The sequence below is a fragment of the Papaver somniferum genome, chromosome 8 (assembly GCF_003573695.1).
Source record: "Papaver somniferum cultivar HN1 chromosome 8, ASM357369v1, whole genome shotgun sequence".
Taxonomy (NCBI): Eukaryota; Viridiplantae; Streptophyta; class Magnoliopsida; order Ranunculales; family Papaveraceae; genus Papaver; species Papaver somniferum.
Genome location: NC_039365.1, coordinates 38,833,918 through 38,906,006, shown reverse-complemented (window position 1 = coordinate 38,906,006; position 72,089 = coordinate 38,833,918). Strand labels below are relative to the sequence as shown.

Genomic DNA, 72,089 nt, shown 5'->3' with positions numbered 1-72,089 from the left:
ACGTCGACAAACAAATATCTTTGTTGTATTCCATTTTCATTTTTGAAAAATATCTTATAATGTACTTTCAAACAATTTCAAAAATATACCACTCCAAAAAAACACATTTGGGGCTGAGATCCTTTGGTATCAAGTGTTCCTACATATCACTCCATCTGAATTATAAACGTTTTTGGTTTTTCTGGGTCTTGACTCTTGAGGATGTTCTGTAGCTAACTCCTTTCTGTAATTTGCTTACTTACTGTAGGCTTCTTCTTCAGTATATTTCTATTTTTTGTCCAAGAAAAAATCACTAAAAACCTGCAAAAGATTTGTAACGACAACTCCGCAATATCAGGCAAAGAATGAGAATAATTTGCATGAAAATAAAGATGCAAGTATAAGCAGCAAAAACAAGTATGAAACACCCCACCACTTGTGAATGTTTGGACAGCCATGGTGAAATATACACACCTGCAAGAGTTAACCTGATAGCTACGCCATTTACAATTCAAGGACTTTCATGAGGGCAAACCATTATATTTCAAAGTTCATGGGCAAAAAAGTAAGAAAATAATGGTGAAAACACGTAATTTTTCAATTTGATCAACCCAAATTACTAACACATAATGAAAATTGTCAAACGCAGATTACAGTTCCTAATCCAGCATCCATATTTCATCGTCTCACTCTAGCAGTACCGTGATTAACAAACTAACAGACTACAAATTTTAATCCACCATGCATATTTTCTAGTCTCACTCTAGCAGTCACAGTGACTAACAAACTAACAGACGAAGCACAACAACAATACCATGAAATAGATCACTCCCGTAAGTAACTTACAAAATCACTTATTGTAAACTATGTGGAAAGTGGTAAAGTATGAATTTAAGAATTTGACTTCACATATCATCAAATCTAAAATTCAAACACTTGATCCAAAAATTAAACAACTTAACCATATTAGTCGATCTTTGTGATGTCATCCAACAAATTATGATTTATTAGACTAACGGCAGCCGAGAGTAACACAAAATACATAGTCCTTTGGTTCCATTAATATTGGATATAGGCTAAGGTCGGAAAAAAAACTCACTTGTACTACAACTATGGGGGTTTCCAGAATTTCTAACTTGTGATTTTCTTGCTGCCAGAAAGAGAGCGTGAAGCTGATAGTGTACGAAAACATAAAAATTAATCAATGATCAGGTCATAAAATTTGAATCTGATTGCACAATCCAGTCCAAAAAAACTTCCATTCACTTAAAGATGTTTAAGGTACCTGACCTAGGTTTCCATGAGAGTTGGATGATGACGATACTGGAGGGAGCAATTCTATTTGGTTGAATTGATGTGACTGCTTGATTGCTGTCGTTGGCGTCAAAAATAATTACACTTTCTTACTGCTCAAAATATATTATGAAGCAAAGGTAAGAAAGTATCGTTCCCACAGAGAGGTCTTAGGTTGTCAAATTGTTCGGTTTCCTATATAAACAAGGGGGGATTTTTCTGATTTTTGTAACTAAACAAAACTAAAAGCAAAGAAATGAATAAAGCACGCAAATCAATAAGATGAAGATATTGGTCAAGGATCAGTTTTCGTTCACAGACATGTATTCGAAACAATAATTAGAATTGATATTTAATCTCAACTTTTATCAAAAGCCCTAGGATACCTTGATCGCAAGAATATCCCGCTAATTTCCTCTTGTCATCAACAAACACATTAAAAAATGTGAGTATGAGTTCTATCTAAGAGAACAACCTAACGTGTAAAAGCACTAATCAAGTTTAATTCCCTAGATGCATTAAGTTCTATGAAATCAGGCCAATCAAAGCAATCGAACGTGTAAAAGCACTAATGCGATTTAACAAAGGTTATGACTCACTTGTGACTACTAGGATGTATCACTACAAGCAATACTCACAATTATGCTACTTGTAATCAGGAATTAATCACTTTTGCGTATAATAAATCTTAATCTAGCAGTAGAGATGAAACAGACTCAATCGATTCTAGACTCGACCAAACAAGCATTCAAATCATAAAACAATATCAATAGTGAATCATAAGCGATAAAGCATGGAGACAAAACTAATTTATTGCATAAAAATCATGTTTGGAATTCCAACTTATTCCTCAACCAAGAAAAAACTATTCATAACAAGAAGGAAGAAAAAACCTATCATGTTTCTAACCCTAAAATAAAAGTAGAAGTAAAGATCAGATAGAGAGCTCCCCTAGAAAAGATAATACGCCTCCCTTTATACCTTTTCTGCCTTCTCCAGATTTCTAAAACCTCAGCCATCTCCAACAGTATATGCTAACCATCAGAATCAAGCCCACATGTAAGAGCCCAAGTCCATCTGAGTAGATCATTGGATCGGTGAGTCAGGTACCTGGATCGTTGAGTCAACTCGCCGTACTCCAATTCCGTTAGAGTTTCCTCTGCTTTCTAGTTGTTTCCCCGGTCGAGTTCAGGCTATTTCATACCCTTCTTCCTTGTAAACATCCTAACATTCATCTATTGAAAGCATCCAGTTCATTCCTTACCCTCTGCAACTCAATTCCATCTCAGAACTACCCATTCAGTCCCTTGTTCTTGACAACAACTACAACTTCAATACCACAGTTTGAGCTTCATTATTTCACAGCTACAAGTCAGTTCTTCTTGGCTTCATTCATCTGCACTCTTCACAGCATTGCCATGTACCACCATCTTTGTCTTCTGATGCTTTTCCTCACAACTTCTAGAAATCTCAGTGGCCTACAAACCCTGTAGCTCCCACTACTACCATCTGCGATCATTTTTTCAAGCCATACATTCCTGCAATCAACCTTTGTGCATCATAGAGTCATTACTAGACACAGATCCATATCCACTTGCGATTCTCCACTATTCTTCGCTGCAACAACAACATTCCCATTTCAGCTCACCGCGTAACCCAGCCAGCAAACCATTGCATCAGTCTCGAACCAAAGCAAACCCATCTTCTTATGTAGCTTTTTCATGTCTCAAACCACCAATAACATAACAACACCATTTTCTTCTCAGCTGCAATTTCTTAAGCTCCATTCTGACCACCACTTGCAATAGCATACAGCAGCACCAGAAACTCATGACTCCGCTCTTTCTCTGACGTCACTTCTGCCAAATACCACCTGCAATGCTATTCCCTTAACCTTAGCTCAGCTGTAACCCATAACATCAACACTTCTGTAGCTTCATACTTCTGTTGCTTCATAAAAAATTGCACCAGCTCCTCAAACACAACAACAAACCCCCTCCTGCATCAAGCCAGCTAACTGCATTAGCAGTTCCCATTCCTTCACGTTCTTTCTTGTAGCCTTGGCAACTAGCAGGACCAGCTTAAGACACTGGACACTCCAATACCACCAGAACTTCCAGTGTTCATCACCAGTAACACACTACAATTCATCTCCTAGCTTCACCAAACTAAGATCCATTCAAAATCGATCTGCAGCATCCGCTTCTTTTCCTATTTTCTCAGCTTATAATTCTTCAACCAAACTTGAGAGCAAAAGAAACCCATTCTTCCCTCGATTCTTCTTTATCGAATCTATCTTCTATTAGCATCAGCAGCAACTCATTATCTCACCAATCTGTGAGTCTTCTCGAGTATAAATCCAACCAGTATTCACTGAAATCACCAGCAGATCAAATCTTTCATCTGATTTCGACAACTCCTACACAAATTCCATCTCATTCATTTTATCAGATCCCCTTTCTCACAATTTCGGATGCAGGTAATGAATTGGGGAAGAAAAGCAAATGAGAACCTTGGTTTTCTTCCTCTCGATCTTATTAGGGCATGAAGAGTGGGACGGTTGTTTACACCCCAATATGGAAGTGCCCCTGATAGTTAAACGCCTGCCTTTAGTGCTTTCTATGAGAACTCCAGCTGGTCGCCCCTTATCCGCGGACGAGCTCCCAACAACATTTGCTTGCAATGACACTTTTTCTCTTCTTCGAATTCTTCCACCAATAACAACCATCTCTTACTTCTCATATCCACTTCTTCTCTTCAATTTTTTTTCATCGCTAAAGCTATCATGCTTTTCAGACAATAATTTGCATCATTAAGCCGACATACTTTTCAGATAAAGATGAAAAAATAAAAGCAAATAATGAGAAATAATCCGCCTCCAACACTTTTGCCCTGTTAAGCGACATTTCTTCTTCTTTTGTTGCAAATGACTCCAAAGTACCTAAACACTCAAAAGCAAACATAAGATACATAATTTACAAGAAAACTTAGCAAAGAAAGCATAAACAATAGATAAATATTAAGGTGTTTTAGACACCTATCACTGCTTCCATAATAGTTACATGTTACGCTTCATTCCTTGGTCCCAATTCCTTTCTATACTTGGACTAAACAATATAAAATTTAGTTAAGTACTTTCATAACATTAGCTCCTTTTTGCAAAGTTTTGATAGCAATAGACCAAATGCTTGCTCATTCCGCTAATCATATAAAATGAAACAAATCTAAATTCTCACATAAAACTGTATCAAAAATAATGTGTAACACATCATGACTGTCTAATTCATTAATCTACCTTATATCAGCAAATACTCTTTGAGCAAATACCTCCATTTCGTAAGCAAATGAAATTTGTTCTTGTTTAATAGATTAAAAGCCAAAATTCACTTGAATCAAAGTTTAACCACATCAAATGGTATTGTTGTTAGTACTAAAAGCCCTAAATTCCAAGGTACGAAATTATAAAATCTCAAACAATGAACCCAAAATAATTTACTGAAAACCTAGAATTTCAGATTACAAAAATCAAACAATTTGAGAAGTTTCGCATACCTAATCGAGGTGAAAAACAACCAACACAGTTCTTCATCTCCCTCATTGACTGTCTACAAATTGCTTGAAATCTGGGTGAAGATTCAATTGTAGCGATGGATTTTAGAAGAGAAAGAGAGGAAAGAAGAGAAAATTAGGATACCTAATCGAGGAAGAGAAAGAAAAGAAATAAACTGAATGGTTGTGGTTAGATACGGAGACAATCCAATGGCTGATGAAAAACGCATTGGTTGGAAAAGTACGTTTGGGGTACGAAAGGTACGACGATACACGAAAAGTACGACGGTACACCAAAAATGCTTAGCGTTTTCAGTGGAGGCTTGCTCTCATTAAAGGGGGAAAGATGAATAAGAAAAATATAAGTCTTGTTAAAACTTCTAAGCATAAATACATATTCAAAAAATCTTTGCACCACGTCAATTACATTAATACCAGCATGCTTTTATCCCTATTTGCAATTTCCTCCACAATACTTACAAAAATAGAATTATCCAGATCATTGAGAATTGGAAGAATATAATCAAAAACAGAGGAGTCAAAGTAGGATTGGTAGAATATCCAACAGAGACAAAATGAGCAGTCAACAAATTACTGATACTATATTATTGTGCCAAGTACCATTACTGTAACACAAATCATCATATTGTTTTCGCGTCTTCTTTTATTAGTGAGGGAATGTATATATCTAGTATTATTCTCCATTCAGATTATATGTTAAAAATCATTTCTCAATATCATGGGTGAGAGAGACTATTATGGAGTGTTGATTGAATGTTGGGTATTTCTTAAACATTTTTTAATTCGGATTGAAGCTTAATAATATTTTCTTGGATATCACCAAACTGAAGTCTATTTCATCAAGACAAAGTGGTTCTAGTGAACAGATCAATTTTTATTGAAACTTGAATGCATGACTACCATGAATATTAATATTCCATGCTAGATCCATCTGATGACTAAAAGTTTCATGTTCAATCCAAGTGCCATTTTTTTTCTTTTAAAGCCTCTAAAGGTGTTTCGGAATAAAGTCAGTAAATAACGAAATAAGACAATGATCATAAGCTATGTGATTGAGATGTGTGACTTTAGCAACTGGAAAATGAAGATACCAATCATTGTTTCCTAATGCCATGTCAAATCTGGCTCTCCTAATACCTGTCATAAATCTGTTATTAGAACAAGTGAAGTATTCCCTTCATAATCAATGTGAATAAGTCATGAGTCTCTAATCTTACTCCTAACCCAGCTACCAAGATCAGTAGTGTTACTCTCTGTATGAAAATTCAGATCATTAATAATAATCCAAGGCTGGTTCACATCCTTACTAAGATCATGTATGAAGTACCACTATGATTTATTAGGATCAACATAACATGAGCAACACATTAAGGACACAAAAACTTCAGGTGTTGAAGGGAACTTTAATGAGAGCATGTGTGATATTATCAAAAATATTTACAATGTCACATGTTATTCCATCCTTCGACGTAAGTACCAAACCACCAGCCAAACCTACTTTATTAGTATAGTCATAATTGTGATAATTCAAAAGAATGAGCAACGTAAATCATTTTACAAACTTCTACCTTAGTTTCAGAAAGAAAAACGAAATCAGGAATTTGAATTTTCACTAGGTCATGCAATTGTTGGATGGTGAACTTATTATTTAGGCCTTGCACATTCCAAACCAGGATTTCATGCTTGCAGTAATTATGAAAGATTCAACAAGTTGTAAAACAAAAAAATTGAATAAACACCATGAACACCACTAACTAGGACACCTCCCACATTTACAGTGATATCTTGTCTTATGATAGAAACTACTTGGGGATCAGCAATAGAAGCATTCCAGAACAACCATATATTACCTTTCATCTCATCATTACTATTGTGTATTATACTATAACTCATCCCAACTGATCTCAACAGTTTTTCATACTTTGAAGTTACTTTTACTTTTCGTTCAACTATCCAAACCAAATAAGGACTAATATTTTTTTTTAAACTGCAGTTTGTCTTTGGCTTTAAGTCTCCCTAAGCCTCTGACATTCCAGTAAAAGACTCTCATTTATAGGGATGTTTGGGAAGAGTATGACTCTTCTTACCATTGTCTACTTTTTTTGCTGCCGGTTTTCTGGTGATTACTTTTGGTGGCTCATGTTTTTTAGGGACCTACAAAATAACCTCCTTCACTGTTGGGAACACTTTAACAACGTTAGTATTAGAAGATGTACTAACTTCAAGCATCTTGGTCACATCTAACATTGAAATCTCCTTTGTAGGATCAAGAGAAGTCTCCATCTCCTTAAGCACCTCAAATCTTCCTGAAGGAATTTCTCCCTCCTCTAAAGGTTGTTCATGATTTGTTGCTCGAAAGGATATTATTTCCTCAACAGTTACATCTTCTTTATATGAGAAACATATATCAAATCCAATAGGGATAATAGTGTCATCCTTATTTTTATGCCTTCTTCCGTTCCTACTACCTTCATTACTACCAGTTTTTTTAATCCCCTCCTTTTGAGCTTTTTCTTTCCTCTTGATTCTACATTCTGCAACATAGTGCCCAATTACCTTGCAGTGGTTACAAAATTTTGGAAACTTAGGTATTTGAATCCTCTGAGAGAAACCCCCATATTTTGTTTTCACCCAAACCTTCTCTGTAATCGATTTATTGAGATCAACTTCTACCAGGATACTAGCATAATACCCAATTTTCCTTTTCAGAGTTACATCATCCATTATGACAGGTCTTCCCAAAGCTTTGCCAATATCCATTAGAATCTTCTCTTTCCAGTATTCAATACTCGATCCAGGTAAGTGAAACCAAACAAAGGTTGTTGATGATTTTTGGTTTGCTGGCTTAAAATTAGGTTCCCAATTACGCAGTTTAACACTGTGTTTCTACTTCCCAGTATCCGGTCCATACATGATTTTTTTCCTTCTGCATTCTCTAGTTTAATCACAAAAAAGCCTTTACCCAGCGGAATTAACTGACATTCACCCTTCAATCCCCATTGAGATTTGAGAGATTTCTCAGCAACATCCAAAAGATTTTTTTTTAAAATCCAATCTACCAATTAAACTAAACCTCCATTCATCGAGACAACCATCGATATCCTCATCAGAAATACATACTTCAGGTTCATCACCTTTTATCTCATCATCAAATTTGCTTCTAGCTTCAAATCGGGATTCAAATTTTTCAGATCTAAAATTATTATCCATCGAACCCTGGATTGGTGGTGTTGTCATATTTAATCCAGATTCAAACAGATTTAATGAAAAAGAAACACAAAGCGAAGACAAATTTCACACCTATCACTAAGGGTTTGATAGAATTCACTTGAATTAAACTTGAAAACCACTGAAATTAATGAAGCAGAAATAAAATTTTCAACTAAGTTGATCGCCCGATCCTCAGACACTCTCTTTCTTAAACTCACCCAATCCGTGTATCACTTTTGATACCAGTTTTTGAATGTTGGCTTCTGAACTGGTAAATGAAAGGAAAAGGAAAAGCGGTGGTAGTGTTGGTTTTAAACTGGACATATCTCAAGCTTATGATTCTGTCAGTTGGCAATTTGTTTTCAAGGTTTTAAGGGGATATGGTTTTTCTGACACATGGTGTGACTGGTTACCAACTTTCTTTCAGTCAGCAAAAATCTCAGTTTTGGTGAATGTAGGTCCATGTGGACTTTTTTCAGTTGGAAGAGGATTGAGACAAGGGGATCCTTTGTCTTAAATTCTGTTTGTATTAATGGAAGATGTCTTAAGTAGGAACATTTCCAAGCTTGTAGCATATGGAAAAATAATTCCAATGACAAAAATGGAATGCATCCAACACATTTATTCTTTGCAGATGATGTTTTCATATTTTTCAATGGAGCAAAGAAAATTCTGACAAGTTTATTTACTTTGTTAGAAGAATATCAAGCTAGTTCAGGGAAAATCATTAATATAGTTAAAAGTAAATATTTTGTTGAGGGTACATCTCAAGGGAGGAAACATCAAATTAGTGATATGGTACACATGGATTTAGAAAAATTTCCAGAGAAGTACCTTGGTGTTATGCTTGCTTCAGGGAGAGTTACTACTGTTATGGTGTGTCCTAAGGTGGAAATGCTTCAAGGAAAACTAGATTCATGGAAGGGTAATCTTCTTTATTTTCAAGATAGGTTAGTTTTGATTAAGTCTGTGCTGTGTAGTATTCCTTTATATAACATGGCTATATATAAACGGCCTGCTTCAGTTTGTGAGAAAATAATAAGAAATTTTCTATGGTCTGGAGATAGAAATTTCCAGAAAATAATAAGTCTAAAAATTCATAACAATATCCTGGAAGAAAGTTTGTACTCCTTACTGTGAAGGAGGACTTGGAGTAAGAAGACTAGAGGTGATCAATAAAGCTTTGCTGATGAAGATGGTGTGGAGAATTTTAACCTCTAAAGAGGAATGAGCTTTATTTTCTGCAACTAAATTCAAAGACAATAGAGGTCAGTGGGTTACAAATTGGAAGCAATCATCTGTTTGATATGGTTTAAAGTGGGCATGGAATTTTTAAAAGATGATGTTAGATGGCGCATAGGTAATGAAGCTAATATATCAGTGTGGTTTGATACATGGGTTGTAGCACATCCGCTGGTAAATGACATTGGTTTCACTGAATTTGTCAAGAATAACATGAATATGAAGGTGGGAAATTTGTCAGGTAGCACATTAGCAGCAGCAATCATGATTGAACTGTGGTTTCAGAGAAATGAAATCTTCTTTGAAGGTGGTACATCTAATTGCAACAACTTTAAAACCAAAATATGTCAGATGGTTTATGAAGGAGGTCATATGACGATAGGAAACAGATGGGGTCAAGCATATGATTTTCAAGTGATTTCATATTTTAATTTGCGTACCAGAAATATCAAATTTGGTGGGATTAAAGAATTCTTATGGTCTTCTCCCGATCCTGGTTATACATTATGCTACTGTGATGGATCATCATTCGGTAACCCTAGCAATGCAGGTTTTGGTATTGTTGTCAAAGATAATAGTTGTCAGGTACTTGGCACAATGGCTGGTGGAATTGGTATTGCTACTAACTTTAATACAGAAGTGTATCATGTACTACACAAGTGTATCCTATAATATGTGCTTTGAAATGGGAAGTGGTGTTTAAAATTAAAAGGCTAGTAATCAGATCTGACTCTAAGACAGTAATAAATCAGTTCATGAAAGGTAAAGTGCCTTGGTATATTAAGACAAGATGGTTGAATGTGCTGAAGCTTATGGATGCAGTGATTTATTGTCATTGCTTTAGGGAAATAAATTTCTCTGCTGATCTTCTAGCTAAGAGAGGAGCAGTTCTAAATGCAGGGGAGAGACAAGTCCATACTGGTAGACCAGAACTGGTTTATTACATATTCTGCATAAAGGTTGTCTAGCGAAATGTTTTGGTTATATTTTCAGTTGAATTTCTTTTTGTAGTGTTCTCTTTTGCTATTTTGTTGTAACCAAATTTTAGTTTTTGATTAATAAAAATTATGTGATTCCAAAAAAAAAAAAATTAGTTGAAAGCCTTCTTAATATATAGAGGGTTTCTTGTTTTTTGGAGATGTTCAACAGACGCTTTCAAAAGGCATCTGTTAATGGTGTCTCATGCACCTTATGAGAAGAGACGCGTCTGTAAAAAAATTTGGAAAACCAAATTAGGTTTTCCAATTAAAAACCAAAAAAAATATCCAACATAAATGAAACCACAAATAAATCTACTTAACCAGTTAGCCTTTTGTTTTGGGGATTTGAAACATCAATTTGAGTAAGCGGGTGCTCACGTACCACATACGAAGTAAAAAAATTGTTGGTACCAGAGATCAGAATACACTGGCATTTAACTTAGCTAGACCATCAAAAAACACTATCACTTACATAATTTCAATTGGAAAGGTCCAAACTTGATGTCACTTAGAGAATTTCGATTGGAAAGATCCAAACTTGATGTATTTATTAAGGAATCTTCAATTAGTAGGAAGAAACGGCAATGTAGTATTGGGTTATCCTTTCCTATCCAATCCTTACAGATATCCGGAAAGGTAGTTGCGATATCAAAATTTAACTCGACTGAGGACCTGTAGCACAAACTGATTTTGCATATGGACAATGAAAAAATAGGTGTTTTTTATATTCATGTTCTACACAACCAAAGGTGCAATTAGGTGAGATATCTTTTATGAATCTAGATAGTTTAAGATTTGTAGAAACAACATTCTGAAGACACTTCCATGTAAAGATCTTAATTCTTTGAGACAAATCTAAATCCCATAAGCCTTTCCAGAATGAATCTGGCAGCCTAAGTTATAATTATCAATTGTTCTTTCATTTGGTTTGGAGTACATTGATTTGACTGTGAATTTACCTAATGTTGTTAGAATCCATCTAAGTGTATCTGGTTTGGTCTCTAGATTTCTTCCTAGAGCTATTCTAATTTCACCGATTTGTCTTGATACAACACTTGGAAATAAAGAGTGTATTAGAATTTTTTTCCACTTTTTGGTGATTGGATCAATAAGATCCATCACAAGTGTTAAATGAGAATCGGTAAAATTTCGAACCGACTTAGTTTCCCAACCAAATTAGGTATCTAGTTTTTTCCCATAAATTTATATTATGCCCTTCCCCTACCTCCCAAATACTGTTTTGTTATACTAACTTGACTTATACATTTCCAGATTCAAGAACTCGTAAAAGGAATTTTAGTCTGAAAACTGAGGTTTTCCTAAAATATTTAGGTTTAAGATGTGTAACCCAAAGGGACCCAGGTTCCATAAGCAGTCTCCAAGCTAATTTGACTATAAGTGCTAAGTTAAATTTGTGTGCATTTCTAAACCCTAAACTCCCTTTACAAATCGGTTTACATAGCCATGAATAAGATTTAGGGTAACCTTATAGTTAGTTTCTTTACCCCACAAAAAGTCCCTTTGTAGTGCATCTATTTTGTTTGTAATTTTTTTTAGGAATGATAAAATAGCTCATCTGATAACTTGCCATATTGGCCAGAGCAAGAACTTTCCTGTAATTTTGTTTAGGAATGATAAAGTAGCCCATCTGTAATTTTGTTTATTAAGGATCATTTTACTTTCCCGAGCAAGAACTTTTCCTTTCCATCCTTCAACTCTATGTTCCATTTTTTCTATAATTCCTTCGAATAAATTGAACTTTACATTACTCCCAATAACACGATTCTTTGGTTAGCCCATAATGTGGTGGTTGCAGTCATGGTTAATCGTTTTACTTAATGAAAATAGAAGACTAATAAAGAGATGGTCAAATTAATTTGATTTTTATAGGTGGTACATATGAAAAAATAGAATTTAAAAGAAAGAAAAAATTTAGAAATTGTGTGGGGTTGGTAAATAGGAAAAATGGGATGGGGAATATTGAAAACCAAAAAAATTAAGGGCCACTTACAGAATGGTCATACTTTTTGTAATTGGGTCACAAAATGGTCATACTTTCGTAATTCGTTCACAAAACAGTCATACTTCCAACTGATTTAACACTTTTGAATAGACCGGTGTTATCTTTTCTTCCCATTTAACTAATTAGTTGAAGTGGTGGTGGTAGAAGCTTGAGAATCTTCACTAAACCTCAGAGGGGAAGCGGTGAACCCTTCGGGTGAATGCGGTGTAACGAACCTGAATGCGGTGTAACGATCCTGAATATGGTGTAACGATCCTGAATACGGTGTAACGGTGTGTAAGTGGCGACACCACCACCTACAAATAGCACCATCGTCAAAACAATTACAATGAAGGCAAAATTTAAAATTGTATATGGAGGGATAAGTAGGAAGGACACATAGGTAATTTGGTTAACATATTTATCTGTGAGTCATCACTTAACTCTCTTTTTAACAGAAATATATCCATTTTGCTAATAGTTTGTAATAGTAAGATGATTTTGTAAATCAGGCCCTAATAATATGACCATCTTGCAATATTTCCAAAAATTGAATCGAAAACTCAAACTTCAATATTCAGACCACATATCAGAATGAGTTAGTTGAAAAAAAGAAAGACAATATTAAAAACGCTTGACTTTTGACTTCTAGTAGTTGCCAGTACTTGCCGGACATGCATCGATAATTTGCGGAAATGCTATTCACATTTCCCTTCACGGCTCTATTTAGCACTCAATGCTAGGTGTTGAGAGAATATTGGTTCAGGGTTGTTAAGAAGGGGTCCATGAATGAGTAAATGAGTTCACCATTTGATAGATAAGGGGTTTGGATGTTGTTGAGCTGTGATTAGTGTGTTGTTATAGAGCGGTGAATAGCATTTCCGAATAATTTGCCTAATGAAAAGAGAATATAAAAGTTTGCTGAGCTTCCTTATTTGGCTACTTTGCTGCCGTTTCATATAAACGGTGGTGTACTACTCCCCATTTGCTGCCGTTTCATATAAACGGTGGTGTACTGCCGTTTCACAAATGCACAATTTTATTGGATAAATTTCATTAGTGGAAGTGTGGACTGTCTCTGGAACTGCTTTATATCCCTCTTTCTCTGTCTTTTGGTTTTTGCCCGTACGGAAGAAGTTCCAAGTTTTTGTTTTATCTTCTGATTGTTATCTCGAGGAGAATCAATGGTATACATCAATGATGGATGACGCCACTTCCTTTCCTTAGTGCAATCAAAATCCTTAATTCTACTTTTTCCTGAAATCACTCCCATCTCTTTATCTTCCTTTGAGATTGGAATCTCAAAGAGTTTTGGTTCTGGGAATTTAAAGTTTTTGTAGTAAATGTCACAAGATCGGTTCAAAAGAAGAAGAATAGAGTATTGTTCAGTTCAATCCAATATCTAGAGATCAATGGGTAGTGCAGCAACAAAGCCAAGATATTCAAAGTCTAATCTTCTTGATACGTCGTCAAAGTCGATAAACGAGACTGTGAATGGCTCACATGAATTTGTGATCAGAGGGTACTCCCTTGCAAAGGGAATGGGGTATATGCTTTTTTCCGGACGGCCAAACTGCAGCTAACAAGGAGTTTGTGTCGGTATTTGTTGTGTTATTAAGCCCTGGTACTGATGTTAGAGCATTGTTTGAATTGAAATTATTGGATCAAAGTGGTAAAGGGAGACATAAAGTTGATAGCCATTTTGATTCTCCATTGGAGACCGGTCCTTTTACTTTGAAATCCAAAGGAAGCATATGGTACATTTTCCGATTACCAGTAATTCTAATCCGATTTTTGAATTCCAGTATGTAGTTTTTATAGTTCATATAAATTTGTTTGATTAGTGGATTCAATTGCTCAATTTGTTTGAAATTGCACACGAATTTGGTTTTTTATTTGGGCGGATCGCTGGAAAATAAATTACTGTTGCCTAGTGCATAAATGATGTTTGTATCTCGGTTTATTACATTACAGGGGATTTCCGCAGTATCTTAAAAGGTCGGTTTTGGAAAGTTCAAACTATCTGAAAGATGATTGTCTAGTCATCCGTTGCACGGTTGGCGTAGTGGGAACTCGTGTTGAAGGGAGGAAACATTATGCCATTCCAGTACCTCCATAAGATATGATTCCGAGTCTCAAGAGTTTGCTCGAATCTGGTACTGGTTCTGATGTCACTTTTCAAGTTGGTGATAAGACATTCAAAGCCCATAAGTTGGTTGTTGCAGCTCGGTCGCCTGTATTTAAAGCTCAATTTTTTGGGCTAGTGGGAAATCCTGGCATGAATACGGCAGTCATTGAGGATTTCGATCCCATTGCGTTTAAGGTATTGCATTTGACCGCTCAATGTTTTTAAATTCTTGCACCATCAATCTGCTCTCTGTTTCTGTCGAATGTATTGGCTTCTCTCGTCGTGACATAGATATACTGAGTGAAAAAAATTGATTGCTGTAAAGTTGAAAGACAACTTTTCTTCTTGTCTCAGGCCATAGAAACTCGTGGTTATGTTTTTCCTAATCCGTGTATAGATTTATCAATCCGGATACCTTATGTTGCAGGCCATGTTGCTGTTTTTGTACTCAGATGAACTTCCGGAAGCACACGAACTTTTTGACTCAGATCCTCATTGCACTTCAACCGTAGTTGTCCAGCATCTGTTAGCTGCAGCAGATCGCTTTGACCTTGCTCGATTGAAACTCATTTGTGAGGCAAAGTTATGTGAAGAAGTTGCCGCAAACACTGTGGCAATAACACTGGCCTTAGCAGAACAACACCATTGCGTGCAACTGAAAACTGTGTGCCTAAACTTTGCGGCTAGACCAGAAAATTTAGGAGGTGAGTGTTGTATTCAAAGTTCTTAAGTTAATTGAAATTCTGTATAGACTAAAAAAGGAGCACTAATGTATCATGTTTTTATCCATCAATGTTTCATGTACAGCGGTGATGCAATCCGAAGGGTTTGCATATTTGGAGGATAGTTGTCCCTCGCTGCTGCTAGAGCTGTTGGAGACGGTAGCTGAGGTGGATAAGGAATCAAGCCATATATTTAACAGAACGGAAACAACAGCAGCAGCAACACCAATACCAGTCTCCGAGGACTAGTTTCAAGTTGCTCTGAGTTTGTGGTTAAGTACTTTCTGTTGTGCTGTGAGAGTGACCGACTGTGAAGTAAAATATGTGAGCTCATGGTATTGGGAAATGGTAAATTTCAGCTGTAAACATGTCGCAGTGTTTCGGAGTTTTTTTCAGTGTTTGGTATATTAGTGGGGCAGCGTGCAAGAATTGTGAAACTGAACAGCGCTTGATGCGTTATAGAGTGAATGTATGTGAAGCTTTTTTTTCTTTTCTTTCCAACAGATCTTGGAATTAGTGTGCAGAAGCCTTGCAAAAAGAAAATTTCTTTTCTTTTCTTTTCTTTCCACTGGTTTTATAATCTCAACGAGAATCAACGGCATCAACGATGGATGACGCCGTACATAAAGCAAGTATTCTTTCCATACATAAAGCAAGTATCTTAATCTTTCTATCCTCGCTTATTATACGAAGTTGTCTCTAATACATTATCAAGCTACTCTTAAATTCAGTTTTGATTTACTAAAATATGACAATCAAACTTGACATACCAATGTTTGGTGGGTTCAACCGAGCTGTGCTCTAACAGTATACATTTAGTCAATTGACCTGTTAAGCATAGTCAACTGACTAACTTAGGTTTGACTTCTACAGACACCTCTAGTTGTACCTTTATATATTTTTTCAAACAACATTCTAATATTCTAACAATTCTAGATTCATAATATCATTTCTCTCAACCTTTCTCATAGTATTAGCGGGTCTGATCCAAATTTCTCGATTTTTTTTTCCTGATTTTACTAAAATCCTTTGACTTTTCATCCTTTTCAACATCTTTAGATTCTTATCATTTTATTGATATCAAGATTTCTCAAGAATTTTATCATTGATCGATAATTTTTTCTGGTTCTTAATTTCTGATCTATCTTTTTCAGCAATTTCATCAGCTTATTTTTGAAATTTTAATGCCTACAACTAGAAGTATGGCGAATCAACATCAAGGTTTTCAGAATCAACAAATGTAACTGGGCCTAGATCCCAGTAGGAGAAATTGATCAGTTGATAGTGGGGAATCCATTTCATCAAGCTGAATTGGCTTAGTTTATAAAGGGTAAATGCCCGTCACTATACTTGGTCTAGAGGCGCTATTTACTCCCTACCTAGACAAAAATAAAGAGAGTATGAATCCAACCCTCCGTCCTTGAATGTTCCTGCACACAATAGTGAAAGTTCGTCCGCTATGAACTCTACCAACACACATTTCGCACTACTGTTTACCAATATTTCCAATTTTATTTCAAGAAAAATTAGATTCAACTAATTATTTGCTTTTACATGATAAATATGAGTCTATATTGATCTCTACTTATCTATATTGGTGGACATCAATAACCAGCAACAAATATTGTTACCGATCATGGAGTTTCAAGACCAAACCCTAAGTGGATCTATTGGATAAAGATACATTATTTTGTTGATAGTTGTCTCAAGACAACTTTTACTTCATCAATTTCAAGTAATATTCTTGGCCTTTCATTTGGTCGTGAAATTTTGTTATTTCTTGAGACAAGTTTTAGGCAACAAGTTTCTTGAAATATATGCTTAGGATTTAACTACATAGTGTTAGGAAGGGAAATCTAACAATTTTTGTTTATCTTCACATTAACAAGACTATTATCTTCACACTATCAAGACTATTGCTGATAATATATCAACAAGTCGTACATCTGATATCATAATGCACAGGTGAATGGCTTAGGAAAAGATTATGTAAATTTTGTGATATCTGCTCAAAATCATGAAACTTCTTTTACATTTCCTGAAACTAAAGCAAGAATGCCAAATCACAAGCAATGGCTCATTGATCAAAATCAATTGTCTTCAGGGGTATTTGATTATCAAAATATTTCAGTGGTCACAATGTCAATTCTGGTTTTGGATTTCATGGAAATGGTAATAAGAAAAAGAAATATAAGACTAGCAATTTCAAGAATAGTCAGTATCAAGATGGATCTGGGTCTAGTTCTGATAGTGGTAGTACCAACTTCACGAATGGACAATTTCAAGCTGCTTATCATGGTGTTTCAACTGCAAGAGGGTACAAACTGACTTTTTTCGGGTTGAGTGTCAGATTTGTAGGATGATGGGTCATTATGATAGTAGAGTTATTTTACATATCATCCTCTGAACCACACCAACAACAATACTTCTCCTACTACTTCTGGTGGCAATGTTGCTGAAGCACGACAAGCTTTTACAGGTATGCATGTTATATATAGCTCTGCAAATAGTGATTCTTCAACTCACTGGTTATTTGATTCTTAAGCATCTACTCATATGACTGGTGATTCATCAATTTTGCATAATACTTCTGCTTATTATAGCAAGAAGAATGCGACGGATCGGAAAATATAAACTTCCAAGGAACCGGGTTTCTGCCCGCTTGGCAAGCTCCGACTTTCCGATGCGCTACTCGAGAAACAGGGTTTTCAATTTTTTCGTCCCAACTCGATTTTACCAAGAAAATATCCATCGATTATTTTTATCCAAACTGCTTTATAAGGATATAAACTACAGTCGTTCTTTTCTCTTTCAAGAGACATACTTGGGTGATTTTTGCAAGTAATCAATTGCTCACAGGCCTGTTCAACCTGGAGGTTAACATATCCACAAGACTTGCATCATCCCTATAAGGTTTTTTGTTTGAGTCATCGTACATGCCTGCATGAATTAGTTTTGATTTATCATGAGATCCTTTGGACTCATTCAAGATAATATCAGAAGAACATTTCGGTCTTGATTCAGATGAGGAAGAACCATTACCATTGTTCGTAACCTCTGATTTAAAGAGTGGTTTAACAACCTCTCGTGATATTTTAATTGAGTCTTTTCTTCTCTTTCGCTTAATCTTACTTTGCCTCATGTCTTATAGGTTGGATCGCATCAAATACAGATTGTTAGATCTTATCGTGTTTGTCTGCTCTGGTGCCAATTAAAATGAGGAGGGTATCAATTACACAAAAATCTTTTCGACATCAACCTATTTAAGACACAACATGTGTAATCTAATTCAAACAAGTATTGTCATGGAGGTCACTTTTAAACAAGGTGACACCGGGTATATAGAATAGGTATCGAAACCGAACCAAACTATTAGGATCAAACCCAAGTGTTGGATTAACGGACAAGTGTAATTACTTTATTATAACTAAAACAATAATTATAATGCGGAAAGTAAAGTAAGAGTATACAATAAGATTTTGTTAACGAGGAAACCACACATGCAGAAAAACCACGGGACCTAGTCCATTTTTGAATACTCTCGGAATTAAGCCGCCAAACAAATATTTTACAACTTTGTATAGTTGGGACCAAGTAAAAAAAATTGGTAGGTCTGTAAACAAGCCTACGACTATGTCTAAATTCAAGTGCACAACGTCTATTGTAACATGGAAAATACAGGTCGATCCCACATAGACAAGGTGGGTGTAGAATGGATTCTGAAGTCTTATTAAACTAATTCAAACAAAAGTAACACAAAGGGGATTGTTTTGTGTCGATACGACAAGATATTGGCAGTGAACAAGTAATAAAGCAGATGGTAAACAAAGGGCTAAAGAGTACTAAGGTAATTGAATCCACCTCCAAATCATATACTAAGGCAATACAATTCAAGTTATGTTCTTGTCCCTTTCCTTGAAGGTCTCAAATGGATGATTTATCAACTAATATCACTAACTCACCCCTAGTATTAGTTGTCTTCTTACAGTACAACTAATCACAGGCTAATTTGATCAGTTAACTAACTGATCATTCCTAAAACAGTGAAGCACATCAAGAACAACAACTTGAACATGAATTATCTCAACATATGATTAAGGGTTTCATTTAAACCCTAGCAAATGAAATTAGAACATACTGAAGGTGATTAAAATACAATTGTATTAAAATAACTATTTGATCCAGCTAAATTCAGATGTTTTTGGTTACACAACAGTAGCCTCTATTTATACGCAAAACTTCTTCTTAATCACTAGAATTTGAAAATTAGAGAATACCCACTCACTCAGAATGCGATTTCTGATAGAACCCTACTCTGATTCATCTCTGCAAGTCTTTGATTTGATGTTCCAGCTATTTAAGCTAACCCTAATCTTATCTCTCTCAACCATAGCTTATAGGGTTACTGTTCTTGACAAGAGAAAAGATAAGATTGAGAGAGAGAGATAGAGATTAAGTGTCTAATTGCATAGGATGGATGATAGAGTGGCTGTGCTCAGAGGTGGTGGGGGATGGAATTGATTGATGGAGGGATGGTGAAGTGATCGATTTGCAGAGGTTGGAGAAGATGGGAACGACGTACAAAGGGGGTGTTTATATTCTGTTATATTATGAGAAGAATGGTAGGTGCTAGGCTGTGAGGAGGGAGCAGTAACGGTTGATGTATCGCATAGAGATGTTGTTGGATGCTTAGCAGTTGTATAAATTCTGAAGGCTCAGGGTGAAAACGGGTTTGGGTCTTGGATCTTGGGTTTTATCTCTTGGAAGATCTTCTTCTAGGCCCATACCTTCTTCAAAGCCAATATCTCAAGCCCACTTCTAGTTTTGGGACGTGAAAGCAACATTCTTCACTTGTGGATGAGGTGCAAACAATATTCTTCACTGACTTCTAGCGGAAGCTTTGTTGTCTCTCTTTCATTGTCACCAATTATCTACCCTATGGCTTCTCTATTCATTCAAGCTTTATTTAGTACCTAAGAACACAAAGTTAATTAGTAAAAGTATTTTTTCTTGAAAACAACGAAAATACAGAATTTGGGATAATATATGATTTTAAAGCACAAAAGATGAGTTAATTGGCAATAAAAAAAGGTGTAGAAATATGCAATATTTGGCACTCATCACTAACTCCAAGTTACTTAGTTTCTTCAATATCCCCCTGCCTACTACCAATCTAGTGAACGCACGTGAATCCTAAGATAGAGTCCACTATCTTAAGTTGCTTCAACCGCGGTGAAGACTTATAGCACTCAACTCATGTGGATCGTATTCCGAAATAGTAAGAGACTAATCTTATTCAGTAGCCGCTATATCAATATCAAAAACTAAATTAGAGATATATGTTGAATTATCCAAAGGCTCTTCCATTTAAATAATATAAACTTCTTTATATCGGTTTAAATCAATAAAGATTAAGATTACCAGAATAATCAAACTCTTAGTAAAGAGAACCATAAAATGACAAATCGTCGATATACACAACAAGTTATGAAAGTCTATCAAAAATAGACAAACTTGTCAAATATCATTCAATCAAGTGTGCACGAAGCATAATCACAAAGATAAAGATACCAACTAGAAAATCTTCTTGTATTCAATTCTTCAGTCTTTAATGTATCTCCACAAACAACTTGATTCACTTGTGATCAACCGCATACAAAACGAAGTATGTTAACAATGGATAATCACAAGCCTATCTTCAGACATCAAAATAGATTTGATCTTGTCGATACTTGATCTAGTTCGAGTGACCTTATATCAAACGAGAAGGATCACAGAATAAGTAAACAAACCAGTGAATCTTAAGGTTCAACTATTGTTAGTCAACCAAATCAATAATCAAATATAAAATAACAATATGATTATAATTTCCCACGTGAACGGTACTTTTAGACGCTTCTTGATCCCACATAATTCCTTAAATGAAGCGGACGTAAGATATTTCACCTGATTAGGATACTCTCTTCTCTAAGTGAGTGTTACAAGTAATACTGCTACGCGGCTTCCTACACTGACTACAAAATGAAGTACGTGTGTTCTAGGATAAGTTAATAAGAAAAACAAACTTCAATATATATAGACCAAGGTAGATTTGACACCAAGGAATTTCCAAATACAAAAATATTAAAAGATATGCAATAAATACCAATTTTTCAATTTTATATAATTCCAACTGATATACTGAAATCTCTTACTCAATATTAGCTAGCATACAAGCATACTTTACTAATATATTCTCCAAAAATATGATTTAATTATTGGGAAATTAAAGACAGAAATTCCGGATATCAAAAGATATTTTGGAATATTTCGGTTTAGGATCTCACCTTGAGTATCAAGGAAAGTACTTGAACATTAAGAAATAAGAGTTTAGCACGTGTTCAAATACTATGTTGACATCGTGAAATTTCCATATTAACCAAAACATATTCCGATATCTATGCAAACCCCAAAATAATAGACAAATCAAAAATACGTTTTATGAATGGTTCACCTAATAGGGATCGGTAATGTTATGGATCCCCAAGTAAGGGATCAACATGCTATATATAGATTTCCAATTAGGGGTCGGTCCTTCTACGTATCCTTGGGACTGATTCTAGAGTAGATCCTTGTTTAAGATATCAGTCCTAAAATAGATCATTTTTCTCCTTTCAACTACGAAACAAGTTTCGCAAGTCTACTTCCTTAAATTCATGTAATTAAACATAGTTTTATAGGCATGGAATCAACCAAAGTTCAACGCGCTAAACTAGTAACGAGTTAACAAATAATGTTATATCATATCTGTGAAGTTCAAAGGATAAACGTTATATTCTGTAATCTGATATACCAAAGTTTTATGAAACGACTAGTATATACTTCCTTGACACTTCGATCATAATATAATAGTCAACCAGAGATACATAAATATAACTTCATATGTTATGTTTTCAATATATACTACTTAAAATAAACATAAATAGAAATGGAAATAAGTCCAGTTTATATATAACCTCAAATACAAGGATAATGTTTACGTTGGTGTCAATACGTCTTCAGGTTCTTCAGACTAACACGATTTTGTCTTAATAATTTTAATGTTCCTAGTCTAACATAACGAAGTTGACTCTAGTAATATATAATCAAGCAGCCTCGAGTTTTGGAGCTAATATATGACAACCAACCTTGACATACCAACTCTTGGTGGGTTCAACCGATTAATGCTCTAACACAATGGTTATGACCGCTAATGGAAATATGCAATCTTTTGACAAGATTAAACCTTCGGAAATCACATCAGGGGAGATTCTGGTAACCGTAATTTCTCAACCTCTAAACCTAGTTTTTATAAATTCAATTGATTTTAAAATTTTAACCCAAACACTGTAATCTTACTCTGAACAGGAAAATGTTATAGCAAGAATTAGAGGGAATAAACTCTTATAATCTTCCATGGCTAGTAATTGGTGATTTTAATGCAGTTTTATCAATGTATGAAAAGAAAGGTGGTAGAAATCCATTAAGAGAAGCAATGCTAGATTTTAATTATTGTCCCGATTCCTATGGCTTAATAAATGCACCAAAGAGTGGAATAGAGTATTCTTGGTGTAATAACAGAGTTACTAAAAGAGTTCTTTGTAACTTGGATAGAACAATTTATAATTATAAGTGGTTGGATTTATATCCAAACTGGGAATACAAAGTTGGTACCAGAGGTGTGTCAGATCATGGATATTTATGTGGTGCAAATAACTCTTTTCATAAACCTCATAACATTCCCTTTAGAGCTTTTAAGGTTTGGTCTTCTCATTCAACTTTTAAACAAGTAGTTAATACAACATAGAATAAAGAAGGGTGGGAACCTTTATTTTTGTTTTCATGAACAAACTGAATAATTTGAAGATAGTCTTAAAAAGCTGGAACTGGGAGGTGTTTGGAGATGTGAATGGAAAACTAATGCAAGCTGATAAAAAAGTAATGGATGTTGCTCTTCAATCAGACAGAAATTCTGAGGATATCACCCTACTTAATAACTTGGTTACAGCTAGAGAAGTTCAAGAAATCTTATCAAACCAACGAAGATAAATTCTTCATCAAAAATCAAGAGTTAAATGGTTGAAGGAAGGTGCATCAAATACAAGGTTGTTTCACACAAGTATGAAGATAAGGAATGCTCAAAATACAATTTATGAAATTGAAAATGAGAATGGTAATCTGGTGGCAACTCAAGAAGAAATTTCTGAGGTCATTGTGCAGCATTTTAAGTCAAAATTTACTTTCAGTGAGGTACAAATGTCTGAAGATTTATTGAATGTAGTTCCTGAAATTTTGAGTAATGGGGATAAGATTTTAATAGACTAAATTACTTGTGCAAATGAGAATATAGTAGCAGTTCAAGATTTTGACCCAGACAGCTCTCCTGGTCTAGATGGATTTGGTGGTTGGTTTTATAGAAAATACTGGGATATAATAGGCACTGATGTTATCTTGGCCATCCAATATTGCTGGAAAAAATGTCGCATTCCAAATGAATTAAATTCCAATTTTTTGGTCTTAATATCTCAAGTGAATAATGCGAAGAAACCAAATCATTTTTGGGCCAATTGGATTATCCAATTTCTTCTTTAAAATCTTCACTAAGATTTTGGCAATGAGAATAAGCATCTTATTAAGTAAAATCATTTATCCTCAGCAAGGTGATTTTATAAAAGGTAAAACCATTCAGGAGAAAATAATTTTAGCATCTGAAATGGTGAAAGAAATGGAAACAACTAGAAGAGGTGGCAATGTAGCTATGAAGATTAATATTTCTCAAACATTTGATTCTCTAAGTTGGGAATCCATTTTTGAAGCCATGAAGAGAGTCGGATTTTCTGACAGAAGTTTGTGTTGGTTGAAGATTTTATTCTCATCTGCAAGAATCTCAGTGCTGGTGAATGGAAGACCAGAATGATACTTCTCAGTGAGCAGAGGACTAAGGCAGGGAGATCATCTGCCTCCCATATTATTTATTATTGCAGAGGATGTCCTCGGTAGAGCTTTATCTAGAATTTTGGTTGAAAAAAATGATTCCAGTGATAAACAGAAATGGAATTTGTCTAACTCATATCTTCTTTGCAGATGATATGTCTATTTTACAATGGATATATAAGAAATATAAGAAGATTGATGAATACTCTAGATGAATACCAAAAATCCTCAGGCCAAATGATAAGTGCATTCAAGAGTAAGCATTTTGTTGGTGGGACTTCTTTAGTAAGAAAGGAGGTAATAACAGAAGAGTGTCAAATGAAACTATCTTGTTTCCCTGACAAGTACTTGGGGTGTAATGTTATTCTCTATGAGAGTGAAATAAAGTCATGTTTGGAGTGTGGTTGAACAACTACAAAGCTATCTGGCTGGTTGGAAAGGAAAGATGCTTGCTTTTCAAGAGAGAGTTGTTTTGATTAAAACAGTCTTGTTTAACATTCCAATGTACAATATGTATGTATACATATGGCCAAGAAGTGTGATAACTGAATGTGAAAGAATCATCAGGAACTTCCTATGGTCAGGTGATCCAATCATTAGGAAATCAGTTACTCTTAAATGAGACAAAGTCTTATCTCCATTGGAAGAAGGAGGATTGGGCATAAGAATACTTGAAACTATTAACAGAGCTTTATTAATGAAATTACTTTGGAAAGTACAACAAGGAGGTGAAGAATGGTCTTTATTCATTCAAGCCAAAATAAAAAAAGAAGAATGGTGAATCATACTACAAAAAATCTTCCATACGGCATGGCTTAAAAAGTGTGATGACTAATGTGCAGAATAATTCAAGATGGATTGTGGGAGATGGACAAGATATATACTTATGGAATAATTCTTGGATTAAAGACAAAGCTTTGAGAAGTCTCTTCCATGATAATGAGTTCATACAATAACACCAACACCTAAATCTTTGAGCAGTCTCTTCCCTGATGGTGGGTCGCATATCCCAGCTGAACTATTGATTTTTTTTGATATTCAAGGATTTCCTATCGTGGATGGTCAGAAAGATAGAAGAATCTGGAGTGACACAATTACAGGAAAGTTCAGTGTTGCTTCAGAAGTTCATTGTATAAGAAGTAAATTCACTATCAGAATTGACTTCAAAATATTATGGAAGGCTTGGGTTCATCCGACAGTGGCAGGTGTTGTCTGAAAAATTGCTAGAGAAATTTGTTCCACTAATGATAAATTGAAGATAAAATGAATGAATATAACTTCCAGATGCTACATGTGTGTACAGTGTGAGCCGAAGATGTGGAAAACATATAAATGATTAAAAGGAAGATTATCTTTCTTACAGGAGAGTGTGAATTCATATTGAAGGGATTCATGAAGAATGAAGAATATGACCTCCAGATCTTAATCTTTTTTGGAATTAAATACAGGCAGACCTGTAATGTCAGGGTGAAGGAGGTTTTTTTTCACTTTTCCATCAGAAAATCCTAATATGCTGTAATGGAGCCTCTAAAGGAAATCCATGAGTTGCAGGGTATTGATTCATTACCAGGAATCATATGGAGAATTTTCAATAGCTATGGCCGGTGGAATTGGTTTAGCCACCAACTTTATTGCAGAAATCATGGCTGTGGTGTTTAGGGGAATAGGCAGTGAAAAAAAAACAACTGCATGTATGTTTTAGGACTGATTCATATGTTGCAGCTCTTGCAATTCAAAATAAAAAATTGCCATGGTCACTTGTGACTAGATGGAACTTAGTGTGTGCCAAGTTACAGGCCTATGAAGTTGTGCACAGTTACAGGGAGATTAACTATAATGCAGACAAATTGTCTAAGGAGGGGAGTGGGCTAAATAATAACAGTGTTAAAACTTACATTGAAAGTAATTCTTTCATTTACCTATGCAGACATATTATAGGTTTATTGATTCAAAAATAATCTTTGTTTATAGCCTTTTGGCTCTTGTGTGAACCTTTTGTCGTGATAATTGGTAATAAAAATTCAATTTTGATCGAGCAAAAAAAAAAGTTCAGAAGCCAACATAATATGCTCATGGATGCTTCTTCCTTTGATGTAAGTAGATTGTTGAGGAGATACTAATTTAATCATTAAAATACTCATTCTTGTAGTAATAATCTTGGCGATAATTTTGAATAAGACATTACTTAATCCAATAGGTAATAAGAAGGGCTTTTTGATAAAGTACCCTTACTTTTCACATTACACTAAAAAAATACCCCCGTTTTTTTGAAATTTGTTAAAGTACCCTGTTTTATTCAAAAGGAAAATTCCATCCAGTTAAGTGCTAGGTGGCAGTTATCTTTCCGATTAAAAGTCCTATTTATCCCTGAACTACATTTCCTTGGAGGGGAGGGTAAATGTTCCGACGATCCTGAAAACGGTGTAACGATCCTGAACGGGGCTCGACGAACCTGAAAGTGTTGTCACGATCCTGAACCGGGATCGACGAACCTAAAAATATGTCGTATACGGTCGATTTCTTCCAACCAAAAACCCCAAAACACTTGAGATGATGAACCATTTTTGGGGAATGAGGTACCGAACCTGAAAGCGGTGTAACGATCCTAAATCGGACTCGAAAAGCCTGAAAAATGATGTATAAAATCAATGTTAGAATAAATAAAGGGAAAATATGTAAAGTAAATTAGACTTAACTAACACTAGATGGAAAAACTAACGTGAGGGTACTTTAAAAAATTGTAAAAAAACGTGGGCATTTAATTTTTGGATATCAAAAAACGGGGGCATTTTTTTTTTTGGATTAGAATTTAAACCTGAAAAGACGAGGGTACCCAAATACACCACAATCTTTTATTTATCCACCTATAAGTCCTCTTACCGAAAGTGATTGTATATGGACAAAGTCGAGACAATACTACAAATCGGTATTCACACTTTGTGTGATTGTCTATGGATACGAGATAATATGGCTACCAAAGTGTGATTATTTGATAATAGGTTCAGACTTAACCAAACTCTGTAGGATCAATATCAAGTAAAGTGGAGTTAACATTTGTATATTTTACTTCTAATTATAATAAACAATTATAATTGCGGAAATAGAAAAGTAAAGGACACAACAAGATTTTGTTAACGAAGAAACCACAAATGCAGAAAAACCCCAAGACCTAGTCCAGAATTGAATACTATCATAATTAAGCCGCTATACAAAATCTAAATCAACTTCGTATAGTTGAGACCAAGCAACTACCCCTAGTTCACTTAGTTTCCTCAGTATCCCTGCGCTTCCGACTTCAATGAGTGCACGCACTGGAACAATTCCTTTGGATCGTATTCCAAACAGTAAAGGAAGAACAAATCTGTTTGGTAACAACTCTATTGATTCTTTAAGATAAATATATCTCAAGTCATATGCAAAGGATCTTCCGTTTAATTTAATAAACTCTTTTGCCTGGTTAGATCAATCCAATCTCTATTATGGAAGCAATAAGATTCAGATTTGTAACAATCAAAATAGATCTCAAGAGAACTATTTGGCATTACCAGTCTCACGCAACTATCAATCGAATAAATCTGATTATAGTTGGATCCCAGCCGTTCAAGGTTTTTGCAACACAAAGATATGAGAAACCAATAAGAAATCTTTTTCGTCTTCAAATCTTCTTTAATCTTCAATTAAAACCTGCACAACGCCACCTAAATCTCTTGTGATCAATCACACACAGCTCAGAGTCTGTTAACAATGGATTATCACAAGACGTGTTTGAATCTACAAACAGTTCTAAAGTTCCAGTCGATACTTCGATCTAGTTTGAGTGAATCTTATATCAGAAGAGAAGATTCTCAAAAATAAACAAACCAGGTGCAATCAAAGTTTCAACAACCATTAGTCAATCAAATCAATCAAAAACTAATAACACTGCAATTATCTAGTTTCCCACCAACAGTACTCCTAGAGCTTCTTGATCCCACAAAAGTCTTTAAACGAGCGGTCGTAAGAGATTTCGCCTAATTAGGGTACTTTCCTCTCCGAATAGACGGATCCACCAGAAACGACAAAAAGATGAAGTTTGTATGGCTCTTAGAATAGTTTGCTAGAAATGCAAATTAGGTATTTATAGACCAAGGAAGTTTGGACACCAAGAAATTTCCAAAACTGAAAATATTCTCAAGATATGCAATGAATGGCAAGATTCAGTTTTCATAATTCCCGTAAATGCTTGTCCAATATTTCTGAAATATCTCAATGGAAAATCTCCAATTAGTAAATGCACATTACTAATTTTTATTCTCTAGATATATGCATTTAAGTAATTAAAAGCATATATAACTAAAAACCTTAATTAAAATATTCTCAATTAATTTTGATACAGGATCTCCTTGAGTACTAAGGAATATCTTTGAACAATAAATGATAAGAGATACTGTCCGTGTTCAAAGTATGTTGACATCTTTTCTCTGTAAATGATTTTTCATATGTACATTCTTGAAATCGGTTTTATCACACTTCCAAACAAGTTTAGAATTGATTCACCTGTATTCCAAGACTACTATGTGATTGATCAAATATCAAATCACATTCATGGGTCCAATCGGTTCTACCAATCACTAGGATCGGTTATACCCTAATATGGAAACACTTGTGATCGGTCATACAAGTTACCAGGACCGGTTACATCAATTACCAGGATCGTTAAATCAATTACCAGGACATGTTACCATATACTCATGGTATTGCTTGTGACCAGTCACACCAATCACCAGGATCGGTTACACCAATTACCATGACCCGTTACACCAATTATAAGGATCGATTACACAACTCTCTGTGATCGGTCACACCAATTACAAATATCGATCATACCATTTCAAGTGATTACTTAGGATCGGTTACACTAATTAATCAAAACTAGTCATACCAAATCATAAGTCAGGCATTGTAATTAGTTGTACCAAGATACATAACAAAGTTACGATCGATTCTACCATCTCACACATATTGGTAATCCAAAGATTTGCAATGAATAGGCACACCAATAAGCCTAGTGATTTCCCTTTCAATTCATAAAACAAGTTCATGAATTTACTTCCTTTAAAGAAATGTAAAACATTATTTCCTATGATGAAATCTTCACCATTACCCATTCACGTAATCATAACAACATTCATAAGATTATGTTGATGTCATATCTACGAAGTTCAAAAGATAAGCGTTATACTTCGTAGTTTAATTCTCTAATACTACGATCTTGTGATCATGTCTCAGTACTAGAGTAATATATCCAAATTCAGAGCTTCGCAGTTATGTTTTCAATATAACACGACTTGAAAGATACGTTAGGAATGAAATAGTTTAAGTCAAAATTACTAACCTCAAGAGGAAGGATGATGTCGTCGTTTTAGCTCGTTACTTCTTCACGTTCTTCAGGTCTTCGAGTAATACTTGTATGTCTCAACATTCCTAGACTTTCTAATCTAACCTAAACGAAGTTGTCTCTAGTACATAATCAAATGACTCTTAGATGAGTTTTGACACACTAAAATATGACAACCAAACTTGACATACTAACACTTGGTGGGTTCAACCGAGCTATGCTCTAACAAAACCTTCACGTATAAATCTTCTCCTCCAACAAAAATGAATTGCATCTACTAAATCGCTTTGTATTATGTACCAACAAGATCTATAAAAGATACATGAAACCATCAGGACCATAGTAGAACTTTCTAGATCCATATCAAATATAGTTTTCTTTATTTCTTCTGTATTAGGAATGAGATCTAGCATTTCTTGATCTTCAGCTGTAATAACTTGAGTCACCTCTAATAATCTGTCTATTATGCTCACATTCTTAATGGGTCTCTCCCATTTCAACACCTCAATTTCTCTGATTTATTTTCTATCTAAGAATCATCAGAATCCATAAACTGTGTGTTTTTGGTTGGGTCAAGAGAGTACAACTCTTGAATACAACAACGGTATTAGGGCTTTATTGTATACTGAAATCATTATTTCGTTGACTAATTGTACTAGCCAATTTTGAGAAGGGTCGAATTATCTGCTGAAAAGAATCGCAAGGCCTTGAAGTCTGTGATACAACATTCTTTTTGTTCTTAGATTTTCCATCCTCTGGTACCCATTTTCCAACAACCTGGTCTAGTACTGAATGTAAAATTATTTTTTGCCTAACCGGTGAACATAATGACTAAAAATGTCTTCTCTTCTATACAATAAAACACATTGACAACCAATATCCTCTATTATATATAATAAAACAAATCGTGGCTAAGTTGGCTTAAATAAATATGTGTCCAAATTTATCCTCACATAAGATAAATTGACAGCCGAAGTTGCTTTTTATTATAAGTGGTGGTTGCGACGGAAAGTTATAATTAAGTACACACAAAGATCCAAATTTACTAACTCATTAACTCATTAATTTCTCAAGATATATATTTTATTAAAATGTCTCATTAATAATGATAATAAACATATTTGTATTAAATAATTATTTCGATAATAATTATATTAGTGGACTTAAGTGGTGGTTGTGGTGGTGATATGGAGTGGTAATAGAGGTGGTTGCAGCCATGTTGGTGAGCAGTGGAAGAGGCAATGCCGTTAATGGTGGCAGAAGCATTAACAATTATAATAATGATAGATGATGATGTTAACCGTTATGTTCAAAAGATAGACGTTATACGGTAGAACATCTATATAAGAATAATCCATGTAGGAATAACCTCTATATAAGAATAAAAATTTGTGGTCCCGATTCGGGCCAGTTATATTTAAGAATAAACTCCATATTGGAATAAGTCATATTTTTTTTCTGGTTTCGTCTTAAGGAACTTACCTCCATATAACCATTATAATATAAATAATATAGGTCTTGTCATACATCACAGTTTAAGATGAACATATTATTGTAACTATTGTACAAGATCTTTTTACTTCTATGTGAGTTTAATCCTTTGTTTTGCGTAACTCCATAAAAAAATTTGTTTCGTGGTTAAATTTTGTGTAGATTGTGTTATATATCAAGCTTCTTATATACCTATTTGTAAAATTAAACAAAATTTAATTAGTATTAATATTACCCAGCTACATTATGATGTTTCATATGCGTATGTATATACTTTTTCTAGGTACATATATAACAGAAAAATCGATGTTTTCATGGTAGACCTCCATATAAATTTTTTGTACTCCCTAGGATATTCTTATATAGAGGTTTCTACTGTACTTTGTAATTCAATATACCAAATGTTAGAGCAATGCTCGGTTGAACCCACAAGTTTTGTTATCTCAAGCTTGTTGTAAATTTTAGTTGATCAAAACTATATCTTGCTTTATAGTCTACTAAGTCAAGTCTCAGACTATGTTATAATTTGGTAGTTGAGTATCAAACATCACCCTCGAAGACCGAAGATCGTCGAAGACATTTGGAGAATTCATTATTGAGCTATGTGAAGACTGAACCATTATATTTTACTCACCATCTTACTATTCTACCGTATGAGACTATATAATATATGACTTAAAGTAGATTTATCTTAAAGAAGAAATTTCGAGTCAAGATCGCCTTGTTAAATATATAGAAATATGATTCAAGCATATATTTTCAAAGGTTCTTAAGTTCAATTGGGGACAGTTCACAAACCCGGTTCACGAACTGTGGTAATCTGAATTTTTCAAGTTGGTGTAAAAGGCTAGCAGTTGGTGAACTCGGTTTACGTACTGAGTTCATCTGAGTTCTCGAGCCGAGTACGGTTGGCGAACCCGGTTCACAAGCAGTGACACCCTGACTCTTGAACTGTGGCTTTATGATTCACGAACCGTTTCACCAACGGCCCAGTAGAATTTATGTTCCTTATTTTTTAAATATGTTTAGCATTTCTATGACTCTCTTGAACACCTCTAAGATATCATTGATTACTAAAACACTTGTGCATGTGTATCATGATTAAATTGTTAAGTGTTTAAATGAACATCAAATTGCTTATAGCTCATAAAGCATATTTTCCAAAAATGAACGGTCATTGTACACGGTTCTGTAACCAGACCATTATGTATGTTCATTTATGTGGTTTTCAAGATAATTTCTCACATGCTTACTTGAAACCCTTATTATAGTTTCATCTAAATAGAGAAAATGTCTGCTTGATTCTCAGGTTATCTTAGCTTGAACTCTAAACAACCCTCAGTTTTGAAAAACTATAAATAGAGATGCTCATTCAACTAGGGAATTCTATCCTTGACAATTTGTGTCCTAGTTGATAGCTAGAGTTGTCATCTATTGACCTAAGTTTCCTCTGTGAAACTTTATTAAATTTACGACTAAAATACTTCCCTTTGGGTATTCTTGAATCCAGGTCCGACTATCTTTTACATTGATAGTTCATGTATCCTGATCTTGTTTTTATATTATCGAGGTTCTTGTAATCTCTTTCAGGTAAGATAAAAAGTAATCGCAAAGTTCTCTTCGTCTCAGACTTTGTGATTCTTTAAGATAAAAATTTGAAAAATTATTCTTAATTTATAAGTTGAAGATTATTCATGAGAGGTGGCAAAGAATCCATGCTTCACATCTAAGTGTAAGTGTTCCTGATTTGTGAGGTTTGCTAGCTTTGTCTATTGCAAACATATTTCCAAGTTTTGATCTTTGATCTAATAGGAAATCAAATAGGCTTATCTGTCAGAGGCAGATTGGTATCAAAAGTATTCACTTAATTTAAAACAACTCTTAGGATGTAAAGGACGTCAGCTAAGGGAATCAATTGCGTTGATCCCTGCGAGGTTAAAGAGACGTAAGGAGCACGACTGTAACTAAAACACTTGGAAGGTTGATTATGTCTCAATTACATTCCAGTCCGAGGTCTGATAGTAGGCTAGTTTCTGTAGCGGCTTAATACAGTTTGGTGTTCAAATCTGGACGTGGTCTCGGGTTTTTTCTGCTATTGATATTTTCTCTTTAACAAAACTCCTGGTTTCTTGCATGTATTTTTCGTTTTCAACATTATATTGTTTATCTTTATAATAGGAGTTACACAAGTTGTACGTATTCAATCCTAGTAGGTACATTCATATAATTGTGATAGATTACGAGACTTGTTTCTTGTAGAATTTGTACCTTGAAAGATAGATAACAAGTTTATTACTTGGCGTAATTCCGATTGGATTATTTGGATACGACTAGTTTGATCTTGAGTATTGATTTTTGAGATCTTCCAAGTACTCTTCTTAACAATTAGGTTCACGGACTCCATAGTCTATAAGTTCTGATTGAGAAGATATAGAGATATAAACTCTACATACATATTATGAAAGATCATTAAGTTGGTTAGATTTTGTCCATACAGGTTGCCGAACAAAAAAGTTGGGATGTACTTGGTACCTTCTTATTTTCACTAAAGTTGTGATACAACTTGTATATTCTTCCTTGAGACTTTGGTCATAATAAAATGATCAAGTTTCAAATACTAGAGTTTCATATATATAACTTTGCATGTTACATTTTTAATATTAACGACTTGAAAGCAACTTAGATAGAAATGGAAACAAGTCAAGTCTTGTGTTACTAACCTTGAACAAAAGGATGATGTTTTCGTTGATGCCGATACGTCATCAGGTTCTCAAGTGTAACATGAATTTGTCTCAATATTTCTAGACCTCCTAGTCTAACCTAACAGAGTTGACTCTAGTAACCTAATCAAGCGATCTTGAGTTTTTGAACTAAAATATGACAACCAACGTTGACATACCAACGCTTGACGGGTTCAACCGAGCAATGCTCTAACAATTGATTCCCCATAGTAAAATCCCAACTTATGTTTTGGAAAGTATAAATAAGGTTCAACGGGTTGAAACTTTACATTTTCTTATTTGTGTTGTGTTTCTGCAAGAAAAATGATGGATGTAAATCCTTAATAAGTTTATACCTTCTTAACAAATGTATCGCACAAACAGCTGAAAAGACTTACCTATATGAGTATGAAAATCAGGTTGTTTCCTAAGAAAAAAAGACCGTTCTCTGGAGAAGACTCGTGAATCCAGGATTTGAGAACACGGACATTAACGTGCTATTTACAACACATTATTCTCTGAAATAATTTGTGTGGAGATTACAGTTTTATCATAACTAATGGGTACTTGGTCAAAGACTAGTTTCACCATAGGACCTCGATAAGGTTTTGAATTTCTTACACTAAATGAAGGTTCAAATCCAAAAGATACCTATCATTTATATATTGCTTTATATGATGATGCTTATTCTAAACTTTTATTAATCCTACTCGTGTATGTAGGCAGTCACTTGACTGATGCAGCTGCTCCAGTTCAAAAAAAATTTACTTTATTTATTGCATTCTTTTATTTTTTAAAATAAGGAGAGAATATTATGTATTTTCAGAATGTATGCATTATGTTTGCCGCTACGACGTGGGGTCCATGGGGAGTCGGCCCCCTTTGCAGAGTGCGAGACAACTTTTCGTAGAATTTTTATTCTGCTTTAAATTTGAAAACCTATTTCAAATTTAGTTAAAATCTGAACATACACGTCTCGTCCAATACCCATCGTTGATGCATTTTAAACGTGTTTGTTAGTCGTCTCAAGGAAATGCAAACCCCTTATTAGTAATGGTATTTGTTTCTCTAAAAAACACATCAGATCTTACTGGTTGCTTCTGTTCTAATAACATCATCAGAATCCTTAAAAGTGTGTTATTGGTAGGCCAATGATTTATATTACGGTGTTACGGCTTCATTGAATCATAAATGCATAATTTGTGTGACATTTTTTACTCGTCAATTAATTAGAAAGGGTCGAAATATCTGTAAAATCAGGGGTACATCATTGTGTTGTTTGTTTTTTCATCCTATATAAATTTCCAACAAAAATTTACACCAAATAGAAGGTGAAAAACAAAAAGAGATGTTGTACTTCTGACTTCAAGGCTCTAAAGACGTATTTTAGATAATTATTATTTCGAATCTCCCAATCAAATTGATAATTACAACGGGCATGTGAAATAATGTCCTCATTATAGAATGTAGCCTTATAACAACGTAATTGGGTTTGTACCCCTTAATCCAAACAAGAATATATATGTTTTTTTTTATGAAAACTATAATTATATTAAAAGAGACATATTACATGTAACTTAGACTGGTAGACAGTTGATCCTTCCTGATTTATTTCATAAAGATATCAGGAATATTACAATGATATTCAAAAGAACGTCTACCAGTTCTAGCTTCATTTACAATTACATGCGCCACACTGTTTTCTTGTCTTCTTACACAATTTACATTACACCAAGAAATTTTTGATAACAAATGCTTTATTTCATTTACAAGTCCTTCATTCATCCAGTGAACTGAGGATTTGGCATGTTTTACCGAGTTAATGACATTTAGACAGTCACCTTCAAAAGTTACTTTCTGCATACCCTTTTTCGTTGCCCAATGTATCGCTTCTTTAAAATCCAGGCATTCCGCATGCTCAGGATCTATTCCTCCATGGAAGAGTCTCCCTCTGATGCTTTCGCAGGTACCTGTAGAATTACGGAGGATTAAACCAATTCCAACATATGAAGAGTCACGATCAAATGAAGCATCCATATTTATTTTTAGTTCTTCAGAAGCAGGTGGAGACCAATGAGCATCAATGTGGGTACTGCTTTGGTTATACTGATCAGTACAATATTTCAACATGTTTTTAATATAAAATATTGTTGAACATATACTTTGGTTTTTATTATCAAACTCTTTTAGACATCTGTTTTTCCACAAGAACCAAGCTGTTATCATTGCCATTGCAATCCAGTTAGAAAATTCCTGAGTAGTTACAGTGCTGTGTTGTTGGAACCAAGATAGTATCCAGTCTTTAACTTGAATGTGCTGTGTTTGCAAGACTGAAACATTTACATGCATACCTAACCAGACAGATCTCGAATAATCACAATCAATAATGAGATGATTTAAAGTTTCTTCAGCCTTCATGCATATAGAACAAGTTTGGGAGATTTCATTTTTGTATGTATGCAGTTTAACCTTAGTGGGTATTATATCCTTAATGCATTTCGAAATGAAAATCTTCACCTTATGTAGAACATTCATTTTTCACATTTGTTTCCAAACTAACTTAGGTATTTCATTACTCTTGGTTGTTGTAGAGACATGAAATTTCCTTACAAGCTCTTTATAGGTAGACTTGACAGTGAATTCTCCTGATATATTTAGTTCCCAAATCAGTTTGTCAGTACCAAATTGTACTAAATGCATATTTAGAATGAGATTGGCTGTTTCTGGAAGAAAAACCTTTCAAATCAATTCAGAATTCCACCTTCTTGGATTTTGAAGCATAAGATCTGAGACATGAACAATCCTAACAGAATCTGAGAAGTTATCCTTTGGGACTGGAGGAGTATTCAAGCCCCTTACCCACTTATCATACCATACTAGAGTTTTAGTACCACACCTGACATCCCACCTATGAATTTGTCTAACATATTGTAAACCAATCTCTAGACCCTTCCAAATCCAAGATGGATTTTTATGTGTCTCCTGTAAATGTAGAAAGTGACAGTAAGGAAAATATTTAGCTCTCATTAACTGAGTCCATGGCTTATCCTCTTCTGTACAAAATCTCCACGCTAATTTTGTGATAAGAGCTTGATTATACAACTCTAAATTTCTGAAAGCTATGCCTCCTTCTTCTTTAGGGTAACAAAGTTTACTCCATGAAATGGGACTATATCCTTTATTTTTTGTACGACCATACCAAAACTTTCTCTGGATTAAATCCAATTTGGTAATAATGCTTTTTGGAATCCTAAAATTACTCATGTAATGCGCTGGTATTGAGTTAAGAACTGATTTAATTAGAGTTGTTCTAGCTGCTAGATTCAGAGTTTTCGAACACCAATCTTGTATCCTATGCTCATAAGAATCTTTGATAGAAGTAAAATAATTTGTTTTATATTTACTCAATAAGATTGGAAGACCCAAATATTTATCAGAAGAACTAAGTTGTTTAACCCCCAACTCTTTCTGAATAAAATCTTTATGTGCTTCTGAAATATACCCCGTAATAAAGGCAGAAGATTTGTTGAAATTAATCATTTCACCAGACACTTCACCAAAATTTTGTAAAATATCCTTCACTTGGTTAAGACTATCCTTTTCAGCTTGAAAGAACAACATACAATCATTCGCAAACAATAGATGATTGATAGTTATTGAACTTTTGGCAACTTGGATGCCTTTCAGTTTACCCAACGCTTCAGCATGTAACAAGGACCTAGTAAGATATTCCATAGAAATAATGAAAAGATAGGGAGATAAAGGATCTCCCTGTATAAGTCCAAGAGAAGGAATATAAGGTTTGCACATGCTGCCATTGAGACGAACAGAGACCGAAGTTGTTGAGACACATTGTTGTTTTATCATTCTCCAATTATCATAAAAACCAAGAGATTGTAACATCCTATCAATGAACGACCATTCAACTCTATAAAAAGCTTTCGACATATCTAATTTAAGATCCACCTGACCTTTTTTCTTCCTAGACTTCTTGATAGAGTGAATGAGCTCATGAGCCACCACGATATTATCATTTATATACCTCTTTGGAACATAAGCAGCTTGTGTGGGTGAAATGACTCTCTCCATAAGTGGTTTCATTCTAGTTACAAGAAGATTGGAGATTATTTTATTAGTGATATTATAGAGCCCAATTGGTCTGTAATCACCATGAGTCGAAGGATGATAGGTTTTAGGAATTATACAAGTGATAGTTTGGTTTATCTGAGTTGGTAGCTGCTTGGTTTGAAAGAAATTTTGAACTAAGTTAACAATATCAACTCCAACAGTGGACCATTGTGTTTGATAGAAGCCTGCTGGAAAACTATCCGATCCTGGTGCATTCCAGCTAGGAAGTGATTTCAAGACAGAATATATTTCCTCTTCAGATGGAATAGAAATCAAAGCTTGATTTTCCTCCTCTGAGATTATAGGATGAATTATATCAAAAGAATCAGGCTTGAAAATTGGATTAATAAAAGTTGCAATATTAGCTCTTCTTGTGTATGATACCATTGACCGTTAGAATCACGTAAAGCTGAAATATGATTTTTAGCTCTTCGCCTATTCGTTTTTGTATGGAAGTACACCGTATTGTTATCTGGGTCTTTGATCCAATGATCTCCAGATCTTTGGTGCCAAAAGTAAGCTTCAATTCTTTTCCAATAGTCTTGCTTTTGTATAGTGAGATTAATCTCATTAGAGACACTTTCACTATAAGGCAAAGCTTGCAACTGAGAAAGATATTGATGAAGTTGCTGGACTTGAACATTAATTCTACCAAAATAATGTCTATTCCAATATGATGAATTACTTCTAACTTTTGCAAGCTTAGAATTAATTTATACATTTGCAGACTGAATCTTCCAAGTATCCTTAATTAATTCTGAGCAATAAGAGTCTGTTAACCAACACCTGTAGAACTTCCAAGCATTCTTAGGTTTAACAGTATTAGACTCTGTGATAAGGAGAAGAGGGCAATGATCTGAGCCCAGGAACGGAAGGTGTAATACTTTAGAATTAGGATAATCATTAACCCAATGAGAATTCTGTAGGGCCATATCAATCCTAGCTCTCTTATAACCCTTCCAGTTTGTTCTGTTTGAACATGTATGCTTAGACCTTATAAATTCCATATCCATTAAACCCATGCTGTTAATGACACTGCAAACCCAGTTATCAAGTGAATTCCTACTTGTAGAAGCCTCCTGGTTATTTAGGTGAACATTAAGATCCCCCAACACTATCCAAGGCTGAAAAACATTATCACTAAGATCTTTTAGAAATTCTCATTGTTTTTGCTTCAACTCATAATATGTTGAACCATAAACACAGGAGAGAAGCCACTCCTGTTTTGAGACATTAGTGGATATAAGAAGATGGATCATATTATCATTACTACAAACAATATCACATGGAAACCCCTCCTTCCATAGTAATATTAGACCTCCAGAAAGACCAATTGAGCTAACAATTAAAGATTTAGGATAACAATATTGTTGAGTCAAAACTTTATCTCTAGCCTCTGATACTTTTGTTTCCATTAAAAAAATAATATCCAGATTATGTTTTTGAATAATATCTCTAAGGTGATCTCTAGTTTCTTTAGAAGCTAAACCTTGAACATTTCAGGAAAACACCTTCATTTTACTACTTAAGCAAACAAAACAGAATTGAAGATATGATGCTAAAGAGAAATAATTACTCTGAAAATTAAAGATGCTAGAGTAATTGAAATATACCTGAGCATCAGTGCCTGATGTAGAAGCTTTGAGACGCTTGGATTGGTTTTGCTCAGAAACTGTCCCATAAAAGGAAGGATAAGTGTTAGGTGATGATGAGGTATCTTCAAGATTGACTTGTGCATTTGCTGAAGACTCTTCATCAGATGAACCAGAAATATGACTTGGAATGTTAGCCTCAAAGTGATCTATAAGTTCTTGCAATGGTTTCTTATATGCTCTGGAAGGGTGAAATTCATCCGGATCTATATTGCTGACACTTATATCTTCAAAAGTAATATCAAAGTCTCCTAGAGCAATATAAGATCTTAAAAGATCCATATTAGATCCATATCCAGATTCCCGACTCTTATGTGAAATTGAGGCTTGTGCAACATTTGCATCTGGATTAATTCCCACAATATCACCACTTTCAACCCACATCTGAACTGCTTATCCATGTCATTAGTATTACTAGGCCCACCCTCTTCCACCCTAATCCTATTTCCATGCCTATTGACCATTTCTTGCCTAATAATGGAATTATTAAAGTTAACCCTTAACATACCTTGATTATCACATCCCACTAAATTTGCTGGCTAAGATGGCTCCAACTGAATATTTGACTCTGGATTGATAATTTCCTGCTGAGTCAGAAGACCCACATTCCTTGGAAGTGACATAACATCATCTTCCTAATTCACATTAACTGCTTGTTCTTGCATGCATGCAACATCATTTAAGACCATTTCATTACGCTGATTCTCAGTAGCTGGAACTTGTGAATCTTCTCCTTCTTGTTGAACTTGATGAAGGTTATTATGAAAATTCTTGACACCTCTCATATCTTTATTTGTCCATGCAGGCGGATCCAAAATAGAGTTAGTTGATAGATAACCCCGCGGCTGTTGAAGAAGAAAACTTGCTATCGTTGCACATTCAGACTCCTTATGATATATGGTATAGCAGTAGCCGCACAGATTGAAAGGTTGTTTATCATAGAAAATCTGAATCCATTTTTCTTATCCCGCTGCATTCTTCATCCAGAATCCTCTTCTCAGGGGGGTCACGAACATCAAACCGAACTAGAGCTCTTTGAACTTTACCATTTGGAACAACACAGTCTGGTGGGTCTAGTTCTTGTACTTTCCCTATAGCACCAGCAATACCATAAACAATATCAGGACTTGCAAAAGCCGCACAGATTGAAAGGTTGTTTTTCATTGAAAATCGAATCCATTTTTCTTCTCCCGCTGTGTTCTTCATCCAGAATCCTCTTCTCAGGGGGTCACGAACATCAATCCGAACTAGAGCTCTTTGAACTTTACCTTTTGGAACAACACAGTCTGGTGGGTCTAGTTCTTGTACTTTCCCTATAGCACCAGCAATACCATAAACAATATCAGGACTTACAAAACCAGGCTGCATGTTGTAGAGACACATCTATAAAAGCTGTTTAGTTAAATCACGACTCCAATATTAGCAGGTATCCTACTACAAACCAGGGACGAAACTTGAAAACAACCTCATATTCATCATGAGTATGAAACTTAATCAACCAACAATTATTATCTTCCTTCTTGATAAAGATATCTTTGCTTTTTGGCCACACCTTTTTTAGTTCTTTATCAAGATCTCCTACTGTATAAACTTTGGAAGTATAAACCTTACCCAAAAAACTAAATTTGTATTGATCTGCACCTTGCAACAGAATCTCAGTTGATAATTGAGGCTCTTTTAGAGCCCTGAGACGATCATTAATGGAAGTATATTCCATTCTTTGTTGTACCTCTCCTATTTCTCTATCCATAGCAGAACAAAATAAAGAAAAAGAGAGATTGTGGGAGAAGAGAACGAGGTGTAGTAGAAATATAAACAATTTCACACCTGTTTTTTGATCGCTGAATGTTGAACACTTGGAAAACTGCATATGACATCTGAAAGAATTAAATATAGGTTTAATTATTAGGCGGCTTGAGTGTCAGAAGATATGGAATTCGAGAAAACAGGTAAGATAAGCAGTAAAATGAATAAATCCAACTGATGGAGAGTTCTGCAAGGTAACGTTCTGTATCATCTCGTGTAATCCAGGCATCAAAAGGTGTTTATCAATCTCAAAGAAAAAAGAAAAGAGGAAGGAAGAATATTAGGCAAAATCATTCCAATATCCCAAAACTTCCTCAAGCACCGATGTCAGACCTAGAAAGAAGAAACAAAGTTGAAAATTAGCATCATCATATAACTATAAACTCAAATTCTTGAAATAATACTCATCAAATTATCAAACTAGTGAAGAATGAAGAATGAGTCGAAAACGATTTTTAACCGAGTTAGTCGTCCGATTTTTCTCCAGAGGTTTCGGCCAGTCCTCTTTCAAACAAGAATATATGTGATATTATATTTCTGATGATACTCACTGATAAGTAAAAAATTAGAGAGTTCTGGTTTGTTTGAACGGGAGAACATTCTCACTACTTGAGTATGCCCCTTCATCTCCGATAAAACGCCGATGGTGGCTTATAGGAAGAGATACGTGAAAAAAATTCTAAGAGGCTATCCCTCACCGGAACAAACATATTTGAAAATATCAAACAACTTTCCCATGGCAAGATTAATGCTCAACCAGCACTTTAACTGGCTGGGCATGCTTGAACAGACAATTGACATATGCTTCACCAACCACGATGCCAGAAAATTGACGGTGGAGGAAACCGGTTGAGAGGAGGAACACACCACCGAGTATTTGGGCCATTAGCGGGACAGGACTCTATTTTCCCGTTCCGTCTGTAACCGTGATTTGGCTAAAAACTTACGACTCATAATCCCCATAAAACGACACAATAAAACCCTAACCTGCCTGAGTTTATTTTTCTCCCCGCCGAAATCACACTGAAAGAGAAGGCAAAGGTAATTCCTAACTATTGTTTCTCTTTTGCTGATTTTTCTTTTTTCTTGCATTTATCAAAGTAGTTGTTTGTTTGATTGATTCTGTATCTACTGATAAAAAAATTCTGATATCATGAATTTTGAAGAACATTAGGGTTTTAAACATTTTTATTAAAGTTTTTCTGGGTTGATTTACTCTGGTATTATTAGAGTTACTGATAGAATCAGCTATTGGTGTGGCAAATTGGGTTCTCTGTATAGCCGAGTCTGATTAGGTTAGGAGTGACAGTTTTTAGTTGTGGGTGATTTTCAGTTGAGAATCTTTGGGATTTTAGATAATGACGAAGACATGAATGTTTTAGTGGATTTTTTCCTCTTGAAGAGCCAGAGCCAGAGCCAGAGCCAGAGCCAGATTTTTAGGTTTTTTTTTTCCTTCTGAAATCATAGGAGAGTTTAGAGAAATCAATTTGTTTATCTGCTGCTTAAAATAGCAAAGAATTGTGTATGTCCTCCTTTGGATGGTTTAGCATTACCAATCAAGTGTCTAGATGTGAAGTTTTAGTGCAAGTAATTTTAATTTAGTTGCTTTCTGGCTTCAGTACTTTGTGGTAGCATGTTTGAATTTGCTTTCATTAGTGCACAGCTATGCGTGTAAAGTGTTTGTATTTGAATCGTAGAAGTAATGCATGGTCGAACATCAAACTGTTAGTATAGGTTTATATTCCATGATAGTAGGGTTTATCTGAATGGATAGGGGAGGCTTGCTTTATCAACCATGTCAACGTTGATGCAACATATCGCTGCATCTCTTGTCCATCTTATCTTATCAGTTATCATTACTCCTGTCTATTAATTGAACTTAATTATAGTGTGCGAGTCTTAGGTGAAAGAATCTTTGTATTTACTTAATTCTAGATAAACACTGAATCACAGAGTGATAATTAACAGAATTACGCATGGATGGAGGGTCATATAAGGATAATAACAAAACATCTACTGATCTAAATATCTAATTGGTTATGATGAGTTCTCGGAGAAGCTTTATTGCTGGAGTAACTGATGGAGCAGTTGGAGGCAGCACCTCCAAATTGAAAACCTAGCCTCTTTTAGTAAGCTCCATTCAAATAGGGAAGTCTCAAAGAAGAAAGGCAAATAAAGTCGAGTCAAATTGTAGACTAAACTTTTGAGCCTCAACTGTTCTAGGACTTGTGTTGTTGGACTATAAAGGTAAGTATGCTACTTGTTATACGCGTCATACGAATACTAAACTAATGTCCGTTAATGTTTATAGGTACGGTTTGAAAGTACAGATTCTTACATGAATGGCGATATACATTATATTCGGCAAAAATAGCCAGATGATGCATGTTTGTAAAATTCTAATAGTGTTGTGATTCAGAGTACTTTTGGATGTTAATTTAGGATTGATATAATTATGAAAAAACGAAATGTTCCTAATTTGAGCATCTTAATTGTGTTGTTCTCTTGTAAGTGGGTCTGGCTTTTATGGTTCACTAAGCACAATACTTCTTTCACAGATTCTGAACTGTAACATCTTATATTTTGACTTCAACCAAGTTATTTTTTTATCTTATTAATTTATTTGTACTGCTAAGGTCAGCTACTGGTTACATTCGGTTTTTCTTATGCTCTTATACTAGGAAGTCAATCATAGGAGGTATTATTGTTGAACAATGTATGAAATTGACTCCACATGATATGGACCCTCTGAAGTCTGAACAGGTTCATAGGGTTTAATAAGAGGTTGGATTAGTAGATTAATTTACCTATAGATTACAAGTGAGTTGGATCCTTCGTGTTGGTACTGAATAGAGAACACTCTGGTCTGTCCATTAGGTACTGCCGTTTTCAAATTTATAAATTAACAGTTTTGCTGTATTGTTAACATTAGTTATTTATGCAAGCCTGTTGCTCAGTCAGACTTTGCTGTTTTGTTTTCATGACATCATAGCATGCCTATTGAGAAGTCTAACCTTCACTGTTTTGTTTTTTTGTTTTAAGGAGTCCAGGACTTTGGGTCTCTGTGGAATGTGCTGAAACTGCTTGAATGCTCGTCAATCCCAGTGCGCCAACAATGCTTGCTCAAGGTGACGCTTCATCTAGTTCAGGAGATGATGTGGAGATATCAAATGGTCGGAACAAGCGTAAAACTGCAGCTGCTTCAAGTCCTGGCCCTCGTAAGAGAAACCGCAAGGGAGCCCCAGGGGATGCTATAGTGGAAGCTATGTTAGAGATTGCTGCTGCTTCAAAGATGAGGGCAGCTGCAATGGCGAAAAGCGAAGATCGGTTTTCTATTAGTACGTGTATTAAAGTACTAGATGAGATACAAGGACTGGATCAACAGATTTACTTCTTTGCTTTGGATCTTTTTGAGAACCCTAATGCTAGGGAGACATTCATATCTCTGAAAAGTGAAAGAAGAGTGACATGGTTGCAGGGCAAGTCCGGTGGCAGTCTCTCTGTTAGTACCATGGTTTGAAATCTTAAGGCATTGGACCTACGCAATTTCACAAGGCCTCATATTGTCAGAGGGCATACATCTAGCATATTCTTCTTCTTCTTCTAGTAGTTTTATCTTGTAGGTTAAAAAAACTTAATTCTCTATGTTCTATCATTTATATTCAAGTATGGTTGAATGTACAGAGTAAATGAATTGAGAAAACAAGCTAACTGTCACACCTCATATGCAATGGTTTTACTATTGGATTTGTGAGCAATTGGTTCCTTTTGTTAATTACAGGTTAATCAATGTATGATTATTGAAAGCAAAGGCATCAACCATTCAAGGGTTGTCTAGTGACCCACAACTAGCCACTAGTAACTTGGCTTAATGTCAAATTTGTTGGTCAAAAGTTGCCATGAGACTGTAAATCTGCCTCTGGAATCTATTGCACGACTTCCTGACTAAAAATCCTATGGTGACACGCATCTCCGCCCGCACATGTATGTCTAGATATCACCGGTGTCTCTAACTTTCAGAATGTTGTGCTTTGACGTGAGTTGTCCAAAGTAGATCTCTCTCCCTGTCTCTAGTCTATACCGACGATATCTCCTAATGTAAGTATTTCTTTGCCTCGCTCATTTCGTTTCTCGTGTTTTCTTGCGTAAATATTATTCACCTAAACTTCTTATAAACCCTAATTCTAAAACCCAATCTTAAATTTATATATGTCTATGATTTGGTTCGCGCGAATAGAAGTTTCTACAATTTTTTTTTTGTTGCAAACCCACACAAAAAAGAAGTGACAACCTGACACTCACTGTTCGATGAAATGCTTCAAAGAAACATGTTTCTGTTCATCATCATGTGCACTTGGTTTCTTGAATCATTATCATTTCCTTGTTTATATTCTAATTAAACTTCACTTATAGACTGTTTTAAAGGAGGAGTTGCAGTTGGTTATTGTTCATGGCTTTGAGGCAAATCACCTTGGAAGGTATCAGTGGTTACATCAAGGGTTATCGATGTTATAGCTCAAAGTTGGACTGGAACAAGCTTAAGCCAATGATACTTGAAAGAATAGAAAAAAAGGCTAAAGAATATCCAGTCAATACTATGCTTCCTGTTGCTGAAGATGTTGTTATTAACAGAGCACGTCTCTTCGAAGGTGTTTCCACTCTCCTCAGACATTACCCTATCAAGGCCTGTAAGTAAGTCATAAATAAATTCATGAGCAAATTCTGGTTAATGTGTCTTGTAGTTCACATTATTGATCAGAAGTTTAATACTTTGGAGTGTTAGTTATTGGTTTGAAGTGTTAGTTTGTTTCTTTCTAGTTGAACATTCTTTAAACATTTAAGATAAAAATAGCTGAAAAACAACCAAACCCGGACATAATCTGAAATAAACTTGAGGGCGCACTAGCAGTGCAGTTCTGTCCATCATTTTATACCATCAACACCTGATTACTCCGGAGTCTATGTTAGGGTTAACTTGCCTGATGGTTTTTCTAATATTCTCTGATTATTACAATTTGGTTAAGTACTAAGCGGAAACATATGTGAGGTACTAATTTGTGGTAGATAATTATGGTTAACCTACGAATGCCTTTGTATGTCATGTCTTTGTTTCTCAAGTGAAAAATCTTGCAGGTTTTGCCCTGAATTGTACATTGGCAAAGAAGGGCATCTCATTAAAACATGCCATGGCTACAGGCGTCTTATTAAGAACCAAGTTCATCACTGGGTTGATGGTGCCCTTAATGATATTCTTGTTCCTGTTGAGGCCTTTCATATGACCAAGTCGCCAGATATGATTCAGCATGATCAGAGATTCGATTTTGATCGCATCCCTGCAGTGCTTGAGCTTTGTTCTCAGGCAGGCGCCGACATCTTTGATCAAACTCTACACTCCATTGGTAAAGATAGTTTTGCTTCTGATGTGTCTACGTCGCGCCTAGAGCTTACTTATATGGCAGTTCAAACTTTAAAGGCATGGGAGGATATGAGAGAAGGAGTACAGAAGTTGTTGATGGTTTATCCTGTTAAAGTTTGCAAGTTTTGTGATGAAGTTCATGTTGGACCATATGGGCATAAGGCTACGCGCTGTGGGGTGTTCAAAGATGAAACTTGTAGAGGAACCCATTTTTGGACGACAGCACGTGTCAACGATTTGGTTCCTCAGAAGATTGTATGGCGGCGGCGGAATCAGGATCCACTCGTACTATTGGACAAGGGGCGGGATTATTATGGGCATGCTCCTGCAGTTGTTGAGCTATGCATTCAGGCTGGAGCACCTGCCCCAAAAAAGTATTTGTGTATGATGAAAGCAAAGGGTTTGTCTCCGACCCTTCATTAATTTTGGGGTTGGCTCTCTGGTAGCACCAAAAATTCTATCCTTAAAACAGAATCACAGATTTCTTGATTAGGAACTTCTTGAAGTCAGAGGTTTCTAATTACCATGGTCTTCAACTTTATGGAGCTGAGTTATTCAGGCATGGATTAGCGACTGAGTTTACCTCAGGAGGGTTCCCTGGTATGTCTTACAAACTACTGTAATTTATCTATCACAAGCCATTAAATCATTCTTTCACTTAGCTTGCTAGTTTTTACAATAAAGTTAGTTTGCTGACTAGAAGTTCTACCAAATTTTGGTTTCAAACTGTTATTTGTTATCTGAGATTATAATCTTAAATCATGTATAGTAAGGAAGAAATATGTTTTAACAGAGTTCCTTCAAGTTACTTATGTGATTTTTATAAAAGTTTCTTCTTCGTAGGTAAGGTTCTTACAATGCCTTAATCAGGTAATTGTATTATATCTGAATGTAATACGAAACTGGAGATATATCATTGCAACAACACTGATTATAATTTGCTATTACTCAAATGTCTCTCTAGTGAAGACTCTAGTAATTGACTACCCAGTGACTGTTCCATCTCAGCAACTATTATTGCTCAGTTGAGAAACACATCAACTATAGAATCATCATAAACATAATACATTGATATATTGTACATGTCCTTCATTTCTATATTTGGCGGTGGTAGAGTTTCATGCCATCAATAGGCATGCTCGTAGCATAGTGAATCACAAACTTCAATCGGGCAACAGTATATCTGATTAGGATTGAATTATGGTATTGTAATTTGAAAGTTCTTTATGGTGTTGTTAATTTAGTTTTGAAAATTACGGAAACCCAATATGTTCCAAACCTGGACATCTTAATTGTGTTGTTATCTTTAAAGTGGATCTGGCTTCTTGGTTTACTGAGGACAATACTTATTTCACGCATTAAATTTAACATCTTAAATTATGACTTCAACCGAGTCAAATTTTCATCTTATTCATTCACTCGTACCGTTAGAGTCAACTACTGGTCACACTATGTTTTTGCTACACTTATGCTCTTACACTAGGAAGTCAGTAGTACGAGGTGTTTTATCTTGAACAATGCATGCACATGATACGGACCCTATGTGCACATTCGGCGGGTTTTAGTGAGAGATTGTTTTTAGTAGATAAATTAACTAAAAGATCACAAGCGATTTGGACCCCCTCGTGTAGGTACCAAATGGAGAACACTCTGGTGGATCCCTTACTGGTACTGCTATGTTTAAATTAGATATACACATCAATAATTTTTCTATATTGTTAGCATTATTATCGTTCAATACCTCAGTTACCTATGTAAGCCTGTTCAGCAGTCAGAATTTGCTGTTCTAGTTTTCATTGCACCTTAGCAGGCCTGTTAAGAATTCTGTAATCTGCTATTTTGTTTCAAGGAGTCCGAGACTTTGGATCTTTGTGGAATGTGCTAAAATTGCTTGAATGCTCATTAATTCCAGTGGGCCATCAATGCTTGCTCAAGGCGGCGCTTCATCCAGTTCAGGAGACGATGTGGAAATTGCCAAAGGTTGGAACAAGCGTGAATCTGTAGCTGCTTCAAGTCCTGGCCCTGGCATGAGAAATCACAAGGGAGGACCAGGAAATGCTATACTGGAAGCTATGTTAGAGAGTTCTGCTACAATGCCGAAAAGCGAAGATCTGCTACAGACTAGATCAACGTATGTACTCTTTTTTGCTTTGACATTCAATGTATCTGTAAAGTGTAAGAAGAAAGACATGGCTGCAGGGTGTCCAGTAGTAGTATTTGAATTCTGAAGGCCTGAGTGGAGTACAGGACCAGCCCGACACCCCTAGGAAATTCCTTTAAGGCCTCCTATTGTCAGAGACATCTTGCATTTTTCCTCCTAATAGTTAATCTTGTAAGCTAAAATTTTGTATTCTTCAGTTAATTATATTCAAGTATATGATTGAATGTATCAATTGTTGTTTTAATCTCTGGGTGAATTTGATGATTATCAAATAAGAAGTTCAGTCAGAAACCTTCTTCAGAAATTTGAATTCTGAACAGATGAGCTCTGAGGAGTATAGGAGTATATATTATACAGCATACATTAACAGGTCTAAGGTGTAAGAGGGTGTAGGAGCACCTGTACAATCCCAATGCTAATGAGGGTGTAGGAGTATATATTATACAGCATACATTAACAGGTCTAAGGTGTAAGCCACTACAACATATACGAGATCAGGAAGTAGCCAATATGTATATTTGGACATTTCACATGTCCATGTTGCTGAAAATGTACCCTCAGCTGCCAAATTGCTGCAGATTATGAGTCTAAAATAGCATAAAGGCACAACCAAGTTAATAGATTCTCACTATCTATTTCCACCACTTCTCACGTAAACAATGTGGCCTACAAGTTTGTGGGTAAAAACTGTTTCTGCCGGTTTTGGTAAATTTGGGTGTGTGGATGAGAAGCAAATCTATACCTTAAACAAATGCACTGCACGGGAGTACTTTAGATTCGAGAGATCAATCTGTACAATCCTGGCCTAAACCAAGAAATGGCCGTTCTAGTCTTTCTTCGGTCACAAAGCGAAGGAGATGGGTTAGTCTTTGGGAGGGAAGCGAAGAAGATGTTGAGACCAGAATGGTTAATTCCGAAGGTGTGGCTATTTTATGACTTGTATCAGAATGTGGAACTGGCTTGCGGAATGTAAGCTATCAGTTCTTTGGTGTTTTCTGGATACTGTGTTGTTGGTAACCAAAACTGTTGTCGTTTGGTTGAAATACGTAGAGCCTATTTATACAAGTCATATTGAACATACCCCGGTCTCGTAGAAAGTGAGAATGATTGAGTGATGGAGAAGTGGGGTCGTGTGTAAATGCCAGAAAACCACGTTCCCATTATGAAGGAGACGGGTTAGTTTACACCTACTACTTCTTGCCGCCACTAACTGCCCTGCTTTCTGACACTTTCTTATAATGGGCGTGTTGCACGTCGCACGCTGTAAACCGCCAGACCAATACCCTGATGAGTATCCCCCAGTTTGTGACATGTTTGATGTCTCGAGTGTTTTCGTGAAAAACGTGTAGCAGGTTGCTATGTGTGGCAAGTCAAAGTCAGGAGACTTGCCACAGGAGAATAGCATGTGATGCTATTAGGCTTGTCTTGGCTGGTCGCCTAAGACTTGCCACAGGCCTGTCCATTCTGTGGCGAATTTGGACGGCTAAGATTGTGACTCATGAGAAAGGGTGGCCATTGATTATGGCCACATTCTGTTGGCGCCTGATAATGACACAATGGCATGGTTGACATAGTTTGTGCATGCCAGTGGCACGGTGGTGCAAGTAGCACCTGGCGTAGCCATGGCCGCTAGATTTTGGCATATTGGTGTTAGACCCAAATATGGCTTGACAACATTAGTTCTAGTTGCCACATCAATCCCAATGCTCTGGGTAGCATGATTTTCCTTGGTTGGCGCAGTAACTTCGCCTAAATTAGGGTTTGGCATGCCGAAACCCTAATTAGTACGTGTGGGATGCGGCCGCGGCATGGTAACGCTTTTTGTGCAAACGTTGCCATAGTCACGCCAAAGGAACTATAATAAGGCCATAATGTGGAAACGGCCACAAGAGCAAGGGTTGCTATGAGTGGCTATGATATGACGCAATTCCTAAGGTTTCCCGGCTCCCGCATGGCTCGTGGCATGTTGTGGGGCCCAAAGTGGTGTAATTTGAGCCACAACTGGAAATTAGGGTTTTGGCTAATGCGCTTAAAGCAGAGTCGTGCTTCTGACTAGAAAACCTAATTTAAGCACATCATTGGCCACGAACAAGAGGTAGTTTAGCACGTAGGCGCGCTATTTACGACACGTTGGCATGCTGCCCCAAAGTGGCATGTTTGGCGTGGCGGAGTGGCATGTCGTTCATCCTATTGGCGCAACATGGCACGTTTGGCATATTTTGGCATGCTGCCCTAAAGTGGCACGTTTGGCGTGGCGGAATGGCATGTTGGCATGCCGTTCAACCTATTGGCACAACATGGCACGTTTGGCATCTTGGTGCGGTTTTTGAAAAACCAATGGCTTTGTGACCATTTGGCGTAGTTTGCTTATTTTAACACTGTGGCAAGTTTGGAGAAACCTGATTGGTTAATATAAGAGAGGCCGACCAAGCATGGGCGTGGCCATACTTCTTGTTTGTGTGTGGCGGATTTAAAAGCGACGTGATTAGTCGATGGGAAATACGAACGGCAAGTATGTGCCGAGCCAGCGTGTGGCGGGTTTAAGGCGACCTGATTGGTCGAAGGCAAATAGGGCATGTTGGGCAACATGGGGCGTGCCTAAAGCATGGCCGCACCTCCCTTTGCTGCTGCATATTCCGCGGCTCCTTTCTGATTTTAGGCAGGATTTTTAACCTACTAATCCATGGCGGATTAATTGCTCAGTTCTACTAAGCTTAATTTCGACCAACGAGGTCTAATTTATTGCGCAAGGCACAAAACCCTAATTTTGCAAATTAGTCAGGGTAATATCCGAATCTTGTGAATTATCACAAAATTGATTGAATTCTATGTATTGACACAGAGTTCTTTAAGTTTATTGCTAGAGAGACGTATGCTTCCTGATTGAGTACTTTATGCAAGGACCTTAACCTTGATACTTGGAAATTCGTGTTACTCTTCTGCGAGTGAACACAAATTGTCAGCCCTATCAATATTAAAGGTTCGGCCGGGGAACATAGCACAGAAAGCATTCAAAGAAACTTATAATAAAGGCAAGGCAAGGTGCCGAAATTTACAGAATATCTGGGATTGTTGTTACGTGCACCATTCTGGATAAATTTCATATGAAAATATTGAATTGCTTAATAAATGCACCAGTGAAGAAGTTGAATCACTCATCACTTTTACATGGATCTGTTTCTTTGCAGAGTGACGACATATTAAATGCAAGGTTTTATAATTTTAACCCTGAACTAAAAACCACCATCAACATTAAGTCCCATGCTTAGCACGTAACAATGGAATTGTTGCGGGGTAAGCATGAGATGGTGACAGACAAGGAGAAAATCAAAAGGTCAAAACACGCGGAAATTGCCAGGAAAAATTCGACTGACCTTTGACAAAAGGCATGGGTGGTCCATGATACTTGTGTTGGCGTACTTCTGGCTTGGCCAAGGGTACTGATGTTGGCGTTGCGACTTCGGCCACGCAGTGTTGATGCTGGCGCTGCAATTTTGGCCACGGAGTGCTGATGCTTGCGCTACAAATTTGGCCACGGAGTGCTGATGCTGCGCTGCAACTTTGTCCACGGGGCGCTGCAAGTTGAGCGGATGGCTTGGCCACGAAGTATTGCAGGTTGAGCGGCTGGTGTTCCTCGTACTGGCGCGCTGCTGGTTCGGTCATGGAGGTTGGTGCCATGGAGCATTGGCGCTGCGGGCCCAACTGCCTTCTTCTGTGCATGGTCCAAAAGGAAAAAACCTCATCTACTCGAATTCCAAAAGCGCTTTGTATATAATAGGGCGTGCTAACTTCCTCCTCTTTTATTATTCGCTCGTCTGCTTCTTGTGTTTGTTTGCAACAGCTCGGTTATAGGCGTGCCAATCGTTAGCAGCAAGGTAAGTTCATTTTCTTCGTATTTTAGCTGTGAGTGTAATATCAATGAGTAGTTGATCAATCTTGGACATTTAGCTCGGTGTGAATGACCTTCTTTGTTAACGACGTAAATGGCAAAAGAAATCTTCAAAAGTTATAGTCAGCGGTGAGGCGATCCAGGAGAACTCAAGGTAGGTTCTATTTTCTATTTTGCGCATGTAGCCACCCAACAATACCATCGATTTTCTCCAGAATGTGTAATAAGGTTCTGACTCCAGAAGAATGAGCATCTAGCCTCTCCAGTGGATTTCAAAATTACCAAACTCCATGCACTCCTGGGATGGATGGATGAAATATATGCTTGGCAATGATCATGTCAGTGCTAATATTGGAGAGTGTAGCTGCATTATTGATCCATCCTTGAATTTAAGTTAATTGGTGTCTAGCCTACTGAGCCGGTGTCTGGAAGGCTTATTCTTTCCTTTCTGATTGCGGTGATGATATGCTGTGTATGCTTGTATGGTCGAAATCTTCCGGAATCTTGGACTATTATATCGAATGGGATGCGATGAGAAGTCCCCAGTTGCACTTCCGTCTGGTCATAGATCTAATTGTGTGGCCGGATATGTGAATATCTTTGTGGCGTGATTTTGGAGTCTTTGATGCACGTGTACGACTTCATGTTGAGAAATTCCCGCGGCTCGTAAAGCTTCGGCAGTGATGATGTTGAAATCAGGAATAATCTGGTTGAGGGAAGTGAAGGAATCCCATGCCGGTAGTCCCCATGTGTAATTATCGCGAGCCTATTTTCTCGTGGAAGATGTGCTTCTACTGCATTCACTGGTAAGGTGGTGACTGTGTTTAAACTTCTAAACCTGAAGGAGGCTTCAGTCCCCAAGTGTAGCCTGCTTTAATTGCATTGCCTTGAATCCACGCCTATGGGATTTGATACAAGCTTATTGTACTCTCCTGGATGTGATGCTGGGATGCTTGGAACATCACATGGACGAAACATTCTGGACAACGAAGAGGTAGAAGTGAGAGAGTTATGCCGTTAATCGTGGCTCCCTCTGTCTTTTTAAGAAAAATGTTTCAGCCGCGTCTCTGGAGTTATCTCATGAATGCTTGATTGTTGTCGGGGATGGACCGCGGTGAGCAGTCCCTAGACGCACTTCTCTTTGGTTACTGAAGTTGTTTCTCTGAGTAGGCTTGGGATCCGGGCCTCGTAAAGTGTTGCAGGCGCCTTCTAGATGGAGAGGTGATGATATCCTTATGTTACACCTATGAAGAATAGATGGCCTTGTCGTGGCTATGACTTTTGGGCTGACCGTGCCTCCCGAGCTTTGACAGTTAAGGGATTTCGTGTAGAGCCTCAGTCCCCAAGTTTGGTTTACATGTTTCTATCTTGTATGGTCAGTGAGTTGACCATGATAAAGATATCATCTTGCATCCGTACTGGTGACTCTATTACTTCTTCCATGTGAAACTACAAATATGGAGAAGTATGGATTACCTTTATAGTGGTTGTTGCTATGGTAAAGATCTGGCTGGTATCAACAAACGAACAACAACAGTTCTTGGCAGCAGAAGAGACTACATTATCGTGGGAACCCAAAATAGGTTGGTTGGAATTGCATGGGCGTCCATGGAAGAAAAGGGATTGGCTGGATGCGTGGGTGAGTAAGCTATCCACGACCACGAGATTTGGCGAGTTGGATCAAAAAGTGGCCACAACTACGAACCTTGGATGGCTTTGAACACGATCCTTGACAGGAAGGAGTGTGGCGGCTATGGCACGATCCTTGGCAGAGAGGAGTGTGGCGGCTACATCACGATCCTTGGCAGATAGGAGTAGAGACTTCTGGAGAGAACGTTGAAGCGGAGCGGCTCCTGGAGCGAAACGTTGAGGCGTCCCCTTGATCGAAACGTTGAAGCGGAGCGGCTCCTGGAGCGAAACGTTGAAGCGGCCCCTTCTGAGTTGTGGCCATGTCCGTCTGAGTTTTGGCAAGAATTTCCTGTCTCTCCATTAAATCGATAATGGTAATGGGAAGGTTGGTTTCCTATGGCTCCTCCAGTCTCTCGTCCTGACGAAGAAGTGGTGGCAGTCCTGGTGATGATTGGAGGCGTCATGCACGAGGAAATATTAGGAGTAGCGGCGGCTCTATCTCTGGTAATAAGAGGCATCACGTCAGAGGGGATGCTTCTGGTGCTGCTGGTGTTGGTGGTAGAGGATGTAACGCCATGGGACGTGTTGACTGCACTTTCAGATGGTACATTGGTGTTGGCCATTCCCCTTTTGCTCTCATCCGATACGGCCACATACTCTATTCGCTTAGGGGTCTCTCCAAAAACTAAATTTTCCGGTTGCAAATCTGAGTTTATTGGGTGACGCAATCCTGGCCGCGAGAATCCCCAGTCATCCTTTATTGTCTCCGTAACATCTCTATGTCGATCCGCGGCAAGGCGGAGAACCTCCAGTCCCCAAGCGTAATTCCTCTAAATCAATCTTTTCCTGGAAAAGGCGTTTCAGAGTGTTGCATTCGTTGGTAGGATGATGAATAAACCTGTGATAGTGGCAATATCTTGAATATAGCATCTCCTGATCAGTTGGAGGACGCCCTACCAGCGGTAGTTAGACTACTCCCTCTAGTACCCAAATTTTCAGTAACTCTATAACTCTTCTGATAGGCAACGAGAAGCGTGGATATTTTGAGTCTTGATAGACACATTTTTGTGTCTAATTTGTCTCGATTCTATAATTGATAGTGCTCATTTTTGTACTTATTACGGTGTTTTATGTGTGTGTAGGTATTTTTGGCCAATAAACATTTTTGGAAAAATCGGCTCGAAAAGTTGTGCGGGGCACCCCCGGAGGACATTTGCTATTCGGACTCTCACCATGGATAAGGGGCAACCTATTACTAAGGGGGATCCCTGCAGGGCATCTACTATTCGCACCCCCACTCTGGATAGGGGGAGACCACTTTCTTCTCTAAATTCAAAAGAAAAAATTGGCGGGAAAAACCACTTTGCATACCAGAGTTAGGGTTGGATTTCTAGGCTGTTTTAGGGAGAATCAATCGCGGGAATTTGTTGGGCTGGACGTGATTTAGCATAACAGGCTTGGTATGAGCGCTGGAATGGATTGAATTGGGCTAGCACTCGAGTTGGAGCAAAACAGAGGTGAAGTTACACACGGGTCTCTGCTGGCCTGATTTTTGAAGTTTCAGGGAGATTAAACCGGAGATAATATTTCCGGAGATAGCTACTTACCTTATAGAGAGTTTGGGATGATTTGGAAAGCTCAGAAATGCGTAAACAAGTCGGCAGAGAAGATTATTTCTGTGACTTGCACGAAAAGAAAGAGAGAATTTTTATCGGAATTTTTAGGTTTCTGAGCAGTATAAAAGGAGTTCGGATAGGTCATAGAAGGGTTACGAACAGTTTGGGGTAGTTTAGATAACCACAGAAAGCTCAAAATTGAAATTACAGACATTCAGTTCTGCTGGTGTAGGGGAAGAACACGAATAACATACTACTCCCAGAGACAGTCGTTTCTTCTACAACAGTTTTCGTATATCGTTTCTGTAACAGCTGTTTGTAACGCTTATACACCGTTGCAAACTGTCTGCTTAACTAGTTTTCTCTTGTTTTTCACCCTTTTGAGCTATGAAAACCTATTTTGAGCATGTGAATAATATGAGGAGCTAAACCCCTTAGCCGAGGCGACGGAGGGAGCCATTGTTCCATGAAAAGTGGTATATTTCTATTTTAATTAATTCTTGCAATTTCTTTTATGATTATTTGCATGGAACTAATATTGGAAAATTGATTTTTATTGAATGATTGTGATCCGTTTTGATGGAGCATGCTTAGTTTAATATTTTTGATGTTTCATGCTTGATGTATACAATTGTTACTTCAAAAATCTACTAGAGGCAATATATTAGAATCACTTTAAACGCAAAGAATTGTATGAATATTGATTAGATTAAATCACTTAATTGGTCAATGGTGGAATCCCGAGTCTCGGTGCTTTTTATAATCTTGATAACAACTTCATCTTGAGTTTTTATTTTAATTTAAGTCTAAAACAAATCTTCACAAGTCTGAGTGAACGACAACCTTTTACCACTATCTACAAATCACATCAAGTCTGGCTTCTTCCGCATCAGTAGTTACTGTGGCGGAAATTCTTGCAGGCTTTGGCATGAAGCTCTCTTTGAGGGAGGAATTGACGCTTGAGAGATCATCGATTCATGAGTGGACCTTTTACTTCTACCGTATTGCTGAAAGGTAATTTCTCTTGAAGGTCCTGCGTCATCAACGGCTACACGCGGTGGCTGAGATGGGTATTGTTCATTGGCGTAGTGTTCGTTTACATACTTTGCATACCAGAGTTAGGGTTGGATTTCTAGGCTGTTTTAGGGAGAATCAATCGCGGGAATTTGTTGGGCTGGACGTGATTTAGCATAACAGGCTTGGTATGAGCGCTGGAATGGATTGAATTGGGCTAGCACTCGAGTTGGAGCAAAACAGAGGTGAAGTTACACACGGGTCTCTGCTGGCCTGATTTTTGAAGTTTCAGGGAGATTAAACCGGAGATAATATTTCCGGAGATAGCTACTTACCTTATAGAGAGTTTGGGATGATTTGGAAAGCTCAGAAATGCGTAAACAAGTCGGCAGAGAAGATTATTTCTGTGACTTGCACGAAAAGAAAGAGAGAATTTTTATCGGAATTTTTAGGTTTCTGAGCAGTATAAAAGGAGTTCGGATAGGTCATAGAAGGGTTACGAACAGTTTGGGGTAGTTTAGATAACCACAGAAAGCTCAAAATTGAAATTACAGACATTCAGTTCTGCTGGTGTAGGGGAAGAACACGAATAACATACTACTCCCAGAGACAGTCGTTTCTTCTACAACAGTTTTCGTATATCGTTTCTGTAACAGCTGTTTGTAACGCTTATACACCGTTGCAAACTGTCTGCTTAACTAGTTTTCTCTTGTTTTTCACCCTTTTGAGCTATGAAAACCTATTTTGAGCATGTGAATAATATGAGGAGCTAAACCCCTTAGCCGAGGCGACGGAGGGAGCCATTGTTCCATGAAAAGTGGTATATTTCTATTTTAATTAATTCTTGCAATTTCTTTTATGATTATTTGCATGGAACTAATATTGGAAAATTGATTTTTATTGAATGATTGTGATCCGTTTTGATGGAGCATGCTTAGTTTAATATTTTTGATGTTTCATGCTTGATGTATACAATTGTTACTTCAAAAATCTACTAGAGGCAATATATTAGAATCACTTTAAACGCAAAGAATTGTATGAATATTGATTAGATTAAATCACTTAATTGGTCAATGGTGGAATCCCGAGTCTCGGTGCTTTTTATAATCTTGATAACAACTTCATCTTGAGTTTTTATTTTAATTTAAGTCTAAAACAAATCTTCACAAGTCTGAGTGAACGACAACCTTTTACCACTATCTACAAATCACATCAAGTCTGGCTTCTTCCGCATCAGTAGTTACTGTGGCGGAAATTCTTGCAGGCTTTGGCATGAAGCTCTCTTTGAGGGAGGAATTGACGCTTGAGAGATCATCGATTCATGAGTGGACCTTTTACTTCTACCGTATTGCTGAAAGGTAATTTCTCTTGAAGGTCCTGCGTCATCAACGGCTACACGCGGTGGCTGAGATGGGTATTGTTCATTGGCGTAGTGTTCGTTTACATACACATCTTAGTAGATTTGCCCCTATTTAGGTGCTTCTCTCTTCAACAATGCAGTCGTAGTTGGGGACTGTTGGACAACTCTTTGAACTTCTGCGAGGGTTTGGAGATAAATGTTTTCCAGCAAGGCTTCATAGGCCGGCTCTTTACCTTTGTCCTGCAGATGTTGTGGCACACCTGGAAAGTCTCCTCCCCTAGTCTTGTGAAATTGTTCTGGCTCTCGGTGTTGGCAGAATCCAATTGGCTGCTCTTCTGCTGCTCTTTTATGATGTGGCTACGTGCTCCGTCAGCATCCTCATTGGTAGAGGCGCAGGCTTTAGCCAAAGATTTAACATACTTCATATTACTCTTGAAATTGGCGGGATCCTTCGGATAAGCCTTTGTTGATTCTTCCCACAATCGGCTTATTATACTCTTCAGGATACGAAGTGTGTCGTTTTGCCGCCTGATAATATCGACTTGGCTGGCAACCATATCCTCTAGAATTTTAGTCATGTCTTCCATGGTAGTTGGCTTCTATCTATTCATTGTTTTTGCAAGGTTTGAATGACCCGAATATACCTGGAAAGAATTTTTGACTGAAATGGGTTTCAATTAACGATTGAATTTGACCTAAGACCAATTGGGATAGAAATGAAATTGGGAATTGAATTTGCAATCGATAGATTTAATCTCCCAATGTGGTCGCCAATTGTTTATGGGTAAAAACTGTTTCTGCCGGTTTTGGTAAATTTGGGTGTGTGGATGTGAAACGAATCTATACCTTAAAAAAATGTACTGCACGAGAGTACTTTAGATTCGAGAGATCAATCTGTACAATCCTTGCCTAAACCAAGAAATGGCCATTCCAGTCTTGCTTCGGTCACAAAGTGAAGGAGATGGGTTGGTCTTAGGGAGGGAAGCGAAGAAGGTTTTGAGACCAGAATGGTTAATTCTGAAGGTGTGGCTATTTTATGACTTGTATCAGAATGTGGAACTGGCTTGCGGAATGTAAGCTATCAGTTCTTTAGTGTTTTCTGGATATTGTGTTGTTGTTAACCAAAACTTTTGCCGTTTGGTTGAAATAAGTAGAGCCTATTTATACAAGTCATATTGAACGTACCCTGGTCTCGTAGAAAGTGGGAATGATTGAGTGATGGAGAAGTGGGGTCGTGTGTAAATGCCAGAAAACCATGTTCCCATTATGAAGGAGACGGGTTAGTTTACACCTACTACTTCTTGCCGACACTAACTGCCCTGCTTTCTGACACTTTCTTATAATGGGCGTGTTGCACGCCGCACGCTGTAAACGGCCAGACCAATACCCTGATGAGTATCCCCCAGTTTGTGACATGTTTGATGTCTCAAGTGTTTTCGTGGGAAACGTGTAGCAGGTTGCTATGTGTGGCAAGTCAAAGTCAGAATACTTGCCGCAGGAGAATAACATGTTTAGGCTTGTCTTGGCTGGTTGCCTAAGACTTGCCACAAGCCTATCAATTATGTGGCGAATTTGGATGGCTAATATTGTGACCCATGAGAAAGGGTGGCCATTTATTATGGCCACATTCTGTTGGCGCCTGATAATGACACAATGGCGTGGTTGGCATAGTTTGTGCATGCCAGTGGCACGATGGTGCAAGTAGCGCCTGGCGTAGCCATGACCTCTATATTTTGGCATATTGGTGTTAGACCCAAATATGGCTTGGCAACATTAGTTCTAGTTGCCACATCAATCCCAATGCTCTAGGTAGCATGATTTGTCTTGGTTGGCGTAGCAACTTCTCCTAAATTAGGGTTTGGCATGCCGAAACCCTAATTAGTGTGTGTGGGATGCGGCCGCGACATGGTAACACTTTTTTGTGCAAATGGTTCCATAGTCACGCCAAAGGAACTATAGTAAGGCCATAATGTGGAAAAGGCCACAGAAGCAAGGCTTTCTGTGAATGGATATGATATGGCGTCATTCCTAAGGTTTCCCGGGTCCCGCATGGCTCGTGGCATGTTGTGGGGCCCAAAGTGGTGTAATTTGAGCCACAACTGGAAATTAGGGTTTTGGTTAATGCGCCTAAAGCAGAGTCGTGCTTCTGACTAGAAAACCTAATTTAAGCACATCATGGCGTTGGCCACTTACAAGAGGTAGATTAGCACGTAGGCGCGCTACTTACGGCACGTTGGCATGTTTTGGCATGCTGCCCCAAAGTGGCACGTTTGGCATGGCGGAGTGGCATGTTGGCATGCCGTTCAACCTATTGGCGCAACATGGCACGTTTGGCATATTTTGGCATGCTGCCCCAAAGTGGCACGTTTGGCGTGGCGGAGTGGCATGTTAGCATGTCGTTCAGCCTATTGGTACAACATGGCATGTATGGCATGTTGGCGCGATTTTTGGAAAACCAATGACTTTGTGACCATTTGGCGTAGTTTGCTTTTAACACTGTGGCAAGTTTGGAGCAACCTGATTGGTTAATATAAGAGAGGCGTAGTTTTCCTCTTTTAATCCATGGGCGTGGCCACACTTCTGGTATGTGTGTGGCGGATTTAAAGTGACCAGATTGGTCGATGGGAAATAAGATCGGCAAGTATGGGCCCATCCAGCGTGTGGCGGGTTTAAGGCGACCTGATTGGTCGAAGGAAAATAGGGTCGGTTGGGCAACATGGGGCGTTCCTAAAGCATGGCCACACCTCCCTTTGCCGATGCTCCTATTTCGCGGCTCTTTTCTGATTTTGGGTAGGATTTTGCACCTACTAATCCATGGAGGATTAATTGCTTAGTTCGCCTAAGCTTAATTTCGATTAACATGGTCTAATATATCGCGCAAGGCGCAAAATCCTAATTTTTGCAAATTAGTCAGGGTAATATTCGAATCTTGTGAATTATCACAAAATTGATTGAATTATATGTGTTGACACATAGTTCTTTAAGTTTATTTCTAGAGAGCAGTATGCTTTCTGATTAAGTACTTTATGCAAGGATCTTAACCTTGATACTTGGAAATTCGTGTTACTCTGCTGCGAGTGAATACAAATTGTTATGCCATATCAATATTAAGGGTTCGGTCGAGGAACATAGCACAGAAATCATTCAAAGAAACTTATAATAAACGAAAGCCAAGGTGCCGAAATTTACAGAATATCTGAGATTGTTGTTACATGCACCATTTTGGATAAATTTCATATGAAAATATTGAATTGCTCAATAAATGCGCCAGTGAAGAGGTTGAATCACTCATCACTTTTACATGGCTCCGTTTCTTTGTAGAGTGACGGCATATTAAATGCAAGGTTTTACAATTTTAAGTCTGAACCAAAAACCACCACCACCACTACCTTAAGCAGCAACAACGAAAGCTGACGACGCGTTAAGCCTGTGGACATCTCAGATTTCGGGCTGATGACGCCCGAAATCTCCAGTCGTGCTTTATGTTGACCTGGATGTAAATAAAGCCCAAACCATAGAGTTAACAAATCCCGTTCATTTCTTGTGTTCTCTACCTCTCTAACTCTACCGGCAAAGTCTCTTAGCGTAAGTATCTCTCCGCCTCTCCCATTTCCTTTCTTGTGTTTATTTTTGGCTACAAATCGATCCTTAAACCCTAGGTTTCCATTAAGAAAAAAAACTTGTATTCTCTTAAACCTCTTCAAAACCCTAATTCTTAAACCCCAATCTGAACTTCATTTGTGTCTATGTGACAGGGGGATACCAAGAATTCGCAGCTTACAAAGATGGCTTCTTGTTTCCGATCCAAATTGTCAACTGGTATGCCTCTCTCTTTCTTGATTCATGACCCAATAAGTTGTAAGACTGGAAATTTTGTTACGAGTCTACCTCGACCACGATGGAAAACCTAATTTTGGTTTTGATGTGCTCTACCATCCCAGCTTCTGTATGTAATATATGTTGATTTTCCTGATTAAGAATATATCATAAAAGTTTCTTTCTGGTAAAATTGTTGGGTTTAATTTGCATTTGGCAGAAATCATGTCTTTTCCGGCACTTTCTTTGCATGTTAGAATGTGTTATGGATTGATTACATTTCTACCTAATTGAATAACGCAGTGGGACGTTCGTAGTTGGGGAGTCTTGGCAACAACTCTGGTTTATTCAGAACATCAAATGAGATGATGGAAATGATGACTTGCAAACATGTTTTAACTCAGGTTAGTATGTTTCTTTCCATCTGGTTACCGTTGACACACTCACATGTATGTAGTAGAAACAGATCATTTGATCTGCTTAGAGATAACAAGCTTGATTTCTAGTAGTTTTTGACAAATAAAATTTATGAGCAAACTGGTATTTCTTTTTGATTGGTGGTTGATTTGTGTGATATTCTACCAAATACCAGTTGATAGTGATTAGGACATATGTATAATGCCTGTTCCAAAATGTGTATATATGTGCCATTTGTTTGCGGCGGCTTCTTCATCTACCAATAAAGTGGATCAGGTTTGCAGTGTCTCGACTGAGCTGTGCTCACCGATTGTGTCTAAGATTTTCCTCTAATTTTTTTTGTTCCGATAAGTTGAATATGTTTACAATTTTGATCTTATCTGAAGAATTTCTAGCAAACACATAGAATGTATATTGGCATACGTCATGGCAGAAGGGAATTTGTCTTACGTTTTACCAGAAAACTAATCTGCTGCTTGTACATAGCTGTAGCTGTTTAAGCTGTTAAGATTTGTGTACTTGTTCTGACCATCTTTCGGCTGAATTAATGAACGTAAGTGAGGTGATACCATATCTCACCATGTCAAGCTATTATCCAATTCATACCTAGACCATTTCAGTGTCACTTTATGTCACCACTTAGGTGTCACATTTCGAAGTTACTGCATCTTTAGTTCAAACTCGTGACATCCATCTTAAGAGACTCGTTTTGTCTTTATAAGTTGGTGATATTTATTCTCTGTTGAGTGTCCGCAATTTCTTATAATTCTGAATATTCCAAAGTCCTATATAAGTAGAAGAAACCTGCAGCATGCTAGGTTAACAGTAACGTGGTTCTTCTTCAACGAATATGTCGGATATCGTTTTTTATGAGGTACGAGTATGTACTTCATTGCAAATACTGTTCTCTGGTAAGAAGATAATTCATTTGATTGGAAAGGATATAGTTAAAGTTTATGGCTACAATAGATCTACTGTGGTTACATATAGAATGTTCATAGTTAATATATTTTTGAACATAGGTACATAGAAAAACTTGTTTACATGATTAATTTTCCTATGAGTACTTGTAGAAAATTCGTTTGTATCAATTGACATATATAAATAGAAGTCATGGTTGTTTTAGGACTTCATTTAGATTTTTGTAGTTGGAGGTTCGTGCAGGGATAAAACGTTAGTAATTGTATGTGTTTGGTTGTAAGTAGTTATTCATTTTGATTCCCACATTCCCCTGGGGCAGTCAGCTTTATAGTTTGAGCTCTTTCACTTTTGTGGAAAAGAATACTACAGTTATGTTATATACTAGTTGGCATAATTCAGCTGTGCCTAGTAGTTTCAAAGGCATGTATACTAGTTGTAATAGGGCCCTGAATATGGAAATCTGTCTCAGCTCAGGGGACCCTTCTTGGTTGTGTGCAAGCATGTGATTCTGATGAAGACTCAACAGTACCAACACAACACCTCTGTAAACATGAGAAAAGACACCGTTGGAAGTGTAGTGTTGTTTTATCATAGCTAAGTGTACTATTTACAACCGTAATCTTTCTTAATTGCATTTCTATTTGCAGGAAATCTTTCCACAAACATAAACTTGTGATCCTGTTGTACATATCCAACGTATGTAATTACAGGCACATGTTTGGTTAAACTCTTACTTATCCTAGTAAGTAAGAGCAAAAGGGTGGACTAGATTAATTGTACAAAAGGGTGAGCAAAAGGGAATATATCAGCAAGTTAAGGTAACCAATATTGCGAGTATTCTTTAAAACTGATCGACACTCAGAAGATGGATGTCGGAAATCTTTTCTAGAGTTAAAATCGTGGTGGAAAGAACAAAAACAAACGGGCACAAACATCTCTAAGGAGAAAGAGGCCGAGGTAAGCCTATTATGAAGCTGGTAAGGCTGTCAAAGTTCTTCTCTAATCAATAATGTTCTTATTGAGCAACCTTTAGGTTCTGATGCTTATCTACTTGTCTTGCAAGTATTGGTCTACAAAATCTGTTGATGTCTCGAGTGTTTTCGTGAAAAACGTGTAGCAGGTTGCTATGTGTGGCAAGTCAAAGTCAGGAGACTTGCCGCAGGAGAATAGCATGTGATGCTATTAGGCTTGTCTTGGCTGGTCGCCTAAGACTTGCCACAGGCCTGTCCATTCTGTGGCGAATTTGGACGGCTAAGATTGTGACTCATGAGAAAGGGTGGCCATTGATTATGGCCACATTCTGTTGGCGCCTGATAATGACACAATGGCATGGTTGACATAGTTTGTGCATGCCAGTGGCACGGTGGTGCAAGTAGCACCTGGCGTAGCCATGGCCGCTAGATTTTGGCATATTGGTGTTAGACCCAAATATGGCTTGACAACATTAGTTCTAGTTGCCACATCAATCCCAATGCTCTGGGTAGCATGATTTTCCTTGGTTGGCGCAGTAACTTCGCCTAAATTAGGGTTTGGCATGCCGAAACCCTAATTAGTACGTGTGGGATGCGGCCGCGGCATGGTAACGCTTTTTGTGCAAACGTTGCCATAGTCACGCCAAAGGAACTATAATAAGGCCATAATGTGGAAACGGCCACAAGAGCAAGGGTTGCTATGAGTGGCTATGATATGACGCAATTCCTAAGGTTTCCCGGGTCCCGCATGGCTCGTGGCATGTTGTGGGGCCCAAAGTGGTGTAATTTGAGCCACAACTGGAAATTAGGGTTTTGGCTAATGCGCTTAAAGCAGAGTCGTGCTTCTGACTAGAAAACCTAATTTAAGCACATCATTGGCCACGAACAAGAGGTAGTTTAGCACGTAGGCGCGCTATTTACGACACGTTGGCATGCTGCCCCAAAGTGGCATGTTTGGCGTGGCGGAGTGGCATGTCGTTCATCCTATTGGCGCAACATGGCACGTTTGGCATATTTTGGCATGCTGCCCTAAAGTGGCACGTTTGGCGTGGCGGAATGGCATGTTGGCATGCCGTTCAACCTATTGGCACAACATGGCACGTTTGGCATCTTGGTGCGGTTTTTGAAAAACCAATGGCTTTGTGACCATTTGGCGTAGTTTGCTTATTTTAACACTGTGGCAAGTTTGGAGAAACCTGATTGGTTAATATAAGAGAGGCCGACCAAGCATGGGCGTGGCCACACTTCTTGTTTGTGTGTGGCGGATTTAAAAGCGACGTGATTAGTCGATGGGAAATACGAACGGCAAGTATGTGCCGAGCCAGCGTGTGGCGGGTTTAAGGCGACCTGATTGGTCGAAGGCAAATAGGGCATGTTGGGCAACATGGGGCGTGCCTAAAGCATGGCCGCACCTCCCTTTGCTGCTGCTCATATTCCGCGGCTCCTTTCTGATTTTAGGCAGGATTTTTAACCTACTAATCCATGGCGGATTAATTGCTCAGTTCTACTAAGCTTAATTTCGACCAACGAGGTCTAATTTATTGCGCAAGGCACAAAACCCTAAATTTTGCAAATTAGTCAGGGTAATATCCGAATCTTGTGAATTATCACAAAATTGATTGAATTCTATGTATTGACACAGAGTTCTTTAAGTTTATTGCTAGAGAGACGTATGCTTCCTGATTGAGTACTTTATGCAAGGACCTTAACCTTGATACTTGGAAATTCGTGTTACTCTTCTGCGAGTGAACACAAATTGTCACGCCCTATCAATATTAAAGGTTCGGCCGGGGAACATAGCACAGAAAGCATTCAAAGAAACTTATAATAAAGGCAAGGCAAGGTGCCGAAATTTACAGAATATCTGGGATTGTTGTTACGTGCACCATTCTGGATAAATTTCATATGAAAATATTGAATTGCTTAATAAATGCACCAGTGAAGAAGTTGAATCACTCATCACTTTTACATGGATCTGTTTCTTTGCAGAGTGACGACATATTAAATGCAAGGTTTTATAATTTTAACCCTGAACTAAAAACCACCATCAACATTAAGTCCCATGCTTAGCACGTAACAATGGAATTGTTGCGGGGTAAGCATGAGATGGTGACAGACAAGGAGAAAATCAAAAGGTCAAAACACGCGGAAATTGCCAGGAAAAATTCGACTGACCTTTGACAAAAGGCATGGGTGGTCCATGATACTTGTGTTGGCGTACTTCTGGCTTGGCCACAGGGTACTGATGTTGGCGTTGCGACTTCGGCCATGCAGTGTTGATGCTGGCGCTGCAATTTTGGCCACGGAGTGCTGATGCTTGCGCTACAAATTTGGCCACGGAGTGCTGATGCTGCGCTGCAACTTTGTCCACGGGGCGCTGCAAGTTGAGCGGATGGCTTGGCCACGAAGTATTGCAGGTTGAGCGGCTGGTGTTCCTCGTACTGGCGCGCTGCTGGTTCGGTCATGGAGGTTGGTGCCATGGAGCATTGGCGCTGCGGGCCCAACTGCCTTCTTCTGTGCATGGTCCAAAAGGAAAAAACCTCATCTACTCGAATTCCAAAAGCGCTTTGTATATAATAGGGCGTGCTAACTTCCTCCTCTTTTATTATTCGCTCGTCTGCTTCTTGTGTTTGTTTGCAACAGCTCGGTTATAGGCGTGCCAATCGTTAGCAGCAAGGTAAGTTCATCTTTTCTTCGTATTTTAGCTGTGAGTGTAATATCAATGAGTAGTTGATCAATCTTGGACATTTAGCTCGGTGTGAATGACCTTCTTTGTTAACGACGTAAATGGCAACAAAGAAATCTTCAAAAGTTATAGTCAGCGGTGAGGCGATCCAGGAGAACTCAAGGTAGGTTCTATTTTCTATTTTGCGCATGTAGCCACCCAACAATACCATCGATTTTCTCCAGAATGTGTAATAAGGTTCTGACTCCAGAAGAATGAGCATCTAGCCTCTCCAGTGGATTTCAAAATTACCAAACTCCATTGCACTCCTGGGATGGATGGATGAAATATATGCTTGGCAATGATCATGTCAGTGCTAATATTGGAGAGTGTAGCTGCATTATTGATCCATCCTTGAATTTAAGTTAATTGGTGTCTAGCCTACTGAGCCGGTGTCTGGAAGGCTTATTCTTTCCTTTCTGATTGCGGTGATGATATGCTGTGTATGCTTGTATGGTCGAAATCTTCCGGAATCTTGGACTATTATATCGAATGGGATGCGATGAGAAGTCCCCAGTTGCACTTCCGTCTGGTCATAGATCTAATTGTGTGGCCGGATATGTGAATATCTTTGTGGCGTGATTTTGGAGTCTTTGATGCACGTGTACGACTTCATGTTGAGAAATTCCCGCGGCTCGTAAAGCTTCGGCAGTGATGATGTTGAAATCAGGAATAATCTGGTTGAGGGAAGTGAAGGAATCCCATGCCGGTAGTCCCCATGTGTAATTATCGCGAGCCTATTTTCTCGTGGAAGATGTGCTTCTACTGCATTCACTGGTAAGGTGGTGACTGTGTTTAAACTTCTAAACCTGAAGGAGGCTTCAGTCCCCAAGTGTAGCCTGCTTTAATTGCATTGCCTTGAATCCACGCCTATGGGATTTGATACAAGCTTATTGTACTCTCCTGGGTGATGCTGGGATGCTTGGAACATCACATGGACGAAACATTCTGGACAACGAAGAGGTAGAAGTGAGAGAGTTATGCCGTTAATCGTGGCTCCCTCTTCTTTTAAGAAAAATGTTTCAGCCGCGTCTCTGGAGTTATCTCATGAATGCTTGATTGTTGTCGGGGATGGACCGCGGTGAGCAGTCCCTAGACGCACTTCTCTTTGGTTACTGAAGTTGTTTCTCTGAGTAGGCTTGGGATCCGGGCCTCGTAAAGTGTTGCAGGCGCCTTCTAGATGGAGAGGTGATGATATCCTTATGTTACACCTATGAAGAATAGATGGCCTTGTCGTGGCTATGACTTTTGGGCTGACCGTGCCTCCCGAGCTTTGACAGTTAAGGGATTTCGTGTAGAGCCTCAGTCCCCAAGTTTGGTTTACATGTTTCTATCTTGTATGGTCAGTGAGTTGACCATGATAAAGATATCATCTTGCATCCGTACTGGTGACTCTATTACTTCTTCCATGTGAAACTACAAATATGGAGAAGTATGGATTACCTTTATAGTGGTTGTTGCTATGGTAAAGATCTGGCTGGTATCAACAAACGAACAACAACAGTTCTTGGCAGCAGAAGAGACTACATTATCGTGGGAACCCAAAATAGGTTGGTTGGAATTGCATGGGCGTCCATGGAAGAAAAGGGATTGGCTGGATGCGTGGGTGAGTAAGCTATCCACGACCACGAGATTTGGCGAGTTGGATCAAAAAGTGGCCACAACTACGAACCTTGGATGGCTTTGAACACGATCCTTGACAGGAAGGAGTGTGGCGGCTATGGCACGATCCTTGGCAGAGAGGAGTGTGGCGGCTACATCACGATCCTTGGCAGATAGGAGTAGAGACTTCTGGAGAGAACGTTGAAGCGGAGCGGCTCCTGGAGCGAAACGTTGAGGCGTCCCCTTGATCGAAACGTTGAAGCGGAGCGGCTCCTGGAGCGAAACGTTGAAGCGGCCCCTTCTGAGTTGTGGCCATGTCCGTCTGAGTTTTGGCAAGAATTTCCTGTCTCTCCATTAAATCGATAATGGTAATGGGAAGGTTGGTTTCCTATGGCTCCTCCAGTCTCTCGTCCTGACGAAGAAGTGGTGGCAGTCCTGGTGATGATTGGAGGCGTCATGCACGAGGAAATATTAGGAGTAGCGGCGGCTCTATCTCTGGTAATAAGAGGCATCACGTCAGAGGGGATGCTTCTGGTGCTGCTGGTGTTGGTGGTAGAGGATGTAACGCCATGGGACGTGTTGACTGCACTTTCAGATGGTACATTGGTGTTGGCCATTCCCCTTTTGCTCTCATCCGATACGGCCACATACTCTATTCGCTTAGGGGTCTCTCCAAAAACTAAATTTTCCGGTTGCAAATCTGAGTTTATTGGGTGACGCAATCCTGGCCGCGAGAATCCCCAGTCATCCTTTATTGTCTCCGTAACATCTCTATGTCGATCCGCGGCAAGGCGGAGAACCTCCAGTCCCCAAGCGTAATTCCTCTAAATCAATCTTTTCCTGGAAAAGGCGTTTCAGAGTGTTGCATTCGTTGGTAGGATGATGAATAAACCTGTGATAGTGGCAATATCTTGAATATAGCATCTCCTGATCAGTTGGAGGACGCCCTACCAGCGGTAGTTAGACTACTCCCTCTAGTACCCAAATTTTCAGTAACTCTATAACTCTTCTGATAGGCAACGAGAAGCGTGGATATTTTGAGTCTTGATAGACACATTTTTGTGTCTAATTTGTCTCGATTCTATAATTGATAGTGCTCATTTTTGTACTTATTACGGTGTTTTATGTGTGTGTAGGTATTTTTGGCCAATAAACATTTTTGGAAAAATCGGCTCGAAAAGTTGTGCGGGGCACCCCCGGAGGACATTTGCTATTCGGACTCTCACCATGGATAAGGGGCAACCTATTACTAAGGGGGATCCCTGCAGGGCATCTACTATTCGCACCCCACTCTGGATAGGGGGAGACCACTTTCTTCTCTAAATTCAAAAGAAAAAATTGGCGGGAAAAACCACTTTGCATACCAGAGTTAGGGTTGGATTTCTAGGCTGTTTTAGGGAGAATCAATCGCGGGAATTTGTTGGGCTGGACGTGATTTAGCATAACAGGCTTGGTATGAGCGCTGGAATGGATTGAATTGGGCTAGCACTCGAGTTGGAGCAAAACAGAGGTGAAGTTACACACGGGTCTCTGCTGGCCTGATTTTTGAAGTTTCAGGGAGATTAAACCGGAGATAATATTTCCGGAGATAGCTACTTACCTTATAGAGAGTTTGGGATGATTTGGAAAGCTCAGAAATGCGTAAACAAGTCGGCAGAGAAGATTATTTCTGTGACTTGCACGAAAAGAAAGAGAGAATTTTTATCGGAATTTTTAGGTTTCTGAGCAGTATAAAAGGAGTTCGGATAGGTCATAGAAGGGTTACGAACAGTTTGGGGTAGTTTAGATAACCACAGAAAGCTCAAAATTGAAATTACAGACATTCAGTTCTGCTGGTGTAGGGGAAGAACACGAATAACATACTACTCCCAGAGACAGTCGTTTCTTCTACAACAGTTTTCGTATATCGTTTCTGTAACAGCTGTTTGTAACGCTTATACACCGTTGCAAACTGTCTGCTTAACTAGTTTTCTCTTGTTTTTCACCCTTTTGAGCTATGAAAACCTATTTTGAGCATGTGAATAATATGAGGAGCTAAACCCCTTAGCCGAGGCGACGGAGGGAGCCATTGTTCCATGAAAAGTGGTATATTTCTATTTTAATTAATTCTTGCAATTTCTTTTATGATTATTTGCATGGAACTAATATTGGAAAATTGATTTTTATTGAATGATTGTGATCCGTTTTGATGGAGCATGCTTAGTTTAATATTTTTGATGTTTCATGCTTGATGTATACAATTGTTACTTCAAAAATCTACTAGAGGCAATATATTAGAATCACTTTAAACGCAAAGAATTGTATGAATATTGATTAGATTAAATCACTTAATTGGTCAATGGTGGAATCCCGAGTCTCGGTGCTTTTTATAATCTTGATAACAACTTCATCTTGAGTTTTTTATTTTAATTTAAGTCTAAAACAAATCTTCACAAGTCTGAGTGAACGACAACCTTTTACCACTATCTACAAATCACATCAAGTCTGGCTTCTTCCGCATCAGTAGTTACTGTGGCGGAAATTCTTGCAGGCTTTGGCATGAAGCTCTCTTTGAGGGAGGAATTGACGCTTGAGAGATCATCGATTCATGAGTGGACCTTTTACTTCTACCGTATTGCTGAAAGGTAATTTCTCTTGAAGGTCCTGCGTCATCAACGGCTACACGCGGTGGCTGAGATGGGTATTGTTCATTGGCGTAGTGTTCGTTTACATACATATCTTAGTAGATTTGCCCCTATTTAGGTGCTTCTCTCTTCAACAATGCAGTCGTAGTTGGGGACTGTTGGACAACTCTTTGAACTTCTGCGAGGGTTTGGAGATAAATGTTTTCCAGCAAGGCTTCATAGGCCGGCTCTTTACCTTTGTCCTGCAGATGTTGTGGCACACCTGGAAAGTCTCCTCCCCTAGTCTTGTGAAATTGTTCTGGCTCTCGGTGTTGGCAGAATCCAATTGGCTGCTCTTCTGCTGCTCTTTTATGATGTGGCTACGTGCTCCGTCAGCATCCTCATTGGTAGAGGCGCAGGCTTTAGCCAAAGATTTAACATACTTCATATTACTCTTGAAATTGGCGGGATCCTTCGGATAAGCCTTTGTTGATTCTTCCCACAATCGGCTTATTATACTCTTCAGGATACGAAGTGTGTCGTTTTGCCGCCTGATAATATCGACTTGGCTGGCAACCATATCCTCTAGAATTTTAGTCATGTCTTCCATGGTAGTTGGCTTCTATCTATTCATTGTTTTTGCAAGGTTTGAATGACCCGAATATACCTGGAAAGAATTTTTGACTGAAATGGGTTT

The 72,089-nt window shown here is 37.6% G+C and overlaps 4 protein-coding genes, 2 long non-coding RNA genes and 1 pseudogene across 9 annotated transcripts in view; 5 read left to right on the top strand and 2 right to left on the bottom strand.

Annotated features, from left to right (window-relative positions):
- LOC113301416 overlaps window positions 1-3,757 on the bottom strand; it is a 3,771-nt gene extending 14 nt beyond the window's left edge. Inside the window, exons 1-2 of the long non-coding RNA XR_003336275.1 lie at window positions 2,254-3,757; window positions 1-300 (exon numbers count right to left, since the gene is read on the bottom strand). The exon at window positions 1-300 is cut by the window's left edge and continues 14 nt beyond it. This is a non-coding gene — a long non-coding RNA (uncharacterized LOC113301416). The remainder of the gene's footprint in view (window positions 301-2,253) is intronic.
- A 9,620-nt stretch (window positions 3,758-13,377) lies between these two features.
- LOC113302698 lies at window positions 13,378-15,763 on the top strand (annotated as a pseudogene).
- A 7,502-nt stretch (window positions 15,764-23,265) lies between these two features.
- LOC113305442 lies at window positions 23,266-24,061 on the top strand. The gene is made up of 2 exons (XM_026554474.1): window positions 23,266-23,394; window positions 23,801-24,061. The coding sequence occupies exons 1-2, from the start codon at window positions 23,266-23,268 to the stop codon at window positions 24,059-24,061; spliced, it is 390 nt and encodes a 129-aa protein (XP_026410259.1).
- An 11,213-nt stretch (window positions 24,062-35,274) lies between these two features.
- LOC113305441 lies at window positions 35,275-36,084 on the bottom strand. The gene has a single exon (XM_026554473.1). The coding sequence runs from the start codon at window positions 36,082-36,084 to the stop codon at window positions 35,275-35,277; it is 810 nt and encodes a 269-aa protein (XP_026410258.1).
- A 5,918-nt stretch (window positions 36,085-42,002) lies between these two features.
- Window positions 42,003-45,027, top strand: LOC113304385. Of its 3 annotated transcripts, none has more exons than XM_026553492.1 (2): window positions 42,003-42,293; window positions 44,303-45,027. In XM_026553492.1, exon 2 carries the CDS (start codon window positions 44,341-44,343, stop codon window positions 44,770-44,772), a length of 432 nt encoding a protein of 143 aa, XP_026409277.1. In that variant the 5' UTR covers window positions 42,003-42,293; window positions 44,303-44,340; the 3' UTR covers window positions 44,773-45,027. The 3 variants fall into 3 exon arrangements, with proteins under 3 accessions (XP_026409277.1, XP_026409276.1, XP_026409275.1); XM_026553491.1 differs by having other exon boundaries at window positions 44,295-45,027; XM_026553490.1 differs by lacking the exon at window positions 42,003-42,293 and adding an exon at window positions 43,325-43,499.
- Window positions 45,028-45,179: 152 nt separating this feature from the next.
- Window positions 45,180-49,034, top strand: LOC113304733 (APO protein 4, mitochondrial-like). Of its 2 annotated transcripts, XR_003338348.1 has the most exons (4): window positions 45,180-45,350; window positions 45,666-45,944; window positions 46,386-47,268; window positions 48,581-49,034. XR_003338348.1 is itself a non-coding variant. In XM_026553878.1 (3 exons), the coding sequence occupies exons 2-3, from the start codon at window positions 45,703-45,705 to the stop codon at window positions 47,089-47,091; spliced, it is 948 nt and encodes a 315-aa protein (XP_026409663.1). In that variant the 5' UTR covers window positions 45,180-45,350; window positions 45,666-45,702; the 3' UTR covers window positions 47,092-47,338. The 2 variants fall into 2 exon arrangements, 1 of the variants encoding a protein (XP_026409663.1); XM_026553878.1 differs by lacking the exon at window positions 48,581-49,034 and having other exon boundaries at window positions 46,386-47,338.
- Window positions 49,035-61,797: 12,763 nt separating this feature from the next.
- On the top strand, window positions 61,798-70,528 carry LOC113306633. The gene is made up of 5 exons (XR_003338752.1): window positions 61,798-61,922; window positions 62,093-62,156; window positions 62,457-62,557; window positions 64,139-64,448; window positions 69,926-70,528. It is a non-coding gene; the product is annotated as an uncharacterized LOC113306633 (long non-coding RNA).
- The last annotated feature ends 1,561 nt before the right edge of the window (window positions 70,529-72,089 follow it).

What these genes read in the sequence shown, in the direction of transcription:
- LOC113305441 (XM_026554473.1), bottom strand. Translation starts at nt 36,084, where the DNA reads ATGAAGGCTGAAGAAACTTTAAATCATCTCATTATTGATTGTGATTAT.
- LOC113305442 (XM_026554474.1), top strand. Translation starts at nt 23,266, where the DNA reads ATGAAGATAAGGAATGCTCAAAATACAATTTATGAAATTGAAAATGAG. An exon ending in CAAAATTTACTTTCAGTGAG is followed by an intron (nt 23,395 to 23,800) that starts GTACAAATGTCT and finishes ATTTATCCTCAG; the next exon opens with CAAGGTGATTTTATAAAAGG.
- LOC113304733 (XM_026553878.1), top strand. Translation starts at nt 45,703, where the DNA reads ATGGCTTTGAGGCAAATCACCTTGGAAGGTATCAGTGGTTACATCAAG. An exon ending in TACCCTATCAAGGCCTGTAA is followed by an intron (nt 45,945 to 46,385) that starts GTAAGTCATAAA and finishes AAAATCTTGCAG; the next exon opens with GTTTTGCCCTGAATTGTACA.
- LOC113304385 (XM_026553492.1), top strand. Translation starts at nt 44,341, where the DNA reads ATGCTCGTCAATCCCAGTGCGCCAACAATGCTTGCTCAAGGTGACGCT.